Genomic DNA, 72,089 nt, shown 5'->3' with positions numbered 1-72,089 from the left:
AACACTCGTATTATTGATATATATAGTACCTATTAATTCATTTAAACTCTAATTCAATATAAAATATCATTAATCATTCATAACCTTATAATATGTCGAGATAATAACTAAGATTTGTGGTGTCGGCGAAACATTGACGATAAATATACGATCGAATTTAAAATAATAAAAAAATAATATTATCGTAATTAAAAAAAGAAAAGAAAATATGAGTATGAAAAATAACAATCAATATACAACAAAATCAATATTAAATCAAATAATCAATATTAATAAAATTAATATTTGAAAAATAATTTTATTATTTTAAAATAATAAAATTATTAATATTTTGAAAATAATGAATCTAATAATTTAGAAAATCTAATAAGTCTAATAATTTATTATTATTTGCAAATAATATCACATTTTTATTAATAATCAATATTATCTATTTTTATAGAATAATATTATGAAAATAACAATCATTTTCAAAATATTCTCTATAATTTGAAAAAAAATAATTAAATAGAAAATTAATAAAAAAATAATTAAATATTTATATATATATTTATATATAATCAAAAAATAAAAATAAAAACGAAATTTAAAATTTTTAAAATTGAAAAAATAAAATTAACGACCGATTATTCGATCGTTAATAAATAAAATAAATAAAAAAATATTAAAAAAAATTAAAAAATAATATTAACGACCGAATAATTCGGTCGTTAAAAAAAATTATTTTTTTTTAAAAAAAATAATTTTTTTTAAAAAAATAATTTTTTAATAAAAAAAATAAAAATATATATATTAACGACCGAATTTTCGGTCGTTAAAATTAAAAAAAATAATTAAAATATAAAAAAATAATTTTTACGACCGAAAATTCGGTCGTTAAAAAAAATTAAATATTAAAATATTAAAAAAATTATTAGCAACCGAATTTTCGATCGTTAAAAAATAAAAATAAATAAAAAATAAAATCGGTCGTTAAACGGTCGTAAATCGATCGTTAAGCCCGCAAAATTAACGACCGAAATTTTCGGTCGTTAATTTCGGTCGTTAAACGCGTGTTTTCTTGTAGTGAATAGGTAGACAATTTTTTTTGTAAATATTTTAGAAAAAAAGTAGGAAGTCCTCTTAAGAAAAGTATTAATCATTCAAAACATTGTACAAGTGGTGAATGGCTGGAGGTCGGCGTTATATGCATACACACAGTAGAACAAAACGTATACAATTAACTGCGAAACATAATGCAATTCTTGGAGGCACTATCCGTTACATCCTTATATGTCCATTCATATAGTTAAATTGCAATTATCATTAATAAATTTTAATTAAAAATTATATTCCATCTCATCCTATTTAGTTTAATCTATTTTCTTTTTGAACAATTATTTTGTTTATAGGAGTATTAAATATGATCTATACAGTATTACGTAATATTCATAATTTTGGAATCAATTGTCAAAAGATAATTAAAAAAAATACTGAAATTATTTGAAAATGCAGTTGTTTTCAAAGAGAAAATATAGCATTTATAGTGTTTTTTTTAATGAATGCGTCAAACGTAATGAGAAACATCATTGGAAAATACATTTCGATGGATCTATATGCATTTTGGTGGATTTTATTTGGCAAGCATACAAAAATCTACATTAATATACGTATGTAACTTACGTATCGATCCGATCTCTTATAGTCTTAATTAATTATATATCAAATATATAAGCAAACAAAGCCCAATACAAACTTCATAATATATGAATCATTTCCACTATTAGGATTTAGTTGTATTGAAGAAGTTTCCAGGAAGCAACGTAATATAACATTAATATATAGTGAATGTTTCGATGAATACAAAGTAGTCTGTTTTTATTTGATTTTTTTTTTATTCCAACGCAGTAGTGTTTATTTTATGTTAAAGCACATATCTGCATTATTAATACAAGATTAATACTAACATTTATTGTTCACATATGCTCGGCATCATTAAAAATACAAACCAAAATGGAGTACATTGAACCAACAACGTACCTATGAATTATCAAATCAACATTCTATGTACTTTTGCTTTAACCAACTGTTGACGTGTAGCGGAAGAAGCTATGCTCGCTTAAAAAAAGTATAGTATAATTAGTAATGTCAATATTAAATACATACCTCGTTATATTTTTTTAATCACAAATCATAATTACGTAATGCCAAATATTTAAATACATCTCTCCATCAAAAGTGGTTTGTTCTTTTCAAACGTGACAAATGCATGCAGAGTTGTTTACCCACCGATAAATTATATTTTCTGGTAAGATTATTCAGTTGTTTGCGCTTAATTATGCTAAGACATGTAGGAGCCAAATAAACGGCAAGCGTATTTTACTACATACGTTGCCGGCGGTCATGGTAATGGTGAAAAACATTTTTATACGTTGTGTTTCTTTTTCTTAAGAATAAAAATAAATAAATTCTAAACTATGGGTAAAAAAAATATTTTTAAGGAGCTTATAAGTTCTTCAAAAGTGTTTTTTTTTAAAAACTCTTAAAGCAACTTATAAGCTGTAAAAATAAACTTCAACAACTCCTAATTAAACTCCAAAAAAAGAAAAGCTTCTCAAACCAGCTTAATTTTTATAATCTTATTTTTACAAAAAGGAACGGTATTATGATTTGTTATATCCATCACATATCTTTCAAATTTCATATATCTTCAAACTTCTCCCTCTGACTCGACTTTTCTCTTTGTAACTCACAATTCTCTCTTTAATTTATAAGTTTTAATTATCCAAACACTTTGACAACTTATAAGTTTTTCAAATATTTTATAAGTTTTATAAAATAAGCTTAGTCAAAAAAAAAAACCGCATCCTAGTATACATACGCTTGTTCATATTATGCGTGTGATCATACAATTAAGTATGGTGAATATTTGACTTAAAAAGGCAAATTAATATGAAATAAATGGCTCAGCTCATGTTTATGAAATGGCTCATTGTATCGATCATCGCCAGATATGTCCGATTTTATGAAGTGGCTCATGTTTATTTTTGGTAACTATGATAAGGAATTTAGTGAGTTTGAAAATAACTAGTTATAGACTTTAGGATCTCTTAGTTAGGGTATCCAGTAAGAAATCAAATCACAATTAATCTTTCCGTACTTTAGCGTGTTATCATTTTTATCTACAAAAAAGTGTTATCTTTTCAAAATTAAAGTAGTTATCATGAAACTATATATAGTTATTTAAATCTGTAATTATAGTTCTTTGAATCTAGTAATAACTGCGCGATTAACCAATATGAAGTTTAATTACTACAATAAGATAGAGACTTTCTTTCAGAATCTTATGTTTTCTTTAAATTTTTGGATGGAGTAGCTAGGTAGATAAAATAGAAAGTCCATCTAAGCAGTAAATTTCCAAGTTACACGAGACTTTATATAAAAACTCAAAATAAGTAGATTTTCGTCGGGAATTCTCAAATGGACTGTGCTCGTGATGCCTGCACGTGCAACTCCCAGAGAAAGTTTGATGTAATCGTGTACAACTAATATATTCGATACTAAAATTGCTAAAACGTTAAGTTATTTGGTAAATGTTTTTTTTTTCTTTTTTTTTTTGAAACAGGTAAAAAAATTCAATAAAGAACATTTCAATTTCCCCAATACATATATGTTTCAACTTTCATGACAAGAGTTTTAGATCAATAACAAAATAATAATTTATTACGTCTTTCTGCACATACGTAAGCGTACTTTTGTATATTTAGACTTTCGATGTAATTATTTGGAGGTTAAATTTGTGATCGTGACTTTTAGATATTGTGAATTTGGATTTGAAATAATATATAAAGTATATCTCCAACAAAAATTCTCACCAAATTACTATGATTGATTGAGCTAATAAAAAGTACCATTAATAAATTACGATTGAATATATAAGAGGTGGTGTCACTATATATACAATTAACCTTTAATATTAATTAAACGTTAGGCCACTAAGCCTTGCTCAATGCTTCTTACTTTCACCTAATTTTTTGAACAAAACTTTCACCTAGTTAATCCGTGCTTATAATTAGATGTAACTGAACTACTGAAGTGTGGGAATACATTTTTAAAAAACGAAGTTAAATAATTAACTTATACTCCCTCCGTCGCTTTTTGTATCCACTTTTAGTTGTAACTAAAAGTGGATACAAAAAGCTAGGACGGAGGGAGTATAATTTCTTAACTTTTTTTCTTCTTCTTCTTTTATATATATATATATATATATATATATATATATATATATAAATAAATGTATGGATCTTAAACTTTTTGTTTCTTTTACTTGCTTTACTATTTTGCTTTGTTTTGACTATATAAATAATTTGTTTGATAAAGTTAATTAACTGCGCCGCCCAATGTAAAATCCATTCCTACAAATTTCTTCCATTGATAAAACTGCAATGATAAAATCATTATATTTTTGCCCAATAGCAATATATTGAGGTCTTCTTTATCAGTGATTCCCGCATAAAGAATTGCGATTATAAATTAGTTCCGTCCCTTTTTTAATTGTCATTGTACGTCATATGCGCTTGATACAATGTAGATTTGGTCATGTTAATTGGTAGTATAGAAAATATAAGGGTTAAGGTGCAGATAAGCCCCTCAAGTGGAGGCCCTTAGAGCGTTTCAGTCCCCTTACTAACTGTGTGTGCAAATTGGCCCCCGAACTCAAAAAAACGGTGCAGATCGGCCCCTCTAACTTAACACCGTTATGGGCCGTTAGTCAAGGGGGCGATCTGCACCGTTTTTTCGGAGTTCAGGGCTAATCTGCACATTTTAACTTTTTAATTAATTCATCTCTCTCGCTCAAAATTTGATCGTCGTTGTTGATGATTCAAGCTCCGGCGAGGCCGGCGGAGGGCGCCGCCCCTTTCTTTCTCTCTTGGGCCCTAAACCTCGGAGCTCGCTCGACTGCACACGCTTAGCGTCAAGGACGAGCCCTAATTCTCCCATTCCGTTGGAAATCGCCGCTGCAATATCCGGTGAACCCGCCGCCTGGCTTTTCTCGATGAGGAGTCACCTAGCTTTTCTCGATAAGGAGTCGCCTCTTTCTCTCAAATCCGGCGAAATTCGGTGATAAAGGCTGACGATGCCCGTCGCCATCTACACTATCGGCGTGCTGTTGAAGAAGGACGCCTTCAAATCAGAGACCATGGCCAACATGATCTGGATCTCGATTGGGGTCACAATCACCGCCTACGGCAAGGCGAAGTTCGATTCGTTGGGGGTGATTCTGCAATTGGGGGGCGGTGACTTTCGAGGGAGAATTCGAGTTTCCATTTCGATTATGTGATTTTCGGGAGCAATGACGCCGATTTGGAATTCCCGATTTGGGGCTTGGGAACTTGATTTCGTGATTTTCGTCATCTGACGGTGATTGACGCCGGAAAAGTTGGTCGAAGAAGATGAGATGTGATTTTTTTTAATGAACGGTGTGCAGATTAGCCCCCGAACTCCAAAAAGGGAAAAGGTGCAGATTAGCCCCTGAACTCCAAAAAAACGGTGCAGATCGCCCCCTCTGACTAACGGCCCATAACGGTGTTAAGTCAGAGGGGGCGATCTGCACCATTTTTTTGAGTTCGAGGGCCAATCTGCACACACAGTTAGTAAGAGGACTGAAATGCTCTAAGGGCCTTCACTTGAGGGGCCTATCTGCACCTTAACCCAAAATAGAATGACGATAAATAAAAAAGATGCAAAATCGAGGCGAGAATAAATTCTCTCTCCGTAAGGTAAAATTACTTCCGCTCTGTGCTTGCGGATCTACAATAATTGCTCTCAAGATACAACGGTTTAGGGATGATAGACGAGTCCTTAGCACTAGGAGTTCGCTATCCGGTCGAACGGCTGGATACTCGGGACTGAGTATGTACACTAAACTAATATGACAAATTGATTATCTAAATTTGTTGGTGTGTTTAATCTCATTCTGGAAGGCGTTATTTATAGTAGTCAAGAGGTTTCCTTGAACTGACGTGACTGTTTGGCCAAACAGGAGGTCCGAACTGGCGTGTCTCTTCGGTCTTTGAACCGTCGCCACGTGCCCTGTTTGGGCAAACAGATCCGAACCATCGTGTCTCTTCGGTCCTCAACCGCTGCCACGTATGTTTGGGCAAACAGGTGATTCGAACCGTCGTGTCTTTTCGGTCCTCAACCGTCGCCACGTGCACTGTTTGGGCAAACAGGTGGTCCGAACCATGGATATCTTTGGGCATTAATTACTCATTCAACTATTTACAGATTTGAACAAGTAAATATACCAAATTAATCTACTCAACATGTAGATTCCAAAAATATCATTTAATTCCATTAATTACCAAAGTAATTATGGTATTAAATAAACTATTTATTCCAACAATCCCCCACATGAATGATGATTAATGCAAATGCAAAAAACTAAGTCCCGACGACCCATTATTGCATCAGGATAGGTAGTTGTTAGCTTTGAACCTTCCTTAGTGTAATGCCATCGGATTTACTCGTTGCTCGGTGAATGCGATGTCTTGAACCGGTCAACTTTTATGTAAACCAAGTCAACAACATACACACAATAATAGATCTAATATCTTTCGTTCTTACGTTGTGTCCATTTCTGGCTTTGGACCATTTCTTGGATTCATAAGTGTGTTATCGATAATTGAAGCGGCCCCACTTCTTCACTTATATAGGTGATCTCCTAAAAAGAGTATCATGTCATACTCCACCTATTGAGGTTATAGGAACTATTAAAAGCTTTTAAAAGGCTTACCCTTTACCACAAGCTGCAGGTTTTGCACTTGAGCAGCTATGAGAATGGATTTTGAAAGTTTCAAGTGCTCAACTTGAACTTCCATAATTTAGTTGTCTCATTGAACCATGTTCTTGGGATCTCCAGTCATCATGGTTGAGTTACCACTATGAAAGTTCTTAACGTGTGGATTTTAATCACATTCCCCGTATTGCGTTATACAATTGATCACGATTAATACCTTTAGTAAACGGATCCGCAATATTGTCCTTTGACTTTACATAGTCAATGCACAATATTCTTGTAGTGATCAATTGTCTAACGGTATTATGTCTTCGACGAATATGTCGAGATTTACCGTTATACAAACTATTCTTTGCTCTCCATATGACAGCCATGCTATCGCAATGTATCATAACCGGAGGCAAAGGTTTTTCCCAAAAAGAAATATCTTCTAGGAAGTTTCTTAACCATTCGGGTTCTTCGCCGGCTTTGTCTAAAGCAATAAATTCTGATTCCATTGTAGATCGGGCTATACATGTTTGCTTAGAAGATTTCCATGATATTGCTCATCCACCAATGGTAAAGACAAACCCACTTGTGGATTTAGAGTCTTTAGTGTCGGATATCCAATTGGCATTACAATACCCTTCCAGAACTGCAGGATATCTCGAATAGTGTATACTATGAGATATTGTGTGTTTTAAGTATCTCAACACTCTTATCAATGCGGTCCAATGATCCTTTCCAGGATTACTTGCAAACCGACTCAATTTGCTAATAGAATATGCTATGTCTGGCCTTGTACAATTTGATAAGTACATTAGGCTTCCAATAATTCTAGCATAGTCCGATTGTGATATGGGTTCTCCTCAATTTTTGGCTAAGTGTATACTTAAGTCAACAGGTGTTTTAGCCGGAGGTAGATCGAAAGCTTTGAATTTCTTAAGCACATTCTCAACATAGTGAGATTGTGATAAGACTATTCCTTCGGGTGTTCTAAGGATCTTAATTCCTAGAATCACATCCGCTAATCTCATATCTTTCATGTCAAAGTTCTTCTTTAACATTTCCTTAGTTTCTACGATGATTTTATTATTGCCACCCATAATTAGCATATCATCAACGTAGAGACAAACAATGACAAATTTATCGGATGTTCCTTTGATGTACACACATTTATCACATTCGTTGATTTTGACATCATTGCTTGGTCAAATTTCTCGTGCCATTGTTTGGGAGCTTGTTTAAGTCCATACAAAGACTTGACAAGTTTACAAACTTTGTTTTCTTGGGCGGGAATCACAAACCCTTCGGGTTGTTCCATATATATCTCATCTTCTAAACCTCCATTTAGAAATGTCGTTTTTACATCCATTTAGTGTATCTCAAAATTATATAATGCGGCTATAGCAAGTAGCATTCTAATGGATGTAATTCTAGTGACTGGAGAGTATGTATCAAAGTAATCATACCCTTCCTTTTGTTTGTAGCCTTTAACTACCAAACGTGTTTTATACTTATCAATAGATCAATCGGCTTTATATTTCTTCTTAAGAATCCACTTGCAATCCAAAGGTTTATTTCCCGGAAGAAGATCAACAATATGCCAAGCGTGATTGGATAAGATTGACTCGATGTCACTATTGATAGCTTCACGCCATAGATCGGCATCAGGACCAGACAATGCTTCCTTGATTGTCTTTGGTTCGTCTTCTAAAGTATAAACTACGAAATCCGGATCAAAAGTTTTCGCAGTCTTTGTTCGCTTTCCGCATCTTGGTTGCGGTGTTGGTTCACATGTTGGTCCATTATCCTTAAGCGAAATTTCATCAAAAGTTCTCTTTTTCGAACTTGTATCATTCTTCTCTTTCTTAGGGAATATAGTTTCAAAAAATATGACGTTTCTTGATTCTATAATCATTCCCTCATTTATATCGGGTACTTCCGATTTGTGTACCAAGAATCGGTACACACTACTATTGTTTGCATATCCTATGAAGATGCAATCAACAGTTTTTGGTACTATTTTTACTTGTTTGGGTTTTGGTACTTCAACTTTTGCTAAGCACCCCCACACTTTTGTATATTTATAGGACGGCTTCCTTCCTTTCCATAATTCATATGGAGTTTTATCTTGTTTCTTTTGGGGTAATTTATTCAAAATTTTATTAGCCGAAAGAATAGCTCACCCCCACATGTTATGTGATAGGCCTGAGCTTATCAACATAGCATTCATCATTTATTTCAATATTCTATTCTTTCGTTCTGCAACACCATTTGATTGTGGAGAATATGGTGCAGTCGTTTGATGAATAATGCCATTTTCACGACTAAATTCTTCAAAAGGTGCAACATACTCGCCACCTCGATCAATTCGAATCATTTTGATTTTGGTGTTAAGTTGATTTTCAACTTCATTTTTGTATGTTTTGAAAGCTTCGAATGCTTCGTTTTTGCTTCTCAAAAGATACACATAGCAAAATCTTGTGCAATCGTCTATAAATATTATAAAATAATTCTTTCCACCTCTTATTTGTACAAGTTTTAAACCACATAGATAGGTGTGAATCAATTCAAGAGGTTTCGTTGATCGTTCCACTGAATGGAAATGAGATTTTGCCATTTTAACTTCAACACAAATTTCACATTTTTTGTGTTGGTCGAAAGTCAATTTTGGCAATAAATCTAAATTCACTAAACGATGTAGTGTGTTTAGATTAGCATGTCCTAATCTATCATGCCATGAATTAGGAGACTCAACCAAGTAGGTAACTTTGTCCTTTATTTCATTAATACAAAGTACATGGATAGCATTAAGCTTGAAAAGGTCATTATCTAAGTAGCCTTTTCCTATATAGCGACCATTATTGGTCATTACAACTTTGCCTGCTTCAAACACTAATCTAAATCCGGCGTTGCTCAAAGCAGATCCTGAGATCAGGTTTTTGCGAATGTCGGGAACATATGCAACACTTTTTGCAGGGTCATCTTGAGTCCTGACGTCATCTTGAGCATAATGGTTCCAGATCCAACGATCTTGGATGCAGCCGAATTGCCCATATACAATTTCCTATCTCCGGAAAGGACTTCACAGGAGGAGAACATTGCTTTGTCCGCGCAGATGTGCCTAGTAGCACCGGTGTCGATCCACCAACCTACTGGGTTGCCGACCATGTTGACCTCGTCTACGATGGCACATAAGTCGAGTTCGGCTAAGTCGAGGGGCACATGTTTCTCCTCCATCACGTTGGCTTGATGGTGACTATTTTTCTTGTCATTTTTTGGTTTTCGACAATCTTTCGCCATGTGTCTAGCTTTGCCGCAGTTGAAGCAATCGCCTTTGATCCTCTTTTGATTCTTCGAGTCTGGCTTTTTGCTTTTAAACTTACATTTCTTCTTGTTACTAGATCGGCCAGATTTGCTTTTGCCTCCATAGAGGTTTCGTTAATTTTGTTGTCGGAGAGTCTATTGTCCTCTTCGATTCGCAAACGAACAATCAAGTCCCTTCCAAAGTGGTGGTAATTTCTCTATCATTGCAGCCACCTGAAAGGATTCAGACAAAACCATACCTTCGGCAAGAATGTCGTGCATGATTAGTTGAATTTCTTGCAGTTGTTCGACAACAGTCTTGCTATCCACCATTTTATAGTCCAGAAAACGACCGACTATAAATTTCTTCAAGCCAGCATCTTCTACTTTGTACTTCGTCTCCAATGAGTCCCATAACTCCTTGGACGTCTTGGTGCTAGAATAAACACTATAGAGAGTGTTGTCTAGCTCATTCAGAATGTAATTGCGGCACAGAAAGTCGCTGTGATGCCATGCATCATATGCGATACGCACTTGCGGATCAGTTTCGTCTTCCCCCACAGTTGGAGGAGACTCATTCAGAAAACGAGTCATATTTAAAGTAGTAAGATAGAAAAACATCTTTGATTGCCAACGTTTAAATTCAGAACCTGAGAATTTTTCCGGCTTTTCGGCAAGTGCTGGAGCATTTGGAACGTTGACCGGAACAGTTGGGACGTTGTTGTTGTTGGTGTTTCTTCCTGTCGCCATTTTTCCACACTAATTTTGCCTTACGATTGTTAATTGGTAGTGTAGAAAATAAAATAACAATAAATGGAAAAGATGCAGAACCGAAGCGAGAATAAATTCTCTCTCCGTAAGACAAAATTACTTTCGCTCTATGCTTGCGGATCTACAGTAATTGCCCCCAAGATACAACGATTTAGGATGATAGACGAGTCCTTAGCACTAGGAGTTCGCTATCCGGTCGAACGGCTTGATACTCGGGACTGAGTATGTACACTAAACGAGTCCTTAGCACTAGCAGCTCCCTCCCCCTCATTGGCTAAAGGCCAATATCGATGGGTCTTTGAGAGGAGATCTAGCTTCGATGCATGCCGGAGGCGTGGTGAGAAATGCTTATAACTCAGTGGTTGCTTGCTTTCATTTTTCGGCGAGGGTGGGCTTCGCCTTCGAGGCAGAGCTCTTTGCTCTTATTATTCTTCTTGAGAGGGTGGCTGTAAACCATTGGTGTAATTTGTGGGTGGAGTCGGACTCCACATATGTTGCTAACATTCTCAACACCCGTGCAATCTCGGCGCCTCGGTGTTTCCAGAGTCGTTGGCTTGCTGCGCTTCAGAGCGTGGATCATTGCAATATCCGTTGCTCTCACATATACCACGAAGGTAATAGAGTGGCCGATTATCTTGCTTCTATTTTGTCTCGGGAGGGTTTCTAGCTGCATTCGATACCCGAGATTTCTCGATTAGTTTTTGAGGATGTTCACAGCCCATCTTTCGTGCGTATGGTTAATTAGTTTTGGCTTCGGTGCTTGCATCGTCTTTTTTGGTTTGAAGCTCTCTTGCTTCGTCTTGGTTGTTTTCGGTGGTTGGCGAGAGTTGGGAAGACTTAGGGGCAATGGTTCGGCTGGAGTTCCCGAAGTTTCCTCACTTCCGCTCGGACCGCTCTCCCTCCATTAAGTTTGTTTTTTGATTCTCCGTTTGTATTTAGATGGGTACTCTTTTTCCGCTGTAAGGTTTCCCGTTGGATTTTCCTTCCAGCGGTTTTAATGAGGCCCGACCCTGTTCTTCTTTTTGGGTTTTTTAAGTTTCTTCTTTCTTTGCAATAAAATTTCAATTCAGCAATAGGGTTCATGTGATACAGATTGGAATATAAGATGAATTGTATGGAACTCGAATCAATTGAATTAATTGTGGTTTACGATTGTGTGGTACATAAATAATAAAAATACCTCTTGTAATTGTAAAAAAAAAAAAAGAATATGAGATTGACGACGCCGCAGTATAATTCAAGAATATATAAGTATTAGTACTCCTGGTAAATAATTATACAATGAGACTATATATGAGAGCAGTCATATATATAAGAATAATTAGTATTGTTAAGCTGGTAGTCTTGAATGTGGATAAAAGATTAATGGGGTGGAATTAGTGGCGGTAATAATTGATTTTAGTCCTCTAGATGAGTTTGAAGTCTCACATTAAGCATGTGTGTGTCAATTCAAAATAATGGAACCGTGTTCACTCAACATGCAATAAATTTTGATAATGGCGATGCTAATTAATAATTACTATATGGAAGGAGTCATTATGGTGTTTAATTACTTTGCAGGAATTTCAGAAAACGTGCTAACCTGTTTGCAACACGTTTCTAAGTGAAAATTTACTGTAACTTGTTTGATGCTTAATGGAGCATTTATCAATTACTGCACTAACACAGTAATACTTACTAGAATCATATTTCCACACTCGAACCAAAAACGTTCAATTTTCATTAGGGTAATCATGATTTACACAACTTGGACAAGCTTAGTGAACTAAATACACATCACCTCCAATAGTGGTCGTGGGATGTGAGTGAGTGAGTCATACATTTTTGTCGGGGGCCAATTAATTATAAGTCTAATAATTCATACTCCCTCCGTCCCATATATATATGCCGATTGAGATTTTCACAAGGATTAAGAAAAATCATTGGAAATGAAAATATATAAGTAAACTTTCTAATATGCCCATATTTAGTATTTAATGATGTATTAAAGTTGGAGTAAATTAAAGAATTAAATAAGGATATAATAGTAAATGAGTAAAACAAATACTCCCTCCGTCCACCAATTCAAGGCCTACTTGCCTTTTTGGGACGTCCACAAAAACAAGGCCTACCTATTTTTGGTAAGTTTTTATTCATTATTTAATCAAAAAAGTCAAAGATTCTTTATAAAAAAGTGGGATCATTTCTCCACTCAACTAATAAAAATACATTTTTTCTTAAAAAGTGGGACCCTTTCTCCACTCAACTAATAAAAATACATTTTTTCTTAAAACCCGTGTTTTTTCCCCTAGGCCTTTAATTGGTGGACGGAGGGAGTATTACTTTTTTGGAAACAAGCTTATATAAATGGAACATCCGAAAAAGGAAAACAAGTCTATATATATATGGGACGGAGGGAGTAATAAAATATACGCATTAATTTAACTTAAGCTGACAAATATAAATAAAAAATAAATTCTAGCTTAAGCTAACAACATGATCTAATTTTCATACTTCAAAATTTAATAGTCATAGCTAGTGTTTTTGTAACAATAAAAGTTAGTATTATTACTACTATAGTAATTTCCATAATACGCATTAATGTTCGTATTCCCAATAATTATATGGTCTTTAATTAATAGTGTAATATAATTATCAAGTAATTAAAGCATATATATATTGCAAAAAAAATATAATTTAATTCACTATGGATTCAAAAATTAAAATAATTCAACATACAAAGTAAATTATAAATTTCAATGTAATGATTGTTGCTTTACAAAGCTCAGTTTTTTTTTTTCTCATACAAATCTATACCGAACGCTTAGGCCTTGTTTTGTAGATAGTTTAACGGGACATTGCTTATTAGTAATGTCTATTTTTTGTGTTTTGTAGCTACTTATTATTAAAGCGAGGCCCGCTGGAATATCTCGGCCCGTATTTAAATTCACTATTCATTTGGTGATGTGGGAATAGCTCTCACCCTCTGTTCTGTTTCCAGCATACTACAGTTGACTAGGTAAGTAGGTGAAATTCCGAATTTACCCCTCAAATCAAGGTCGAAAAATTCAAATTTGGGAGAAAAGGTTTGAGAACCTATTCACTCTCTTCTGTAATGTTTTCGTGGCCACTCTCTGAATCTCCATCGACAAAGAAGTCTCAATAATCTCCATCGACGAAGAAGTCTCAAATCAAGGTAATGTTTTGAATCTGTAGCTGGTTTCTAAAATCAATTTGGCTCAGGTTTTTGAAGTGGGTTTCGCATAAACAAGCGCAACCACCCAAAATGCCTTGATTTTTTTTTGAAGTGGGTTTCTAAAATCAATTTGGCTCAGGTTTTTGGTAGATATAGGAACTTGATTTTTTTGAACCCAAAATGCCTTCGACTTTTGTAAATGAATCCAGCAATGCCTTCGAATTTTGATGTTTGTGATTTTATGTTGAGAATGTCAGCTTAGAATGCGTCGCATATTGACTCTGTTCGATTGGATTGAGGTTTGGATTGTTGACCTTGGTGTTTGATTTAGGAGCTTTTCATTAACCTATAATTTTCATGCTTTAGGCGATTTAGATTTGAATTTTGACGGTTTTTCGATTGGGATCTCAAGGTTGTGGGTGTCAGATTGAGGATTGTGATTGGTTTGTTGATTTTTTCGGTTTCTAGATGGACTGATGAATTTTCTTATGAATTAGGATTAGGATTCGGATTTTTTGCTTTTAATCTCCATACCTTATTCTTAATTTTATTCTGGAAAAACTTTAAATTTGCTAGTTTGATGATTAGATTTCTGGTTAGTTTTATCTGCTGTACTGTTTTGTGTGCATGTTGGTAAGATTGTCAGCCTTCCAACCCTCGACAACGAGTTCCTTAAGCGACACTAGTAAAATATCCTCCTCCCTCGGAGTCCAGCTTCGCCGAGTCTTATCGGACTTCGAGGTCTTGCACCGACCACCCTCACTACTATCTGCGAGGCCTCATGTTGAAGGATAAAACAAATGAATCTAAAAATTAGATTAAGCTTCCACTAATTAACGCATCAAATACTTATGATTGTGGGGAAAAAAAAAACCCTAGTGTTCATCACAAAATAGCGAGGTTACTATAATCAGCCAACACAAGTGTTCCTCACAAAAACCAAATACTGTATCAAAAAATCACAATATCAAAAGACGCATGAGTGGTCATTATCATTTTCGGCACCCAATCCCAATTAATTCATCAAAGTACTGTATCACAACGCAAAAATTTCTTGGAGGTGCGAAGCACATTACCTTGTTGTTTAGACTCACTCATGATCGCGTGTTGTCCGAAATGACGGTACTCACTTCCGGATTGTGAAGCACGTCCCGATGAATCGCCCAGCCTCTGCCGTTAAATCAGTACCAGGAAAATCTGAATCGCCCCTCCTGCACTCTTTGTAGCAAACCCCGCCAAAATGCATCTGAGATTCCCCGCCACTATTTGGTAAAAAATCGAAGGGTACGCTTGTAATCCGCCGGAGAGATGCAGGGATAATATGGTAAATTGAGTTGGCTCTAAAGTGACATGGGTAGGTCAACCAAACACAAATTATTTTCGTGCTAAACGGAGTCGGGGTCTACCAAATGGGTTTCTCTTATTATTGTCATGTTAATTATGACCCACTTTTTTAATATGCATTAATTGGGTAAGGCTACAAAACAAGGCCTTAGTATAAACTCAGTTACAGAAAGAAAAAAGTTTATCAATTCAATTAAAGGTAGCAACAAGAACTAAATTTTCTATATAAAAAAAAAGCAACCAGGGCTAAGTTTAGACTTAAAAAAGAAAAAAAAAAGAGAGAGAAAGGATCATGAATGAGGTGGTCTTGGGTATACCCGGGTGTACCGTACAACTATATTACATATTCACTTAGAGTTTGACCCGTATTCTTATTTGAATCCATATCCTGACTCAAATTATATAAATAACACTATTTTGAATACAAGTTAATCCGATTGTACGGTACACCTGGGTGTACCCAAGATTTTGTGATCATGAATTAGTTGAGAATTGATTAGGCATACCGCACAACTAAATGATGATATTATAATCAACTTGCAAGTAGAGCTAGTATCAATATAGATAATGAAACAATCGAAAACACAATATACACTACAAGAATTTGGCCGATTACCGACGGAATTTTCCGTCGGTAAAGCCATATACCGACGGTCATCGCATGTCATCGTGAAAATTGTCGGTAAAAAAATTACCGATGAAATTTCGCTTCCATCGCTAAATACCGACGAAAAGGACGACGAACCGTCCGTAGGCGAGCACGGGACGATGCCGACGTCGTCTGAAATCAACAACGGAAATGATCGTCGGTATTAGCGACAAGAATAAATTCCGTCGCTAACTTCTTTTCTTTTCTTTTTTACGAAAAAATAATATATATATATATATATATATATATATTTTAATCTAGCTTTATACCCCACAAGTATTTTGGTATTTATAATGTATTTTGAACTTAATTGCATACGTTAAGACGAACTTCCCAGTGGGTCACCCCATCTTTGTTGTGCTCTAAGTCAAGCACGCTTAACCTTGAAGTTCATTTCGAGATCACCAGTACAGAACACGCATAGTATTGAACTATTGATATAACTAGCACCTATTAATTCATTTAAACTCTATTTCAATATATTATACTCCCTTCGTCCCATCTTTTAGTATCCAACTTTCATTTTTTGGCCGTCCCACATTTTGGTATCCATTTCTATTTTTAGTAAAAATAGGTGGAGTCCTTACTCCACTTTAATTATTTTAACTCTCACATAAAATGTGGGACCCTTATTCCACTCACAACACATCAATCACTTTATTAAAATTTGTGCCGTTCTCAACTGGATACCAAAAGCCGGAACGGAGGGAGTATCATTTATTAATAACCTTAGAATATGTCGAGATGATATCTAAGACTTGTGGTGTTGACGAGAGAATGACGGTAAGTTGGTAAATATACGATCGAATTTAAAATAATAAAAAAATTATATTATCGTTAATTAAAAAAGAAAATATTATTGTTGAAAATAACAATAAATTTTAAAATATTCTCAATAATTTGAAAATAAGAATAAAATAAAATATTAATTAAAAAATAAAATAAAAAATAACAAAAAAAATTAATACTCCCTCCGTCCCAATAATGTTGTCCCATTTCTTTTGGGCACGGAGATTAAGGAGTGTAAAATTAGTGTTGTAAAATAGAAGGTCCCACATGTTTAGAAAAAGTAAGTATAGATTAATTATCATTTTCTCCCAAAACATGTCTCTCTCTCTCTCTATCGTCACTCTCTCCATCAACGTACAACGCCGCGTCGCCGGCGACACCTTATCTCCGGCAACGGAAATTAATGAGCCCTTAAAATTTACCTAAAAAGGAAATGAGACAAGATTATTGGGACAAACCAAAAAGAAAAGTGAGACAAGATTATTGGGACGGAGGGAGTAATATTTACCGATGGATTAATTAAAAAATAAAAAAATAATTTTAAAAAAATAAAAATATATTTAACGACCGTCGGTAAAATTTAAAAATAATTATTAAATTTTAATAAGCGCAAAATCACCGAATTTACCGGCGGATTACCGACGAAATTATTAGCTACGGAAATAATCTGTCGGTATTTCGTCGATAACTTTTTAAAAACATCTTTGTCGGAATTTCGCCGTTGTTCCGTCGATAATCACCAATGGATTATTTTTTGTCAGTGTCTGATAAGTTTTTTTGTAACTAGGCAATCAATTATAAAAATGTAAATAAATAAATAAAATATCAACAAAAACGATCGATAGTAAGGAATATATTGATTGGCCCAAACTCAACGACTAATCTATTGATCAAAGTATTAATTTTGATCCGGTCCCAATGAAAGATCATAAATATAATTGCACACTCTCTCTCTAGCAATTTATGACAGTAGATTGATATATGCATTTCTGAATAGATTAAACAATTATCATCGCTAGGTCTCGAACTAAATAACTAAATATGAAAAAATAGTTATTTATTTAACATGAAATCAAGCACCACAATCAGTCAATCACAAATCATGAATTACAAGGCAAATTGAAATGAATAAATAAAACACATAAATTGATTACATGGTTTACTCACTATTGTATACTAACCGGATAAATAAATGATAAAGTGTAGTTTGTCCCTAAGGGGACACCAAGCGGTGCGACTTTTTGTAGTGAATAGTGAGGTCCCAGGTTCAAACCTCACTGTTCCTCCTCCCCAATTTCCGCAAGTAAAAAAAAATGATAAAGTGCAGTTTGTTAGTAAGACACTTCTCCTTTAAGTAATACGGAGTAATATATTGGAAGGTTCGTGTCATTTAGAGAATTAATACGTTAGTTAATTTTTCTTTGTATAATAATAGTAATTTTTTTTATAGTAATAACAATTTTCTTTAATTTAAAATACTCGGTGTACAAATACTATGCACATGATTGTTTGAATTGGGTAAAGTAACCAAGGATTGATCATTGTGATTTGTGACTCATAAAATTAATTAGAAGTGGTTGCAACAGAAGCCGTAACACTCTGATTAGGATGTAGGGTGGCGGTGGTCATATCAAAATCTTTATTAGTGGTTGACCTAATGAGATTTGCGTCAATCCTCAACACCTGATTATTAAAATGAAAAAGTTAGTAACAGTTCACTAGTAATTCACAGTTGATAGCTAATACTGAAATTCTTAAATTTAATTATATGATTTAATTAAGGCCATTAATCACGTAACTAAAATTATCCACAATAACCAAAGTTGTAATCGTGAGAGTCAAAAGTTGAAAGAGGTCCCCTAAAAAGTTTCAATTTTATTATACTGAAAAAATAAAAAATAAATTAGACAGCCTATTTAATGTATTGCTACTTTTCTTTTGAGTTCAATTTGAAGGGATCCATATATACAAACCTAATATAATTAAGAAATTTTTATTTTTTATTTTGCCAAAAACCCTTTAAATATGAGTGCGAATGTATACAATGGACACCACAAATTCTCACAGAGTAATTGTTAATTGTTAAATGATACAATCTTGCAATTAATTAGGCGCCCTTCGTTTCAAAACTACTGTTTCTATAACTGGGTTAGAATAAGCACAGATGAAAAACGGCAGCTGTCAATTGCGATTTATGAAGTAGCTTTTGATTTGCCTGATTTGCTTCCCCCCTTTTTTTTTTCTTTTGAGGTTATTTATTCCTTTTCTTTTACACATGGTGAATCAGATACACGTTGATTTATTTATTTTTTATAAAGAGGCTAATATGCGATTTATCATGTAACGAAAAATAAATTGTGTAGATTAGGATTTCTCGTGATTTATAATTTTGCTGTCCCATTCGAAAAACTTTGATGGGTCCAAACTATTTGGTTGCATCAGCTTTTCTCTGTGCTACATTTTCCAATTGACTTTTGTTTCTCAGAAAACTAATTAACTTGTTTATTTTATGGTGAAATTGTTAGTCGAAGTTCTTTTCATGTGCTATAATGACCATGTACTATCTGATATGTATTTTATTTTGGTATATAATATTAATATGCCTCAGCACCATTCAACGGTTAAAAAAATATCACCGTGTGCACGCAGGTGAGGGGCATGTAGGCGAGAACACCTTGTGTGTGGGACCACAACATCAAACAATATAATACAATAATAATACATCACCACAGTAAAAAAAATATGAGATTGAACCTAAGACTTCTCATAAATGATAATTTTTGGGTGTCTCAACTTTGCCACTAGAGTAAGGCCTCATCGACAATATGCCTCTAATTAGGTGGCACATTATAAAATTAGTTGATTTGATATAACAAAAACTCTCCAACAACGGAAACTTAAAAACATAGATTTAGTAGTCAAAACATATTTTTTAAGTTTGTATACATATTTTATCTCTATAAGAGCATCTCCAATGGGAGGTGCTTAAGTTGGTGCTATAATGGTGGTCCACATCTTAAGCACCTCTCCCTCCAATGCATAGTTCTTACCCTGGTGTTAAAATCCTCATTTCCACCAAAATTCCAATTTCTACACTTTTATGTTAAAAATATTTAATTTTCATTGAAATTAAAATTAAACATTACATTAAAAATAAAAATTACACAATTTGAATAATTAAAAAAAATACATAATTTAAATATTACAAAAAATTAAAAATCCTAATATCACAAAATTAAAAATAAGGTGAAAACTTAAAAAAAAATTACTAAGATTTTTTAAAGAAAAAAGAAACAAAAACTAAAAAAAAATTTAACACCCCTACTGCCCTAGAGAAAGTAATAAAAGTGATAAAGTAGGAGAGAGAAAATAATAAAAGTGATAAAGTAGAATAGAGAATGTAATAATTATTACCTTATTTAGAAATGTGTCAAGATTCGTGGAACGGCCCAAAAAGAAATACGTGTTAAAATTCGTGGGACGAAGGGAGTACAAATGACAATGCATATAAATGATACTATAACATTGTAAATGACACTGAGTATAATTGACACTATTCAGAAATATAAATGACACTTTTTGTAATTGACTCTTTAAAATTGTAAATGACACTATAATATTTTAAATGACATTATAAAATATTATATCATTTTAAAATGTTATAATGTCATTTATATAATCGAATAGTGTCAATTATAGACAGTATCATTTGCATAATTAAATAGTGTCATTTATATAATTCGAGTCAAAATGCGAATGAAAATTTGAGTGCGGATCAATTTAATTGTACGATTGTACCCTAAGCTTTTGTGTACTTCAAAACCATTGTTAAAATTCTTGCATGTATGTTTCATGAGACAGACATGATTAATGCTTCTAGTTGATAATATATAATACTCCAGAAAAAAAAAAGTCTTGGTGCATTTATTTATGGATATTATTATTTCCATGCATCATTATCGTCCATCCGTCCAAAAAAAAAAGAGAGAAAAAAATTGTTGACTTAACAATTGGAAGTAGGGATGGCAACGGGCCGGATCTGGACCGGGTCTGGCCAATACCAGATCCAGATCCGTTTGCATATACCAGATCCAGATCCGGATCCAGATCCGCGGATCTGAAAATTTTGGATCCAGATCCAGATCCGCCAGATCCGCGGATCCGCGGGTCCAGATCCATGGATCCTAGAAATTAAAATGCAGAGAAACCCAGATCTAAAAATTACCAAGGCGAGACTTCACATGTAAAATTAAACTTGATGGAGTTAGCTTTTAATTACCCATTAAACCCTTCTTTAGCGTAAACTTTAGGAAATCCATCAGCCAAGCCATTGGCAAAACTCGGCTGCGACTGAACTCGAACTTTGACGGCTTCAAATGGGCAGAGAGCAACATCAGCAAATACTTGAGCAGATGCAGCGCTTAGGAAGTATATCACACCCTTGTTCTGATTCACAAGTACATCACCATAAAGCTTCTTGAAATATTCATATAGCCCAAACAGAGAAAAATGTAAATAAATTAAAATGCAGAGAATTCTGGATCCAAATCTCGCCATTTGTGTTGTTACAGAAACCCAGAGGGAGACCGGAGTGAGGCGGCGGGCGGCGGGCTGGAGAGGCCGAGAGGGAGATGGGAGTGGCTGAGGAGTGAGGCGGCGGGCTGGAGAGGGAGACTGGAGAGTCGCACGAACTGGAGAGGGAGACCGCGTGCTGCAGCTGCTGCTGTCCCCGCCTTCGCCGGCGGCGGGCGGGCGACTGGAGGGGGAGACCGGAGTGAGGCGGCGGGCTGGAGAGGCCGAGATGGAGATGGGAGTGGCTGAGGAGAGAGGAGGCGGCGGGAGAGGAAGTAGGAATCGAGAGATGTTTGAGGGGAAAATTAGAATTGGAAACTAGGGTTTTCAAAGTTAATCTAATTTTTCTATTATTTTTAATTTTTAATATATCTAATATTAATAATAAAATAAATATAAAAAATAAATAATATATTTTAAATAAAATCGGGTCCACGGGTCGGATCTGGGTCGGATCCGGATCTCAAATTTTCAGATCCAGATTCAGATCCGTTTTAGAAAATGAGATCCAGATCCGGATCCAGATCCGTGGATCCAAAAAATTGAGATCCAGATCCGTAAAATCGGATCTGGATCCACGGATCTGGACCGGGTCTAGGATCCATTGCCATCCCTAATTGGAAGATGATGTCTGGTGCGAATGTACATATTCATCTTTATCTAACGATACTCTTACTTTATAACAAGATATGTACAATACAACCACATCTATATGATGTACAAATTATACTAATATATAAATAATAAAATAACGTTTGAAACAAATACAAAACCTCCATTTTGTATGGTTCAATACGGCAAAGGCATACGAAATCGGTTGTACACGACTGCCTTTTAGTAGGAACATAAGTTAAACTAAGAATCTTCTTTTCTAAAAAATTATTAATCAGTCTCAACTTCTCAACTTTATTGCAAATTAAACTCAAATTTCAAAATGTTTTAGTAGCCACTGTCCCAATCTTTCTATATGTAATAGATTTATCTTCATTAGTTTTATATGCAAGTTTGAAGTTGAAATTTAAACATTTGTCAGGTGCTTTTCTTTCAATCTAGGTCGGAGGGTTCGAGTAACCTGGAGGGGTTAGAGAGTGTTTGTTAGAGTTTATAAACTATTTAGAAGCTTATTTTGTCAAAATAAAAATAAAAATTATAAGCTCCTAAATAACTTATATGCTTCCCAAAAAATAAGTTCTTCTACTCTAATTTAATTTTTCATAATCTTATATGCAATAGTTATCTATAAATATTAGTAAAAAATTATAATTTATTATTTTCATCATATAGTATTTTAAGTTCATTTTCGCTTCGATTTTTTCTCTCTAACAAATATTTTCTCTCTTTAGCAAAATAAAATCTCTCTCTAGCTTACAAGTATTCAAATACTTTGATAATTTATAAATTCTTGAAAAATTCTATCTTATAAATCGTTAGAGCTTATAAGATTTTTGAAATAAGCTTAATCAAATACCCTCTTAGTGTGTGTGATGGGGAGAAGAAGAAGAAGAAGAAGAAGAAGAAGAAGAAGAGCTATACTAAATTGATTCATGTGGCCTAACTTTTGTATTTCTGATACTAGCCCGTCTAAAATTTTTATTTGGGCCAGAAGAAAGAAGTAAGGCCTAGGCCATTATAGCGATGCAATCTTTACTCAAATTTTAATATTCTATGAATCTTAGCTCGTGTATTCTATGAATCTTTGTTTTTTAGTTGATGTATTCTATATTTCTATGAATAGTAAGAAAGAGCAGTTCCAAAATTACACATTTGGGCCAAATTGAGGGTGTGTTACATAGAAAGCCCAAAGGAACTATTTCATAGATTGAAGCCGGCCCAATTATTGTTAGTACCTACCTGCCAATGCCATAGTAAGATTATTTCATGAATGGTGAATGTTCTCACTGCAAATCCGTAATTATGTTGCCAAATTCTTTCTGTGTTACTATAATATATGGTGATCACACACACAAAAGTATATGCTCCATCTGGTTCACAAAAACTTTGTTAAATGTGAATGGAACAGTAGTCCACTTTAAATATGAATGGAATTGTGTGAACTCTACTATTATAAATAAAAATAATAGATTTTTTGTAGATGGATCGAAATGGAAAGAAATTATGACAATTTTTTTGCCGACGGAGTATAAAACTACACAAAATCTTGTGTACACTCGGGTTACCGTACACCCGGGTCATACCCTGCCCAAAAAATATGATAGTGTTAGTGTCATTTTCATATAGTGTTAGTGTCATTTGTAAGAGCATCCACATTGGGGTTACATGATAGCCTACATGATAGCTTACTTTATGAGGTGGGACCACATTGAGTAAGGAGGCCGCATTGGGGTTACATGATAACCTTCCTGATTTTTTTAATTTTGATTATGCTTTTCATTTAAATTTACATGCTTTAGTTGATTTTATTACACGCGTGAAAACACACGCCGAATTCACACTCATTATCGGGCTACACGATCTACCATGTAACCCTTGTGTAAGGGGAGCCTACAACGCATTACACGATCTCCCATCTACTCGAGTAGAAGGGGATCGTGTAGAGCGTTATTGATGCTCTAAAACATAAAAGTGTTCTTTATAATAGTGTTAGTGTCATTTCCATATAATGTCTTTTGTATAACAAAAAAGAGTTATTTATAATAGTGTTAATGTCATTTCTATATAGTGTTATTTGTAAAACACGATAGTATTATTTATAAAAAAAATAATAGTGTTAGTGCCATTTTCATATAGTGTTAGTGTCATTTGTAGAACATAAAAGTGTTCTTTATAATAGTGTTAGTGTCATTTTCATGTAGTGTCATTTGTAGAACATAATAGTGTTATTTATATAATACTTAGTATCATTTTCATATAGTGTCATTTGTAGAACAAAATAGTGTCATTTATATAACATGATAGTGTCATTTCCATATAGTGTCATTCGTAGAACAAAATAATGTCATTTGTAGAACTATATAGTGTTATTTATATAATATGATAGTGTCATTTAAATATAAATGTAATACTCCATCATTTATTAATGGATAGTGTTATTTACTAAGAAAAATATCATTTTAGATATATTAAAAATGTCATTTACTAAGAAAAATAGTGTTATTTAATAAAAAAATATCGTTTTTAGATATATTAAAAATGTCATTTATAATATAAATATAATATCATTTATTAATGTAAATAATATTTTTATTAAAAAAAATTGTGTCAAGGAAAGAAAAAGAAATAAACTAAAAAAGAATGAGAAGAAGAAAAAAAAAACAATTTAAAACTAAAAAAAGAGTCCAAAAAGAAAAGGTTAAAATTGAAAACATAATTTAATAAAAAGAAAAAAAGAAGAAGAAAAAAGTGAAAAGACAAAAAAGAAAGAAGAAAAAAAATGATTTAAAACAGTTAAAAAAAATAACAATTGGAGGAAAAAAAAACGAAAAAGAAAGAAGAAATAAAAATATTGAAAACAGCAAAAAAAAAAAAAAAAGGGAAGCAAAACACGCGGGTGATGCTACAAAGGAGGTTTGAACCCGCGCCCTTGAAGATAAGAGCATCCACAATGGCCACAACGGGGTGACCTGATAGCCAGTGACGTAGCCAGGATTTCACCTCAGTGGGGGCCAATTTATAATAATTTTACTATATTTCCTCTATTTTTAAATAAGTGTCATTTATGGAATTTTTCTTGTTCATTTTTAAATGTCATATTGTGAATTTTAAGAGTAAAAGTAAGTTAAAGTTCCAATTTTACTCATGTCATTTTTTCTATACTTCATCTTAAAGCATGTAATTAAATTATATTTTTTCTTGGTGAGTATAATTTTATGTCATATGACACTTATATATATATATATGAATTAAAATTTATAATAATTTTTTTGAAATATTTATATATGACTATCGCACATCCTAATGACTTACATGTTTAAAGTTATAAATATCTAGTATCAACTTTATTCATTTTCCCAACACGTATTAATATTCACAAAAAATATTCAATAATTAAGTTATTACAAATAAAATTATCTAACAAAAATAAATGAAATATAATTCACTTGCATGTACAAGGTCTGAGCTAACAATTAACATGAGTTAGAAATATCTAGTTAAATTCTATTAATAACTAATATTTTAATAATTTACATAATAATAAAAATTGAATGTGTGAAAAACCTAAAGAAATAAGCTATTACATAAAAATATCATAGAGAATCCAACATAAAAAGTAAATTACAAGTATGTTTGTAAAGAATTCTACATTTAAACTCAAATTTTAATTTTTTTAGTCCAATACAAAAAATTGCCCTATAAATTTTTTAAAATGAAACTCACCTATTAGATAAAAAAAATGAAAATATAAAATAACAACAAAGATACATCATATAATCCTATGAGAATTTTGTTGTAAAAATAAAATGAATTTTCATTTAAATACTAAATAAAGAAATACATTATATATATATATATATACATATATATACTATTTTTTTGAAAATTTCCAGTGGGGCCCAGTGCCCCCACTGGACCCCCCCTAGCTACGTCACTGCTCCCGGGCCCGTCCCATTACCGATCATAGGTAACATTTTGCACCTCGGCCAGAACCCCCACCGCAGCCTCGCAAAGCTCTCCCGAACGTACGGGCCCCTGATGCATCTAAAGCTCGGGAGCATCCACACAACCGTGGCATCCTCACCGGAGATGGCTCGGGAGATCCTACAGAAGCACGATCAAACATGCTCGAGTAGGACAGTGCCTCACGTGGCCCATGCACTGGGCCACCACGAGGCCTCCGTGGGCTGGCTCCCCGTGGGGAGCAAATGGCGCAAGCTGCGCAAAATCAGCCGAGAGCACATGTTCACAATGCACAAGCTCCAAGCGAGCGCAGCCCTCCGCCAAGATAAGCTGCGGCAACTGCAGGATTTCTTGGCGGAGAGCTGCTCGGAAGGCAGGGTGGTGAATTTCGAGGAGGTTGCGTTTGTGACGGCTCTCAATCTGATCTCAACAACAATGTTTTCTGTTGACTTTGCTCGGCTCGACTCGGATTCGTCTCATCAGGAGATGAAGGAGATCATCCAGGGGCTTATGAACAGTGACGTAGTCAGGATTTCACCTCAGTGGGGGCCAATTTATAATAATTTTACTATATTTCCTCTATTTTTAAATAAGTGTCATTTATGGAATTTTTCTTGTTCATTTTTAAATGTCATATTGTGAATTTTAAGAGTAAAAGTAAGTTAAAGTTCCAATTTTACTCATGTCATTTTTTCTATACTTCATCTTAAAGCATGTAATTAAATTATATTTTTTCTTGGTGAGTATAATTTTATGTCATATGACACTTATATATATATATATGAATTAAAATTTATAATAATTTTTTTGAAATATTTATATATGACTATCGCACATCCTAATGACTTACATGTTTAAAGTTATAAATATCTAGTATCAACTTTATTCATTTTCCCAACACGTATTAATATTCACAAAAAATATTCAATAATTAAGTTATTACAAATAAAATTATCTAACAAAAATAAATGAAATATAATTCACTTGCATGTACAAGGTCTGAGCTAACAATTAACATGAGTTAGAAATATCTAGTTAAATTCTATTAATAACTAATATTTTAATAATTTACATAATAATAAAAATTGAATGTGTGAAAAACCTAAAGAAATAAGCTATTACATAAAAATATCATAGAGAATCCAACATAAAAAGTAAATTACAAGTATGTTTGTAAAGAATTCTACATTTAAACTCAAATTTTAATTTTTTTAGTCCAATACAAAAAATTGCCCTATAAATTTTTTAAAATGAAACTCACCTATTAGATAAAAAAAATGAAAATATAAAATAACAACAAAGATACATCATATAATCCTATGAGAATTTTGTTGTAAAAATAAAATGAATTTTCATTTAAATACTAAATAAAGAAATACATTATATATATATATATATATACATATATATACTATTTTTTTGAAAATTTCCAGTGGGGCCCAGTGCCCCCACTGGACCCCCCCTAGCTACGTCACTGCTGATAGCTGACCTGATAGAAGTGGGATCACATTGGATTAAGGAGGCCGCAGTGGGATGACATGATGGCTGACCTAATTTTTTTAGTTTTGATTTTTGTATTTTTCATTTAAATTTAATTGCACAAATTTAAATAACACAATTTATTAATGAATTTTTTAGTAAATATATGATAAAGAAAAAAAAATATAATATTTAATCATTTTTTATCCATCATTTTCAAATATTTTTTTTAATCAAAGTAAACTAATCTTTAGAAAACAAAACAATAAATTGTTTCAATAAAAAAACAACCTAGGAACTTCCACCAATTTAGATTAAGAGCAGTTTAATCATGACTATAATATTACAATTGAGGAATCGAAAGGAACTGAACTGATCTGTTTCAAATTTAATTAAGGGCATTATATAAGCTTCAAAATTTAAAATTAAGGAACATGAACTGATTTTGGCCGAAATTTCAAAAAAAAATTCTATTTTTATTTTTTACTAGGGGTGTGTAAAACACGCGTCTGATTTAAAAGATATCAGATCAGGTCACACTCGAGTGGGAGGAGGCTGCAGTGGCGGATAGGATGGGTGACTCACTGACTCGAGACCCCCTATCAGGACACCGACTGCGGGTGCTCTAATAGGCGTGGGTTCCAACCAACTGAGCTAACCGATTGCCAACAGCTTTTCTGGAGAATTTTTAAGCGTGAAAATGATTTATCTTTCATTGGGGATTCACTTTTGGATATTTTTGGTCGACTGAATCGTTTTTCGCTTTCGGAGATTAGTTGGGTTCCTCGAAATGAAAACTCTATTGCCGATAGTCTTGCTAAGCATGCTCTTTTGCTTCGTTTATCTGGTTCTTCCTGTGAAACTTTTCCTGTTGGTTTCAACGTTTTGTTTTAATGAAAATTTCTCCTGTTCACCCTAAAAAAAAAAAAACTGAACTATCTATTTCATTTGAAATTATTCTAGAAAATTAATATATACCTTATTTACTCGGATAAACGGGTCAAATTCGAATTTTGAGTAACCCGAATGTACGGTACACCTGAGTGTACCCAAGATCGGCCCATAAAACTATTGTGTGCTTGACCAAATATAATATACGATGCATCAAGTTATATTTAGTATTTTCAGCAATTGCTTTCTACTTTTACTTTTTATATTTCAATTTAACCGATAGAAAATTTTCTTCATTTATTAAAGAAGAATATGCCAAATGCAATTCTCTTTGAGGTCATATTTGATTGCACGACATACCCGCTTGAGATTCTCTATTCCTCAAAAGCTTATCTATTTTGCGATTTTGATTAGTACTAAAAAATTTACCCATTTCTAACCCCTTAACTTTAACCCTTAATAATAGCCCTTATTTATAAAGTTTGTCATAACTAGACAGTCTAGACCCATCATAAAATTAGTTAGATACTAATATTTTAAATTTAATAATATTAATTATTATTAAAATAATGAAATTGATTGTGAAACACGTACAATATGATAGATAGAGTTTGGGAGAGAGATCATATCCGAACCTTTTGCCTCGTACATAATTATAGTAAAAAAGCTCGAGTTGGTGTGCGTATGTTTGTCTAGCGATAGATGGTTAATGTCTTAAGCCTGAGGTCCTGAATTTGAATTTATCGCCATGTGATCTTTAAATTTCTTTGTTTACTTGTGTAATTTATTTAAAAAAAGAAGAAGAAGAAGCTCGAGTTGGTGCAATTAATCTGGAGATCGAGTAGTTAATTAATAACAAAATCACTTGAGAAATTGGATAATTATGGCGAGTATTATTGTATAGGAACATTTTGGCTTGAACTCCAATCCACTGATCGATGGATAATTAGGCCTTGTCCTTGAAGCAGTAGTTTACTAGTTTATGCTTAGTCTCGATATGTTTAGTATGTACTTATAATAAATTAGGTTCTTCATAATTGTTTTAACTCATGTCTAATTAATTTGAGTATTTTTTTTAAGTATTCCTTTTTTCTTTTATAAGATCCTCCCATCCTCCAAGTAAATAAAAAATAAGAAAAGAAAAGGAAGTGATGCCCCATCAATTATCAATATCAATAAATTGTTGATGAATTAATAATAGTGTTCGATGTAAATCACATGCACCCGGCAAGATTTTCTAATCAAATCCAGTAAATAAGTCTATTGAAATAACCGAGGCGTTTACCATAAAATATCCAACATGATTTAGCAACATAAGATAGCTAAATCAAAAAATTAGCGGTTAGATTAGGGGTAAAGGAAGGATTAATGGGAGTAGTTGGGATGTCGAGTCAAATTTAGAGATTAGTAGAGAGAAATATGCAAGTCTTTCACGAAACCTCACTTTGAAATGTTGATTTCATGATACCGATCTATAAATTCCGCCCAATCACTAACTAAAAAATTGTTGCTCAGAATCTCCAATTACGCTATTGTTTTCTAATCAAAGCGGGATGTCTCCTGCTCTTTTTTTTTTCTTTTTTTTTTCTTCTAATTATTACGTTAGCTTAATTATCTGAAAAGATAGTGCTAAACTGCTAATGCAATCCATGAACCATGATATGTGATAAGGAACACAAAATTGAGACAAAAGTTATCAAGTACTCATGAGTTGAGATGTAAAATCATAAGATAAATAAAGTAAGGGTGATGCTATTTCGATTAATTTGATTCGGATTAAATGCAATAAATATTTAATTTTCATAATAAAAAAATTATTTTTACTCTTTATACATTTTTCATTTCCATAACTTTAATATATATGTATATATTGAATAATAATTTATTATTAAATTTTCTTTAAAATCATCATTAAGTGGATATTTTTATTTTTTTAATGGTAATTTAATTTAATTAAAATATATATTTTTTCATTCCATTTTTAGAAATATGTTAAAATATTTAAATAAAATTATAATATATATAATTTATATTTTGAACTTAATTTAATATATATAAAAAAAGTTGATAAAGTTTTACTATGAATATTTAAGATAAATTATATTTTTATTTTTAATATTGTGACTGTTTTATCTTGGTTGATCCCAATCAATTTGATCCAAAGATATTTATTTACTGTTTATTATACAATTTTCCAACAATGCTACGTGCCTCTTGTTTTCACTGCCAACAAAAAGTCATAATCTTACCAACTTCTCGATCGATCGATGTATAAATAAATAGATAAAATAATACATACGTCGCCTCGGACCAAGATTTTTTCTCTCATAACATTTCAGAATTAGTTCTCAGTTTCTCATGTAATTATAATTATTTTGGTGATTGTGACCCGTTCTTCGATTTATTCATTTTATAGTATTACATGTTCAAATTCAATGGGTTAACCTATCTAAGTTCATAATAGGAAAGAAAAATAAGAAAAAAGAAAACAAAAAGGAAAAGAGAATGGTATAATGATGTCATGCTTTGTCATGCTCACTGTCTACAGCTACCACATTTTCCTCTATAACTATATACTCCTTCCGTCCCACTGTAAGCGAGACCTTTTTTTTTGGCACGAGAATTAAGAAATGTGTATTTTGTGTATAGGTGAAAAAGTGAAAAAGAGTTTAAAGGAAAAAAAATTTATCCAAAAAGAAAAGAGTCTTACTTACAGTGGGACGCTCAAAATAAAAAGAGTCTCAATTACGGTGAGTGGGACGGAGGGAGTATTTTATATAGGTGTCCATCAAATTCAACTATTAAAACTATCCTTTTTTAGGAAGCATATTCTTATCTTGAGACTAGGTTCCTTTTAAGAATTTTTACCCTCTATCATAGTGGTATTTCGATCCCATTAAAAGCTTGTTTTTTTTGGGTTAATCGCACCAAAATCACGTTCTTCTCACGTAATTGTAAATTCAACGTCTTATTTTGATTGATGCAAATTAAACATGTCCAATTTTTTTTTTCTTTTTCTAACGACCAAATTCTGATGTGTCTAAGTATTTATTTTTGTTTGTACACATGTTCACCATGTCGAATATGTGTCTGCATAGGAAAGATAATATACCACACATCAGGACATGTGTCCGCATGTTTAATTGCAACAAATCAGAAGGCGGCGTTGCAATGAGCTCTTATTTTTAGAAAAGGTTCTTTTAATTCGGTGTCAAACATGCTAGCTACTAATATTTGAATCATATAAACTTATCAATTAGAAGATTACATACTCCACTTACTAGATTAGTGTAGGGAGTAAAATATGTAGTATCCATTTGCAGTGAAATAGGAGGTGGCAAAGTTGGTTTGTTTGTTTATTTATTTTTAAATAAATTATATAAGTAAATAAAGAAATTTTAAAGACCGTCAGACGAAAGACTCAAATTCAGAATCTCAAATTTTGAACATTAATCATTTATCACTAGGTCAACATACACACAAATTAGGAGGTGGCAAAGTTAAAAGGGAAAGAATCTAATTAAAAGTTATAGTGTATGTATGACAATAATGACAGACACAAAAAAAGCTTAGCTCAAATAAATCCTCGCAAAAGAATGAAACTAATTCAGATAGATCCCTATTAAGGTCTGACCCGAATCAAAGAATTGATAGAACATAATAGATTTATACATAATAGAATAGATTCATACAGAACAGACCCGAATAGAATCGAATAGACCCATAAGCATCAATTACACTACTGATAAACATTTAATTAATCTAACTCAACTTTCTTAATCTCATTCAAGGATTTAAACATAATTAAAACTGGAGATCAAAGACACATGGCACTCTTAAGAATATTCTAGCTACTTATAAAGAAAAAGACAAAGGGAGACTGAGAATTTGTATACCATGAAAACATATATGCACAATGGCCACAAAACAGGCACTATATGGCTGCAAAAACATATCATCTTCTTCATTGTTTCGACAATTATATGTCGATAATATTTTTTTTCTCTATATTCACTGTAGGGTTTTAACCCATCCACTATAATTACATACGACCAACCGTCTGTTAGATCTTTAACCGTGCTCTCGTAATTAGATTTAAGTTAATTAGTTGAATCAATGTCGATGAGGAATGCAATTCAACTTCTTTTTATTATGTCTTTCAAAACAATATTTAATGTGAATTTTTATTTATGAATAATTAGGTTTAATTATGATTCAAACTCCATCTCATCCTTCACCAAATCAAAAATCACCACAAAATCGCATGCGGCTACTGTATAAATACATAAACGTATGCGTGTGCGCGTGAACAAAAAAGTTACTCGAAAAGTGTAGGCGAAAAGGAATATGGATAAAAATTGTATATGAATCTTCTTCAACTTTGCAGTTACGGCAGCGTTTTTTAATGTGAGCTACGCGGTTTCGAATAATTGAGTAATTTCACTTGATTAATACTATAAATTTAAATATAAATATAAATAAAGATGCGTAGCAGATAAACAAGCAGACAAAAACAAAATCAAGGGACAAAGGGGTCCATCTGTAGTAAATCAAGGCTGTAAACTTCAACCTAATTATCACAATCTTTCCATTTGTTTTGTATCATATATATTATTGAATTATGATACATATATATGATTAATTGAAAAGTCGAGAACAAGTGAGAGACATCATGAGATACTCGAGGTGGTACAGTGAGAAGTTGGATTTGGTTTGACCAGTTAATAATGTTGGGTTCATAATTATATTATAAATCATGCACCTAATCCAACATAGAATACACAGTTTTAAACATGCCACTTTGATTTCAATCTAAAAACTGATTCCTTCCTTTTAATTGTTCACGCAGATGAAGTAGTTGTGCATACAGATATAAAGCGATGTGTGTAAGAGGCCTTTTACTGTGTGAGATGTAATTGGTTAAAATGGTGAAGTTGTTAGCCATCAATAACTTGCAGGACTTGGTAAACAAAAGCTTTTCCTCATTAATATTTCATGTATACTTATATATTTATGCGTCTCTACCTATTTTAATTCGTAGATAGTAAAATTAAATATCTTTAATCACGTGCCTCTCGTGTCGTACAATAGCACGGTTAAAGATGATCAATAATGATTTTCTATTTTCGCCTTCTGATGACTCGAAAAATATTAGATTGTCACAATCAACAGGATATTACATGTATATCAAAATTTGTTCGATGATGATAATAATAATAATAATAATAATAATAATAATAATAATAATAATAATAATAATAATAATAATAATAATAATAATGATGTAGATTGTATATAGTTGTGTTGTTGATTGGAATGGAAGTGATGAAAGGTTGTGATAAGTGTCATGCATATATGATGAGAAATCTCGGACGGCTGCAATGATAATATTAATTTATGAGAAAGGTGAAGTGGTGATGAATCAAGAGACTTTAGTCTGCATGCTCATCTCCAATCAAACTATCACAAACTAGTACTCGATGAAATGTCAAATATCAATATTACTTTTAAGTCTTCTATACATATGTCGACTCACTTAAACAAAAACATCTTATTTGTTCCTAAGATAAGATTTGGTAGTCTACAAATCTCCTTTTTAGAAGGTAAACGAACCAAGTTATTCTTAATACTATCTTAGTCACTAGCTATATATATATACACATATCTTTGTCATTACATGTTATCCAACAAGTAATAGTTATTTAAATACTCCAATGTACGTAACATCTTATAAAACCCTAGCTCCTTGCTTGTCGTTGATCTTCCAAATCAATTAACAATCACATTTTTTCTTAGGGTATGGTTGGACGACACATCACTTTATTCTAGTACAATTGTGGTTGGAGTTAGACCTAAAACAAGGGTAGTTGTAACCTAAAACAAATTAGGAATCCAAATATTGGCAGGTGCAATAATCTCGAAAATATTTACCAAATTGTAACTACTCATGTCCCCACTATTTCTCTTTTCTTTTATAAAAGCCAAAGCCCCCGTCTCCAAACCATCCCATTCTTGATCAATTAATCTTCACCAAATAAAAATTGAAAAATGTCGAGGCCCGCCTTGATCGCGTGTCTCCTCTTGTGTGTCTACACATGCTCGTCCCACGCCCAATCATGCGCCTCCTACAACTTCGCCGCGAAGCAGACATTCAGCCACTGCGCCGATCTCCCTTATCTCAACTCCTTCCTCCACTGGAACTACGACCAATCTACCAAAACAGTCCAAATCGGGTACCGCCACGCCGGGGTGGCGGCATCCAGATGGGTGGCCTGGGCGATCAATCCCACCGCCGGAGGGATGATCGGAGCGCAGGCGCTCGTCGCCTTCCAGAAATCGGACGGTACCATCAGGGCCTACACGTCGCCGGTGAGTGGCTACCAGACTCGGTTGCAGGAGGGGAATTTGAGTTTTCCGGTTTCCGACCTCTCCGCCACTTATGCCGGGAATGAGTACACCATCTTTGCCACGCTCAAGCTTGATAATGTGAGCTCCGCGGTCAATCAGGTGTGGCAGGAAGGCCCCCTCTCCGGCGATTCTCCGGCCACGCATCCGATTTCCGGCGCCAATGTTCAGTCCGCCGGGAACTTGAATCTTCTCTCCGGACAGACGGGGACAACGTCGGGAGCACTCGACTCCAGGACCAAGAAAAAGAATGTGAGTGTTTCCTTTTTATAGAATTTGATTGAGGGTTCATCAATCTCTTATAAGTGCCATTAAAATCCTTCAATCTCCAATTAGGAGTTATCAGTTATTAATCATAATTAGGAGTTAATTGAATTTGGAATTGATGCAGATTCACGGAGTGCTGAATGCAGTGAGTTGGGGAATACTACTGCCAATCGGTGCTATCACAGCGAGGTACCTGAAAGTGTTCCCGGCGGCGGACCCAACGTGGTTTTACCTTCACGCCCTTTGCCAAAGCTCGGCCTACATCATCGGAGTGGCCGGGTGGGCCACGGGGCTCCAGCTGGGGAGCAAGTCTGCCGGAATCCAATACACGGCGCACAGGATCATCGGCATAGTCATCTTCTGCCTTGCAACACTTCAGGTGTCTGCCCTGCTGCTGAGGCCCAAGAAGGAGCACAAATTGAGATTCTATTGGAACATCTACCACCACTTCATTGGATACTCTGTAATAGTCCTCAGCATCATCAATATTTTCAAGGGCTTCAGCATCTTAGATCCTGATCAGAAATGGAGGAGAGCCTACATCGGGGTCTTGATCGCTCTCGCTGCTCTCGCTGCCACTCTCGAGATCTACACATGGTACGTCGTTTTGAAGAGGAAGAAGTCCAGCAGCCCCAACAAGATGTCCAATGGGAACCATGCTTATAGTGGATATGGTGCACATGAACAAGATAGGGTATGAAGGAAGGACAGATACTTGCTTTGTAAAGTTTATTCTATTTGCCTCTTGTTGGTTTTTGGTACTCAGCTTTTCATGTTTTTCTGCTCCTTGTCCTTAGTTTTCTATTTAGGCTTCGTGTTGGATAGTTATATATGTTTATTATTTATTTGGTCATTTGGTGCATAATACATTAGTCTCTTCCCCCTCTTTTTTTTTTTTTTTTTTTCAATTTTCAAGAATTAGAAAAACAGAGACCATATGAGTGTTTCATGCACCACTCGCGCATGGCATAATAATAGAAGCAAGTAAAGCTTAGTTGAGGCATTCTTCCATAACAGATAAGTTTTTGTTTTGTATAAATGTAAAATAAATATGGCTCTAGGCCTCATCCAATAAGCAAGCAAGTAGATGATCTTTAGTGTTTGGGAGTAATGGTGTGACAAGAAACTCAACTGGCCATCTCTATTCTGATTGTTTCAGAGCATCAACAAATGCATCCTTTAGAAAACCATTTGAAGCTGCTACACGTTGAGCGGTGATATCAAATTCCTTCCCCGAGCTGTTACACGAAAACATATCATGATCTGCTGATGAATTGCAGCTAAGAAATTTCATTTTTCACAACCTACGAAACAAATTTTCCATTTTGTTTTTGGGCATCCAAACTATGCTAATTTTTTGTGTTATCATAAGAATGTTTCAATTTTTGGTGGCTCTAGCCTCTAACTAGATGAAAACTCGTATAGTTCTGATGGCTAGCAAAGTAACATTCTGGTATATAGTTTGAAGGCTTGCTACTTACGGATCATATACAAGCCCTCCAGCTTCAGTTAGAATTACAACTCCAGCTGCTACATCCCTGAAAATATATGACTAACTTTTGGTAAGGTGTCAATTTCTTGAAAATTTTCTAGTAACATGAGATCAAATCTTTATCAAAGTAACGTAAAATCTTACCAGGGGCCTCCGAAACCTACTTCATAGAACAGATCAAGCCTTCCACAAGCAATTCCACAGAGATTTAATGCACAAGACCCACTCATCCGAAGGGACCTAACCTAATAAAGAGACAACACAACCCAGAATTTTGAGCCATCTACCAGAATTATCGAAAAAGTTACTAAAATATCATCATGAGAAGAGCGGCAATAGTTTACCTTGAAGAGTAAGCTATTGATCCTATTTGTGGATGCATCCAAGGTGGCCTTATCACGCTTGGTACCCGCCTGCCATTAAAGTATACACAAAGTTGACGAGGTTCTTACATGCAGACTTAATTCAACAAAGACTGAATGAAGTGAATTAGTGATATAATCCAGCATGTAAAGATGAATGAAGATGACCAGCAACCATGTGCTTCATAGTTCATTCACCAAATAAATGAATAAGCACAACATCTCAGTCTGTCAAACAAGTACTGTTCTGGAAGATGTATAGCTGAGTACCTCTGTTGCAAGTAGAGACTTTACGAGCTCAGTTTGTGAAGACGCTGCGTGTTTAAAAATATGGTCAGCAGTGATCACGTAGACCATAAGTTCACGTGATTATAAATTATCTACAAGGAGAACTTACCTTTAATAGATTTTCCATTGAGAAAAGCACCTTTTCCATGAATTGCAGTAAAAAGCTGCATTCAGAAGGTAACACTTAGTACAATGAATAAAAACTCAGCTGAAACAGCAATCTATGTCACATATGTTCTTATACCAACAGGCAGTAAGGGCTAGCATGACTTGAATGGGTAATGACACTTCCAAGACTTGCAAAATTCAATTTATCAAGATAACATGAACACTACAAAGGGAATATAATATGTTGAGCATGACGAGAATATCTATGATTGAGTAGAATTTCCCAGATTATCAATACGCAAGATAGACAATATGACCAGTAACAAAAGTAGACCTCTATTATATATTGGTTAGCAGCTGTGAAATTTTACCTCATCCATTATCGGGTTGTAGACGACACCCACTGTAGGAATTCGTCCAATAGTGAGTCCAATAGATACGCATACAAATGGGAACCTGCAATCAGCCTCATCTAATTACCATAAGAACATTTTGGAATATGAAGAACTTTTCCCGAAACAGACAAGATAGATATGACACTTGCCCATGGACAAAGTTAGTTGTTCCATCCAGAGGATCAACAATCCAAGTTGGTTCATCCGTCAATTCAGTCACACCACAAGCAGCGGTTGTTTCTTCCCCAATGAACTAAAGATTAATAGCTATAATGTCAGAGTTGCAAACCATGTAGTGAAAAGGATTCAACTTGAAAATGTCAAGGAAGTGCCCTTGGCATTAATCCAACACAAGAAGCACAACCAAAATACAGCTAACCTTATGGTCGGGATATTGCTGTTTTAGAGAACTGAATATGAGTTCTTCACATGCCTTGTCAGTCTCCGTAACCAAATCCACCTAGATCCATAGAAAGAAATGGATGAACGATACAATCCTAAATACAGGAATACTTAGAAGCTGATATTAGAACCCAAGATCATTGCCTAGTTGTATTCCTATCAACATTTTTAGCATTCAAACAATACTGTTAAACATCTTCTCCTAAGTGAGGGCTCATTTACTGTTTCTCAATAGTAGGCTATTCTCATCATAGAAGGAGGCACTAAATGGTTAGGACTGAACTCTCAAAGTTGCCAGTCAAAACATCGGCATCACGTGACAACTTCTAAAATTCCCTCATTCAGTACAAAAATTGGCTTAATTTACAACTTCAAGATTCTTTCATGAATAATGCTGGTGTTCCAGTAATGATAGTGCTTGCTCAAGTTGTCCCCATTCTAAGATTAGAGCTTTTCATGAAGCAAATATCCCAATAAAAAACACTCTTTCTCAAAAATTAATCTCAATAAACTATTATCAACGGCTAATAAAAGAAGTGATTGTTTATCCCGATTAGCAATTTTCTCACGCCTGATTTTAGAAACAAGTTCACAAAATGAATGAAATCACTAAACAAGCGAAAATTTTACCAGGCCTTTGTGCTCGACATGCTTGGTCTCATAGAAGCCACGACGAATAATCTGCAATTCAGTTGAATTCTTAAGTAATTAGATAACTGGATATCAAATGGATCAAATTCACGTGAGAGGAATAATTTGGGTCTTAAAGAGAAACGCACCTCTCCAGCTTTCTTGGCAGCTTCCACTGCCTGGGCCAGGAAATCCTCTGCCGAACCTGAAATCCGATAAAACCATCAACAAAGGTATGGAAATTCGCACACACATACAATGTGCACATAATTCAGAGTGCGCGAGTGAATTCGTGGAGAGAAAACGTTAGGATACGCGCCTTTTTGTGCCATGTTTGTTTTTCTTTCGAGGATTGGGGGATGTGAATTTGATGGTTGGAGCTTCTTCTATTTCACGTAGGTTGCACATCGACTGATAATACAGATGCCAATTTTTCATTTTTTATTGAAAGAAAAAAAAAAGAAAAAAGATACACACACTCGCACAAAAATATACTGACTCAAAATGTGATTCGTAAACGCAGTGAAAGTGACGCTTTGGCAACTTATTCCCTTAACCGTTCTGCTCACGGCGTTATTATGGGGTTAAGATATATTTGCTTCATTTTGCTGTAAATAGTTGGGATTACGGATTTGGATTTCTTTTTCCTTCAGAAATTGTTCACCTCACACACCAATTATTAATAGGAACGTGTCATGATTTATATTGATTCCACTAATAAAATAATAATTTTGTTGGCACATGATCACCCTTTTTGTTTAGTTTCGGAGTCCAACTTTTCCAAACAAGAAAAAGGTGACGTCCAAAATCCTCTGTACACGGAATATGCCAATATCCTAGTATGTTATTCGAATCAATTTATTTATTTATTAATTTATGGTTCGAATCAATTTCTAAAATTCTCGTGAACAATTATAAACGATGACAGAAAAAGGCAACTATTATCGAAAAAGAGACCCTCACGAGAAACGCCACATGATGTCTGAAAATGGAAGACAACTTTACAGATTTTATTGGCTACGAAAGCCATGAAGAACATATTGCATTCTCTTTTCTTCGGCAGAACAGAAAAGTTCTTACAACTGTAAAAATTTGCCGTTTGGTCATGGGCGTCCGCAAATATAAGGATAATTCCAAAAGATTCATATTTTTCGTGTTTAAAATTATACAAGATGAAATTACAACATCAAAAAATATTGATTAATCCAAAGATGCAACACAGGTAGCCCTCTCTAGATCGATTTCTCAGTACTTCACATTGAGATCTGATGCATATTAATTAACAATTCTATATGGAAAAGAAAAAATGAAAGAAAGATGACAACTAGATTTACTGGTACAAGACAGCCAACGCAGCTGATACACTTAACAAGAGCTGAATTCATGGCCGCTCTTTAGGCTCAAGTGCAGCAATTTCTTTGACAACTTGCGCCTTATCAGCCTCGAACTGCTCATCCTCTGTAACCAAAAAAAAATTCAGAAATATAGACAATAATGCAAATAAAAATATTCAAAGATTATCTGTGTGCGTGCACATATCATTCCTCATTTTCACCTTTTTCTGTCTTGAAATCAGCAAAAAGGCGGAGGAGTTTGCTTCTGTTGGTGACGAGAATACTAACAATATCTGGAGGTTTGTTCTGATTAGCTGCAAATAACTGCACATATTTTTGTTGCACAACACACTATGAGTTATCCAAGTCTTCCACTATATGTCATGAGCTTGGGCAGCAATATAAAACTGTACCTTGAAAACATGGAATGCTTCGATCTGTATGCTCTTGCTCGACTCCTGGGATAAGACAACAGTCCAACACCAATATAAGATGCAGGACATACATAATAAAAAATCTTCTTTTCTTTTGAATAGGACATCACCGAAATGGTAGGGTTCGAAATGAATTCCATTAGAAATTCATTTAACTTGTTTCAGCAAACATCCACAATAAGAAAAATCATCAACTAGCATTCTTTGAAGCTCTTATGACATCGTTTACCAAGTCCACGATAATTATATTGAGAATGAGTAACGTCTGATCACATTGGATCATATAGTTTCTTGACATTACGTATAACCCACCTATATTTTCATCCCTCTCTCTCTCTCTCTCTCTCACACACACACACACACATTTTCAACACTTTCTCCAGTCATTTAAATGGCAAGGGAAATAAGGACTGCATTTGAAAGCCAAGAAAATAGCATACCCTGAGAAGATTCATGAGGATCCTCAAGTTGTCCCTTGAGCTAACATATCGTGTCATTACAGCTGAATTTGAGCGATCCAGTAAGATATCACCCAAAAGCTGAAAGGAATGCATTAAGAATCAGAATCATAGTCAACCATACATACAGAACTGTGCATGCGGGCCTATCACAGGATAAGAATTGTGCAACTCTTTAGTTGCACCCCCAAGCATCTTCGTTGTTTTACATACTTTTATCAGTAGGAAATGGTGGGTCAGCATGTGAATGATGCCCAGCATTGCTGAAAAGGAGATACTGGAGAAACATTACCTTGACAGCCTGCCTCCTAGTGATGTAGTTAGTAGACTCTAGCAACTTCGAGTTGTACTCCGCAAAGAACTATCAACAAAAGGTGTCGAGCAAATCAGAATCAGAAGTGAAGCTTATCAAGGACTCCAAGAAACACCATCTTTTAAATTCCAGGGTGGGACACAAGAACATATTATGAGGCATGGGAACTTCTCAAAGTAGTAATGACTAATGAGCATAATGTACAAAAGCCTGCATAAACAATTTTCGAAGCTCCACAGTGCATGAAATAAGCAGCACATTAGCTTAGCGAGCTACTAAAGTAGCAAACACATACCCAGTCATAATTTTTAGAAAGAAACTCGGCAACTGTTGACTTGTGCCTAGTCAATAATTCCTGCAATAAGATGTCAATCCTGTTAGGTAGACTTTAGTGTCAGTACACATACCAAAAATGCCAAAAAAAATATAGAAAAAGAACATCGTTAAGGTGCACGGTATAGAACTCGCATGTCCCAGGCTTTAGCAGCTTATATCAAAAGTGCCCAGAAGAAAAATTGCACACAGTGCTTTTCATACATCATCTAGGTGTGTCGGGCATTTAGTAACCCATTCATGTAAGGGCACATGAAGAAAGATATAGGGTCATAAAAGACAAAGTTACCCAGCTTAACCACCAAATCCAACATCTCCTTAAAAATCATAAGTGCACTTTCCCCATTACCACCCATAGCACATCCTGAAATCATAGTAATCCAGAAACTATCACCCTAAGGTATTCTGTCAAAGATATTTTCAGCCAGATCCACGCACTCACATTTTAGTACAACGCCAAATGAGGGAACTGCTTTATTTAACACTAGCTGCATATTAACCTTATCGTGATAAATTAAAATGGAACAGTCAGCAGACCAACCAATGACTAATCAACTACAGAGCTATATAATGCAGCAAAGAGAAGGATTAACCAAATTATTGAAATAGAAAAAAGGAGGAATGGATAAAGTAATTCGCCACTTCAGAAAGAATACCAAACCTTGAAAGTAGCAGCAGCATCAGAGGCAATGTCAAAATTTGGAAGTTGAATAAAGTCAAAAAATTTCTTCATATGCTCTGATTCCAAAACATACCTGTAGGACAAAGCAGATCCTAAAATTAACAAAATGTTGATCGTCTGTAGCTCTTCAGCGTTGGAGTATGCAATTAGGAAACAAAAAGCAGGAAATGTAGTCGGTGACTGCATACATGATAGAATGACCCATGGTGGAGTAGCCACTATAGTTTAAGATATATTAAGAACTACTATAGTACAGTAAAATAACACATAGGGCGTCTATTCATGTAAAATTTAACATCATGGTGAAATTTAACTATCTACGACAATAAGAAACAACTGATTGGAGTTTACATATTCCTTCTCCACACAAAATTAATATACAAGGATTACTTGCACAGAGTTTCTTTTTTGAAACTATGACACATACAGAAAGCATGTAAATTGAGTGATCCACTCACTTTGCAACAATTTGATGGCGTATGCATTCCCTCAACATTGCACCATAGTGTAAAGCCAGCTCAGTGTTCTCATAACTAGAGATAAACAGCAAACCAAATTGAAGTCAATAAATTGAAAACGAGGACATCTTAGAGACCTCTTATATTTTCATATTAGAAATTTCGCAATAATCAGATTAAATCCAATTCAAATAGAAGCCTGGAAATATAAATTATTTCATTGAACAAACCAGAATTTAATGCAAATTCTTTATCCTAACATACCCTGCTATCAAGATATCCATGAGATCTATGTTCTTTTCCAAGTAATCACACGCAATCAACTTTGACTGAACCTGTTGCCTCTGCAGATTTGCAACAACCTGAGTAGCATCTTTGCGGGTCTGCAAAAATATCTTATCAGCCTACAGAACTATCCGTTCACTTCTCATGGTAAAGAATTAGATTTAACAACTATAGATTTAGAACATTGTACACCAAGAACTAGAGCACTCTTCTTACATTGTGCTCCTAACTCGATCCATTCAATTCAACCATAAAGCCAAATGCACAAGGCAGAACTCTGATAATTTGTAGCAACCAAATCACGAATTAACCCTTAAAGTACCTCTAAATTCAACTTCGGCAAACATGTAATTAGGAGGCGAAGTGTGTTTTCTCTGAAAAACTCCTGAGTCAACTGGGCACAGGCTTCTGCTACTGGCTCAGATTCACTGTCCCCATAAAGAACTTGTTTCAGGTCTCTCATTAGTTTGCTCAATTCCATCATCTACACAACAGTACAATCAGCAAAAGTCAACATTAGAATCAATAAAGGATAGCACTATGGTCTATTCTACTGCATTCGAGTTGCTTTACTACAACAAGATAAAGCAGACATTCCAAACAAAAGAAATCATCAACTATCCTATCAATACAAAGCTTTCCATAAATTCATTTAGATCCCCACTTACAAAAATATAGGCATCCCAACCATGAAGTAAAGTGAACACAAGATAAACAGGTGAAACAGTAGTTCGACGAGCCGATTAATATCGAAGTAAAGTAAGTATCCGCAATTCACTCACTAACAACAGAAACAATCTGCCTTCTATCCACATTCGACGACAGTGTCAAACTACAAGCACACCAGATCAACAAAAACTAAACGCAAAATAATGCATAAGGAAATTAAACAGGAAAACCTTCTCGTCTCGCTTGCTTTCCTTAGTATCAGGAGCCCCGAGATCGGTGAAGATGAGTAGATCGCGCGTCTGCCGCACCAAATCGGCCGGAGTCCTCGGCTTGGACTTGAACAGACTCTTCATCTTCGCGTTATCCGCACCGGCGTCGGTGGTATCAGGCTGCGGAAGCCTCCGGACAGACGCCTGCAACGCCGGCGGCCGCTGCGCCGGCGGTTTCCCGCCGGATGACAGACACCCTCCTATTTTGGAAAAATTTTAAACCCCCCCCCCCAAAAAAAAATGTTACCCTTGAATTTAGTACGACTTTTTTCTATTCTTAGCGATTGGTTTAGGGATGCGGATTCAACAAAGCTGATTTTTCGGCTGTATCTTAACAGAAAATTTTCGAGCTTTTGGGATCGGAAGGAATTTGTGGAGGTTTTGAAATTTTATTTATATATGTCGAGTGTGAAGACAGATCGTGTCGATTGGATGAATCACCAGTTTACTTTACTCCATTATTCTGTGTGGCTGTGAGTGTGACTTCATTTTACAAAATCCTTTACATTTCATTTTCTTTTTGAGAAGAAACTCCATTTACTATTCATAACTTGGTATAAAAATAAATTTGTCGATGCAAAAACTATTCTTTTAAGAAAATAGCAATTTAGTCCCCTATCATATACACTCTCATCGCTTCTCATATTATATTTAACATTTGATCAATCAAATTCCTTGTATTTTAATTCAGTGCCTTTATCTGACGGCGACTCGACGTCATTTGTAATTTATTATTATTATTATTATTGGACTGCACCTACTCTCTCTCGATTTTCGGCGTCGTAGGCGAAGTCACTTGGCTTTGCCCGAACCTGTTCGAAGAGCTTCCACGTCACCCACAAGGTCCCAGTCGGGGTCGCGCAGCTGCTTCTGACCGTCCATGGTCTGGCGATGTCACTCAGTCATTCCCTCTAGTTTCTTCCCATCTTTTCTCTCTTTTGCTAACAGCACACATACATATATACACAATTTAACTTTCTCCTCCCTGAAATAACAATTGTCGTCGTCGTCGCCTAAATCCGGCGAGTAGGAAGCTCCGTCAGATGACAGAGGGACGTCGTCGTTGTTGGTGACCGCTGTTGACAGCAGCAACTTCGTCAGTCGCTTGGAGCCACTGTCGCCGCTTCAAGTGGTCCTCATTGAAGGACGTCATTGTCGTTGATGACCGTTGCCCGACCCCGTTGCTACCTGAAGTCATTGCTGCCTAAAGTCGTGCGCGAATCAGCCTCTGTTGATCTTTTCCATCTCCTCTTAAAATCCAACGATGCAGAGAGAAATGAGGTGCAGTGCAATAATTAAAAAAAAGTTACAAATAGCCTTGGATCGCCGTCAGACGAAGGAGCTTAATTACATTCAAATTGGAGCATAAGAAATTTAATTGATTGACTCTTGAGTATAGAATGCCAAATATCATAAAGATATCTACGATAGAAATAAATTATTGATTTTCCCTACTATAAATCAAAATGTCACTTTAAATTGACTGATATTTGATTATAATAATTACTCTCTCCGTCCGCCAAGATTATGTCACAATTACTATATCGGGCGTCGGCCAAGATTATGTCACTTTCTTTTTATGGCAATGGGCCCACCATCCTCTTTAATATTTTATCCTTACTAACACTCTTTATTTACAAAAAACTCACTCAAACTTCAATCTCAACCACTCATTTCATAAAGTGGTGGGACCTTTTCTCCACTACATCAAAATCATCACCAATTTTATTAAATCTCGTGCCCAAGTAATTTGCCATAATCTTGGCGGATGGAGGGAGTACTTAATATTTGATCCACCAATCCCAAAAGTTCTAGTATCAAAATTAGAAGCTATAGTATTTAATTTCAATTCAGTGTTGACCTTTCCAACTGTAAATGTAAATTCGTGTAATACACGAAAAATATTTTTATATTTAATAAAATTAATTCTAATTTAATTATTATATTTATAAATATAGTAAAAAATAATTTTAATTGAATATATTTGAATTGAATATTGAAAAGATAAAAGATAAAAAAGAGTTCACAATAAAAAAAATTGATACTATGAAAAGGCATAAGAAAGTTAAAAAAAATAAAATAAAAATAAAAAATAGATTTATTATAAATGATAAGAAATGACAGAGAATTTTTAAAATTTTAATATTTAAATAAATATAATTTATGTATTTTAAATCAAATATTTATATAAAAATATATAAATATTAAAGCTCTTTTCTTGATCTATAATTTGGTATGCATATTACAGTATTTTATACTTAGTGGAATTTCACAATTTTAGTGAAAATAAAACAAAAAAAAAGATAAAGAAAAAGAAAATAAAAAGAAAAAGAAAAAATATAGTTTATAAATAAATCTTCAATTTTATTATAATAATTAAATTGTTAATCAATTTTAAAATTAATTTCAAATTTAAATTTTTAATTTTTTAATATAGTAAAATAAGTATTTGCTGACTTGCCTATCATTTTTTAGCTTCATATTAAATACTTATGTAGTTTTGATAAAATTATCGAATATATTTTTTTTTATCAGGAAAAATAAGATTAAGATAAAAGAGTATTAGGAGTATCAAAACCAAGTTCAGGAAACAAGGAAGAAGAACAAAAGAAAAAAAGAAAAAAAGAAAGAAAGAAGAAGCAGTCTCCGGGAAAGAACCAAAACAAATCAGGAACACACAATCAAGGAACTAACGTAAGGAGAGCATCCAAGCTTTAAAGTCTCTCGCTGCAGGTTCCGATCCAAAAACCGAGCTCCATGTCCATGTTCTTGTTTTGATTTCTCTAACCAAATTGTCTTTGCTCCAAGAGGAGTTGCTGAATTTGCACTCATTTCTCAAATTCCAGATGCACCAGACCGAGCATATCCACAAGCTCCTAAGGCTGCTAGCATCTTTCTTGTTGCTAAGATTAGAGAAAGTGGTGAAGTGTTCTTTTGCATGTGGTTGTAAAGCCGTCTGAACTCCAAGCCAAGATAGTAAATCATACCAGATTTCGGAGGTTCGTTGGCAGCCGAAAAAAAGATGGTTTGAATCTTCCTGTTGTGATCGGCAAAAAACACAATCTGCTTCGACTTTCGGAATATGGATCTGTCTTCTAATCTGTCTTCTAAACTATCGAATATTTTACTAACGACCATTTGTCTTGTCAGTTTGTAGAAATTGTACTCTCCTCATCTCTCAAATAAATTCAAAATTTTCTTTTTTTGGTTCGTCTCTCAAAAATCTTCTATCTCTATTTTTTGTCTATACTTCATCATTAGTAATACTTCATTTAAAAAAAAAAAAAAAAAAAAAAACTCATTTGATCCTTATTTTTTATATTTTTATGGGAAAAGGTGCAGATTGGCCCCCGAAGTAGTAGTCCCTATAGCGTATAACCCCTCTTACTCACTGTGTGTGCAACTAAACCCCTGAACTCCGAGAAAAGGGTGCAAATTCCCCCCTCTGACCTAACGCCGTTAAGTGTCCGTTAACGTTTGGGTTTAATTGCACCCTCTACTTCAGGGGTGGATCTGCACCTTAATTTTTTTTATTTTTTTTTATAATTTCAGCAACCCACCTCCGGCATCAACTTAACCGCCCCCGTACTCATCGATTCTGACTTGCACCTTGTCAGCTCACACGCGCCCAATCTCTTGGTTGTCGACTGCCCACCGCTTACATGCAGCAACGCCACCAGCTTTTTCACCGCCCCGCACAACAGCATCTCCTTCAACACCTTAACCTTTTAGGCTTATCTTATGATATTAATTGTGTATATATTTATCTATATAATATATATTTAAATTTTATTTATTTATTTTTAAATAATTATTAAAACTCTAGATAATAATTATGATTTTATTTTTGGTTAATTTAATATTTGTAAATTTATTTTAAAAGAGAAAAAAGAATGGATCCGGGTCAGGACTCGAGACCCTGTGAATCTAATGGATCTGGACATGAATCTCATTTTTTTGGACCTAATGGATTTAGACCGGATCCTGACCTAAGTAAAAAAAAATACGGATATTGATTTGGACCAAGCAGGATTCGATCCAGGTCCACATCTGGAGTTGGTGATGCTGCTGCATGTCGGTGGTAAGCAGTCGACGATCAAGAGATTGAGCGCGTGCGAGCTGACAAAGTGTAAGTTGGAGCCGATGAGTACGGGGGGCGGTTAAGTTGATGTCGGAGGTGGGTTGCTGAAATTATTAAAAAAAAAAAATTAAGGTGCAGTTCCACCCTGAAGTAGAGGGTGCAATTAAACCCAAACGTTAACGGACACTTAACGGCGTTAGGTCAGAGGGGGGAATTTGCACACTTTTCTCGGAGTTCAGGGGTTTAGTTGCACACACAGTGAGTAAGAGGGGTTATACGCTATAGGGGCTACTACTTCGGGGGCCAATCTGCACCTTTTCCCTATTTTTATTATTTTTAATACCTTATATATCTTTATTTTTTATCTTTTTATTTTCTCGTCTTAAAACCCGTGTTCTTCCACTTAATAGGTTATTTGGGGAATGGAGAGCATATTATATTAAAAAAAAGGGTTAAGGTGCAGATAGGCCCTTCAAGTGGAGGCCCTTAGAGCGTTTCAGTCCCCTTACTAACTGTGTGTGCAAATTGGCCCCCGAACTCAAAAAAACGGTGCAGATCGGCCTCTCTGACTTAACAACGTTATGGGCCGTTAGTCAAGGGGGCGATCTGCACCGTTTTTTCGGAGTTCAGGGGCTAATCTGCACCTTTTAACTTTTTAATTAATTCAACTCTCTCGCTCAAAATTTGATCGTTGTTGTCACTGATTCAAGCTCCGGCGAGGCCGGCGGAGGGCGCCGCCCCATTCTTTCTCTCTTGGGCCCTAAACCTCGGAGGGCGCCGCCCCTTTCTTTTTCTCTTGGGCGCCGCCGCCTGGCTTTTCTTGATGAGGAGTCGCCTAGCTTTTCTTGATAAGGAGTCGCCTCTTTCTCTCAAATCCGGCGAAATTCGGTGATAAAGGCCGACGATGCCCGTCGCCATCTACACTATTGGCGTGCTGTTGAAGAAGGACGCCTTCAAATCAGAGACCATGGCCAACATGATCTCGATCTTGATTGGGGTCACGATCACCGCCTACGGGTGATTCTGTAATTGGGGGCGGTGACGTTCGAGGGAGAATTCGAGTTTCCATTTCGATTATGTGATTTTAGAGAGCAATGACACCGATTTGGAATTCCCGATTTGGGGCTTGGGAACTTGATTTCGTGATTTTCCTCATCTGCCGGCGATTGACGCCGGAAAAGTTGGTCGGAGAAGATGAGATGTGATTTTTTTTAATGAACGGTGTGCAGATTAGCCCCCGAACTCCAAAAAGGGAAAAAGTGCAGATTAGCCCCTGAACTCCAAAAAAACGGTGCAGATCGCCCCCTCTGACTAACGGCCCATAACGGTGTTAAGTCAGAGGGGGCGATCTGCACCATTTTTTAGAGTTCGGGGGCCAATTTGCACACACAGTTAGTAAGGGGACTGAAACGCTCTAAGGGCCTCCACTTGAGGAGCCTATCTGCACCTTAACAAAAAAAAAAAAAATCAAAAAATTACGGCAAATAAAATGGAACCGAAGCATATTCCTTACATATCATGACAACCAGAAAAGTCAACTGAAAGGGCACATCAAAGATTATGACATACCCAATTGATCGATTAAATCAATCTATTATACTTTGGCAATGGTCGTTTATTTTTATTTTTATTTTCTCAGAAAATGGCATAGGGTCATTCTAGTTTAGTAAACTAAATTTGGCAATTAAAAAAATGTAGAATAAAATAAACTTAATAAAGCTCATCCTAATTTTCGACAAAATTATTCAAAATATGTGTCTAAGATCATCTTCAACAAACAGTTCATTCGAACATCCACAGTGGAGCTCAATCGAGGGGTTCGAGCCTCACCTTGGCAAGCTTCGCCTTGCTGCCGAGTCCACAGGCTCGATAGGTGGCTCTATAGAATGAGCCCGACTCGTTAGCATTTATAAAAGGTGCGTGCTTGTATAATGCACGCATTATATTTAAAAAGTAAAAAATCGAAATCGCAGCACCTTTACGCGTCGCCGCTGGTGGATGAGGAGGCAATCGAAAGAGTAGGAGATGCAATTGAAAATGGGGAAGAAGGGAGATTCACAAGCTTGAATTTATGAATTTTATGTAAATTAGGGACATATTAGTAGAGGTTTTTGTTGGAATGTGAAGAGGAAGAAGGAAATTTAGGGAAACAGATTAGCAGAGGCTTTTGCAAGATTCAATCCGGTAATTTATGCTTAATCTCCATTTTTTTTTCTAGTTCACACACCCCATTTATGTTTTCTGTTTAAAATTTTATTTAATGTATGCTCAAAATAAACAACACTAAAAAAGTGAAAAAGACGTAAATATAGCTTTTAAATTTTGAGACTTTGTATGTTGCTTAGTGAATTGTGGATAACTTGTAGTTTGGATCTTTACTATGGAAATATATGCGTATTTATATGCTAAAAACATTAAGAATCCCAATAAGAATAAAACTTTGCATGTATTTTAACAGGACTAAAACTCTTCAAACATATCCGCATATTTGAACCGAATCTCTCTTTTATTATATGTGTGCTTTCTTTAAGATAACGCCAAATCCCGCGTGATCAGGCATCCGCCCTTCTTCTCATTGCTCCAGCCTCCAGACTCAGAGCCGTAGACAACATAAATTTGTCCTCATCATTGTAATTTTAAAATTTAAATTTAATGAAATTTTAAATTTGATTGATAATTCAATTTTTAAAAAATAGGATGAAAAATCTATTTAAAGCCCCTGCTTCGAGAGGGATGGCTCTAAGAATATCTCCAACCGTGAACCCTAGGCAACTTAAATTTGTCCTCATCATTGTAATTTTTAAATTTAAATTTTGTTAGTTATTTTTAAACCTAATAATTATTTATACATTTTCAAATAAATTCTCGATTTTTATCTTCTTCATTAAATATTGTTAAGAGAATTAATATCTATATTTATATATTTTCGATTATCTAAAAAGAAAGGAGGGGGAGATTTAATTTAGACTTTGTCATGATACATGTGGATACTACGAAAAAGGAATGAGAAGATTTAAAGCTTGCAAGACTTGGTCTTCCATAAAAGTAGGGATGTTGGTTAATTTACTTAACCATCAAGATTATTTTGGCTCCAAGTTAAACCTAGAAGTCACGTCTACTACCCATATTCTCAGCCACTTTTTTCTTGCCCATCAAGCATATATTGGATTTATAAATAGATACAAAGCTCAATGCATTTGATACCAGTTCATTCAAGCAAAACACAAGTGCAAGAGCTCGAAACTATTATTCAAACATCTTACCGGACATCTAATGGAAAACACATCTTGAATGGGAGACTCGTGTGCCTAACATTCTGTGAGCGGGAGACTCATTTGCTAGGGCTGATTGGTAAGTTTGACTGTTTGATATTCATATAATAGCTTCATTAAATTGATATGATCAGAAGTGATTTCTTTTCTTATCAATTACACTCAATAAGAGGGATTCTATTGAGTGATTTCACGTATCTTCATTGTAAAATGAATTTTTATAGTGAACATACACTGCAATTGATAAATATTGCAGCATAAAATCATTCATTGTGCGTACTTTTATTGTATGTTGCTTTTCTATTTTTCATAGGATAATGTTGGGTTGATTGTTTCATCATTCTATTCAATATTTCTGTGTTTGCGAAAGCAACAGAACTTTCAAATTTAGTGAAATTTTTTTATTTCAAATTTTATTCATAATTAAATTTAAAAAATAAAATAGAAAATCTATTTGAAGCCCTGCTCCGGGAGGAGTGGCTCTAAGTGCATCTCCAACCGTGAGCCCTTCCCCATAATGGGGTTGGACTCTCTACCTCTAGCTCTCTAATTTTATCATTTATTATTTTTTTTAAATATATTTTTAAATTAAATTAAACTCGAGTATGAATGCTTTTAAATCTAAAAACATATTGAGTTTCGTTGCATTTCATTTCAATTTGCATCCCTTTTTTTATTGGAGATACAGACTCACACACATAATATAATTCTTCTAAATGATTTAAATTTCTAACATATTAATTAAAAGAAAAATAATTTATTAATTGCGTCGCGCTTGATTTTCTTTTTCCTTTTATTTTTGAGGGAGAATTTATTTGCAATAAATTTTAGATTTGGGTGGTAACCGCCAAACGTAGGACCTTTACACATACATTCACATGTAGTCCCCACCCCCACCTAATACAGCTTCATGTATCTTCATTTCCCGTAAAAGCAGAAAATTGAAAATATCCAATTATCTTCAAGTTGATCTCATGTGCATTCAAATGTATAGAAAAAACGAGTCAGGTTAAGGTTGGAGTCAGGGACGGAGCCAGGAATTTAGTTCGGGGGGGCTGAACCTGTACGGTGGTTCGGGGGCGGTAGCCCCCGAGATTTTTTTTTTGGGCATTCAGTATATTTAAGGTATTTTTTTTATTAAAATATGAGCATAATACTAATAATAACGAACAATATTTTCATAGATTATATAGTTTCAATATATCACAAAACTTTTTTTGGAAATTCCGTATATTTAAGACATTTTTTATTAAAAGGCAAGCATAAAAATAATAATAACAAACATGTCCATAGATTATATATTTTCTATATATTACAAATTAGTTTCAATACATTATAATTTTTTTTAGCATTTCATACATATTAGGCATTTTTTATTAAAAGACAAGTATAATAGTAATAATAACAAACAATATTTCATAGATCATATAGTTTTAAAAAACAAAATTATCCTTAAATTAAGTATATATGAGATAATATAATAACCAAATACTCTTTTATAAAAAAAATTATTTTATAATAGGTATAAACATATATCTATATATATTTTAAAATTTAAAAAAAAAAAAAAAAAACTCAAAATTTGGGAGGGGGCTCTAGCCCCCCCTAGCCCCCCTGGCTCCGTCCCTGGTTGGAGTGCGGGTCGGGCTAAGCGGACTAGGCGCAGGCTAGCGGAATCCAACTTAATATTTCTTTATTTTCCGTAGAAGCAGAAAATTGAGAATATCCAATTATCTTCGAGTTGATCTCTTGTACATTCAAATATATAGAAAAAACGAATCGGGATAAGGTTGGAGTGCGGGTCGGGCTAGGCGGACTGAGCGCAGGCTGGCGGGCTGAGCGCGGTCTTAAAAAGTAATTATTGTTATGATGAAAAGTAATAATTAACCTGAAAAAATATAATGTTTCGAAACATTACCTTTCTCAATATCAATGATTTTTTTTACGATAATGACTCTTTTTCTTACAATAACGATTATTTGACCAAATAATTAAAAATACAAATTCTCACGAGTCATGAGTAAAATAAACATTACTTTTCTTCTTATCAATAATTACTTTAAAAAAACAATCTGCGTTATTTCAAAGTAATTATTATTATGAAAAAATAATTATCGACATGAAACATTACCTTTCATTATATTAATAATTATTTTTTCTTACAACAATAATTACTTGAATAATTATTTGATTTTTTCTGTATTTTATTTATTTCTACGTTATTTTAAAATATTATTATTCTGATGAAAAATATTTTTCAACATGAAAAAATGTACTACTCCCTCCGTCCCGCGAATCTTAAGTAAATTCTTTTCAGCACGAAAATTACGAAAATAATATTTAAGTATGGTAGATGAAAAAGTGAAAATGTGAATAAAGGAGATTTTTTTTTGCCATATAAGAAAATTACTCAAGATTCGTGGGGCGATCGGAAAAAGAAAGTGATTCAAGATTCGGGGGACGGAGGGAGTAATATTTTTGAAACATCACTTTCATGATATCAATAGTTATTTTTGCTTACCACAATGCTTATTTGACCAAATAGCTAAAAATACAAATGTGATAATTAATGTAAAAATAACTTGATCAAATAACTAAAAGTGAAAGTTCTTAAAAATAATAATAATTATTATTATCGTGAACAAATGTGATAATTTTGAAACATTATATTTCTTCTTCAATTTTACCAACTCCAACCCCGACTCCATTTCTTGTGACTTCATCTGAATCCCATCTGATCATTAAATACAAAAATGAGATTTCAGTTTTAGAAATCCAACCTACTAAAATTAACAAAAATCTCAAGACATTTATAAGAAATACTCCTTCCGTCCCGTCGAGTTTGAGGCGTTTCTTTTGGACACGAGAATTAAGAAATTGTTTATTAGTGGTTTAAGTGTGTGGTATAAAGGTAATAAGATGTGCAATTAGTTTTATAAATTAGTGCTTTAAATTGCCTATTTTTTGTCAGAAAAAGAAATGACTCAAACTCAATGGGACAGCTCGAAAAAGAATACGATTCAAGCTCGATGGGATGGAGGGAGTACCAGTTTAATTTCAAGCAGTAAAACGTACCTGAAAGATAGCGACTGCAAAATTAATCACCTTCTCTCTCCCCATCGCTCCCTTTCCTCCCTCTCTCTCCAAAATTAATCACCTTCTTCGTCGGCCGAAGAAGGGAGGGCGGCATCGATTCTGGCTGCGAGGAGAAGAGAGGCCGAGAGGTGAGGGAGTGACACTGTGAAGATTAGAGAGTGAGAGAAGGAGAGTGATGGAGAGAAAAGAGAAGGGGAGAAATTGGTTGGAGATGGGCGTGGGTCGGCGGGTCGGGGCGCGGGTCAATGGGCGGATCGATCCGTCTAAATATATGCATTTGGTCTGATACACGAATTTGTAATTATCTCCACTTTTCTCTAATCAGATTTCGACTGAATATTCACGTGAGAAGTACCTATCGTCAACACCAACCACTACAAAAAGAAAGACTTCCATAGATTTGATTGAGACATAATTTAAAGATATACTCACGTATCTCCAATCTAAGCTAATTTTCCATTTTCTTATAGTACTCCCTCCGTCCCATAAATAATGGCCTGTTTTCCTTTTTAGGCTGTCTCATATATAATGGTTTGTTTCCTTTTTTAGCTATAATTAACATTTAATCAAAAATTATTAATTAACCTATCAAAAACCCTAATCTTTTATCTCCTCTTAATTTTTCACTTCCCTCTCTACTACTACTCGTCCGCCTCCCAACCTTCCACCTTCCACCATCCTCAACCTTGTCCCTCCACCACCAACCTCTGCTCTACCACCATCGCGCATCCACCGCCGCCGCCATCCTCAACCCTCGCTCGCCTTCGGATCTGCGGCATCTCCTCCACTTCCGTCGGATCTTCGCCGCCTCTTCCACCTCCTCTGGCTCTGTGAAAAATCGAAGAACAGAGGCTCTACCGCCTTCACCCTCTTTTGTTGATTTTTTGATTTTTTATTGCGTGAAAGATGGATATGTGAATCGATTTTTTATCGCCGCCTCTTCCACCTCCTCCGGCTCTGTTGATTTTTTTTATTTTTTGATTTATCTTCTGTGAATCGATTCATTTTTGTTCGGATATGTGGATGGATCCATTGTTATTTGAAATATTTGTAGATGGATTTGGGGGGTGGAGAGAGACGACGAGGTGAAAGAAAGGCGGCGGCGGCGCCGGCCTCGCCGGTGATGAAAGCGCCGGCGGCAGCTGCATAATTTTGGATAAAAAGATTTTCTTTTATTAACAATATTTAAAATTAATTAACCATAGCATTAAAGATATGAGCCATACAACTTATCTCTTAATACAAGTCTCCTTAATTCCCGTGTCGAAAAGAAACGGGCCATTAATTGTGGGACGGAGGGAGTACTAGTTATATCCCTCCAAATGGTGTGCTTATATACAAATTCGGAAGGTCTAAATTTTGTGCAGCTAGTGATTATAATTTTGGGGTGCCATGTCATTTTTTTCAACTAAACGATACGTTGAAATATTTTTTTTATTATTATTATTATAGGGCATCTTTTTTTTTTTTAATTATAAAAGATATTTATTATAGATTCAAATAAGTCACCTGGATGCAAGCGGAACCTCTACACCACATAAAGATGGAAAAATAACCGCACGCGTGCGAGCTGCAAACGAAACCACTATCCCCACAAAAGTGAAAAAATTAACCGAAACATCTGCACTACACAAAGATGAAAAAATAATTGCACTACACAAAGATGGAAAAATAAATGCACGCAAACGAGACCACTACTACACAAAGGTGGGAAAATAACTGCACGTAGACGGGACCCCTAGTCACACAAAAGTGGAAAAATTAATCGAAACTAACCACACGCATGCGAGATTGAACCCAACACATATCATAAATAAGAGTCTTTGAATGTCTCAACTTTATCACTTGAGTTAGGTCTTATTGACAGACATTTTTTCCTTAAGTATACTGTACACATATTTCTCAAAAATGAATAAACAAAGAAGGAAAATAAACATATTATAAGGGAAATATCTTGTTACCCTTTTGGTTGTCTGTAAGGAAGGTTTAAAACTATGATATGGCAGTAGTTACAAAATCTCAAAGGATGGAATTGTCAATAAAATTGTGTTATCGACGTAGAACTCAAAATGAAGATGTAAATAATAAAAATAGCGAGTATTTTTATGACCAAATATGTCAAGCTCGAATTTCATCAATATATTATACTATTTTTTATTCAGTTTTACGACATGATGAAGCTTATCATGCACCATATTTTACGTAAGTGTTAATAGGGAAAAATGCCCCCTTCTTATAAAAACTTGTAAAATTGCCCACTTTTATTTATGAAAGTGGGCAATTTTACAAGTTTTTATAAGGATGTGGGCATTTTTGCAAATGTTCCTTTTACTAATATATACTATGAGATGATTTATATTTCCTATGTAGTTATTATTAAATGGTAGATTGATCATGTACCCCACAATTGGGAAACATAATTGACGATCACTATATAATTATATCCGCAACTCAGTGATTCAATAACATGTGCTCCTAATTATATACTCCCTCCGTCTCACAAAAACATGAACGTTTTTCTATTTTGGGGTGTCTCACAAAAACATGAACCTTTCCATTTTAGTACATCATGGTCCACCACTACTTTTCCTTAATTAATTCATTACTCTCACAACAACTTTTAAAGTGGGACCCATTTTCCACTTACTTTAACTCTCAACTAACATTTCTTAAAATCCGTGCATTTCTCTTTGTTCATGTTTTTGTGAGACGGAGGGAGTATTATCTTTATACTCCCTCCGTCCATGAAAGAACTTCCTAGGAGGGAGTGGCACGGGTTTTAAGAAAAAATATTGTTGAGTGTATTGAGAGTGGTGAAAAAATGTTATAATTAATATTGGGAGTTGTGAAAAGTGAAAAGTAAGAGGATTATAAGTGGTGAGGTATAGTCCAAAAATAGGTAGGAAGTTCTTTTGTGGACATCCCAAAAAAGAAAGATATGAAGTTCTTTCGTGGACGAATGGAGTATATAATTAGGCAGTAGTATCACTAATAGCTCCACATTAAATTAGGAGCACCAAAACTATTTCAGTCTGTCTATACCTCCCAGCTATCACAACCTCTTTCTTTTGTACTCCCTCCGTCCACTAATTGTTGGCCTAGGAGGCAAAATACGGATTTTAAGAAAAAGTATAGTGAGTGGAGAAAGGGACCCACAAAATATATTGTTTATTAATTGAGTGGAGAAAGAGATCCACAAAGTATATTGTTTATTAGTTGAGTGGAGAAAGGGACCCACCAATTAAAAAATTATAAAGACTTACTATAAATGGGTAGGACATAAATTGGTGGACGGACCAAAAAGGAAAATAGGCCAACAAGGGAGTAACTGTTATTGAATCACTGAGTTGTGCTTGGTAACTCAGTGATGGGTGCAAACACTGTATATATTAAGAACATCCCCGGACAATCTAGAATAAACTCAATGACATTTTCCTTTTCAAGGAAGCCTAATGTTTAGCTGCGGATAGACTGCGCGGGCCCAACTATAAGAAATTTTAGATAAAGGTCATCAAACTTTTTGTTGGATTTCATAATAATAAAATTAAAAGGCCAAAAAACACATGTGACACTGACAAAGGGGTGGGTATTCTTTCAATTATTTTAGTGAGCCAAAGTCTCGTGCCTTCAAACTCAACCACTAAATTTCTAGTTCATGAACGCATTTAAACCCATAAATTTTCATTTCTCTTATCCTTCTAAAAGATCACACAACAAAAATCTGAAGGCGTTTGCAAATCTGCAAGCCTATACAAAAATCTGGATATTTTATTTCACTTTAATAACTGATACACAATCTGGCCACTCAGCCAGTTAGGGCGTAAAACCCACTAGAAAATACAATATTCTTCATAACCGGCGATCCGCATTTCCCCTATGTATATAAAATCGGCGATTAACCTTTAATTTGCTCGAAGGAAGTGAGCTCTAGGGATTTCGGCGCAACCTTGGACCAAACAACGGCGGTATAGGTTTTGGGGGCGGCTGAGGCGCCATCCTTGGCGGAGATCACGAGCCTGTAATTGGTACCAGCCACCACCTGCGATTCTCCCTTGACCACAGACACGAAAATCAAGGACGCTTTCTTCTCTTTGTTGTGTTCGGCCACCGCGAATTTCGCGATTTCAACAATCTCCGGTGCATTGGGATTGGAGATCGGGTGCCAGCCGCCGACTATGGGGCCGCGGGAAGCGGCTGAAACCGCCAGAAGTGAGAGGAAGGCGAGGAGAATGTGAATAGATTTGAGTGCCATGATTTTCTCGACTCTGAATATTGGGTGGGTGAAACCGTGTGTGGGACAGTTGTATTTATAGCCATTCCCGAGTAATTAACACGCTTTTCCTTTCACAAATTACAGATGTAGATGAAAGATACTTTACACATAAAAGGAACCTTAGTCATGAAGTTGTAATTAAATACACCTATAAATCAAAGCATTTTCTTTTAGGACAAGTAAATAAACCAAAGATTAAATAAATAAATACGGCGGGATTCAACTCTTTAGTTATTTGATTTACCATTCTTGTCAAACAAAAATAAACGTTCAATTCCTATCTCCATGCGAATAGTTTTCGCAGATAGTTTTTCATTTTTTATATGGATAGTGGTTCCTTCTACATGCGATTGTTTTCTCACATTTGTGTGATATAGAGATTCTGTCTGCGTGCGAATTGCTTATTAAATTATTTATTAGATACCCTCTTGTAATTCTAAAATAATAAATAAATACTCACTCTTCTGTTGTGAAGGATCATAATATATTTTCTTCATTTGCACTTTAATTGTGAATAATATATTATCATAAAGATTGGTGTGAACAGTATTTTCATGAGATGAAGGATCAACGTGAAAAACTTTTTTATTCTCATCCTACAAAACATAAGATAAAAAAAGGTTAGGTTGCGTTATCTTTGATGGATAAATTTATTATGGAAAAATGGGATAACACAAATTTTTATCTTTAAATACCTTCTTTATTTCCCCTCATTTTCTACTAAAGAGAAATTCATCATTTCTTATTCCTTCTTTTCACTTTAATGAGTGATAATATTATCACTTCATTTTTAGTGTGATAATATTATTATTACTTCGTGAAGTGAAGAGAATGAATGAAAAATAGTGAACTTCTCTCTTGTAAGAAATGAGAAAAAAGAAAAAAGACATTTAAATGAATAAATTATTATTATTCCTTATTTTTGTCATAAATTTATCTATAAAAAAATAAAAAACAAAAAAACACAACCAGAGATCACTAACTTAAATATGATAAAACTTTACCAATATTTTCTTTTTTTATAATAAATCTACAACAACAAAGATTGCACACTCATCTCATGAAAAGATAAGAGCAACTAATATAGTCACTCTTTTTGGGAAAATAGAAACTCTCATTAGTCATTAACCATTCAAATAAGTTGAAATCATATCACATAGCTATTGTGAAAAATTAGACTTCCACCATACTCCTTTATCTTATATACTCCCTCCGTCCCATGAAGCGTGACCCATTTCTTTTCGGCACGAGAATTAAGAAATTGGTATTTTGTGTGTTAAGTGTGATAGTTGAAAAAGTGAAAAGGTGAATAAAAGGTAATTTTTTGCTATTTTTAGAAACAGGTCAAGCTTCGTGGGACAACCCAAAAAGAAAAGTGGGTCACGCTTCGCGGGACGGAGGGAGTATTAATTTCCCCCGTCTATGAAAATTTAATTTGTCGCGATTTTTTTGGTTCATCTACAAAAAAATTCTCATATTTTATTTATAATTAATACGATCATCCGTGCGATGCACGACGAACATTGAACTTAACGACATATTTAAATAAATAAATATAAATATTAAATAGAATTAAAATATAAATAAATACAAAATATATTTTAAAATAATCCACATCAATTACTTAATAAAAATGTAGATGTTCAACTTTATACAAAGTGTAATGATAATTATAGTTATTATATAATTTTAAATTATTTGATAATGAAAATTAACATTACACATTATTTTATAGAGTAATACATGTCATAGTAAATAAATAAATATTTTCATACACAAATATAAATAAAGAATTACAGTATAAAAATTTAACGAAGAGATAGAGAGAGAAAATAAAATATTTTAATTTTTCATAATTTTTTCGTTTTAAATTCATTTTTGATGGTTTTTTTTATCATATTAAAGATATTGTCACAAATTTAAATTTAAGATACTGGTGAAAGTGGTTCTTACCAACACTTATTTTAAAACCTTAAGTCATGCAGTCTGACCTAGTTCAGAAACGTATATAGTACTTATAATCTCTGCGTTGCCTTTCCTTGACGTTCTTCTCGCTCTTCCTCATTTTATTTCTCTCCTCAACGGTAGTATTTTTGAATAAGAAAGCCCTTTGAAAAGCAATTGAAAGATTAAACACTGAATCGGATATCCATTTCAAAACCAAGTGTTTTACAATGCCAATGCTTAGGCTATTTATAGGTTACGTACACAATACAATGGGCATTTTAGTAATTTCTATTCTATGTACGGGGAGGGTATTTCCTTCATTCCTAGCTCTTTTCTCCTTTATGCCTATGGGCAAAGTCGTTTTATCTACTTTAAGGCATCTTCCACGTCAGCCAACAAGCTATTAGTTAGGGGTAGCGGCTCTTGCCCCCTCCCGCCCTCCACCCGTTTTCTTATTGGTTTGTTTTCGTTATCTATAGACGAGCACTCTTTTTCCTCTTTTTGATTTTTCCCTACGGGATTTTCCTTAAAGAGGTTTTAACGAAGCTCGGCCATTATTCTGCGTTTCAATGGTTTTAGGTTTATTTTTCTCTTTCTCTTTTTAATAAAATTTCTATTTCAACATACCGCCTGCCATTCAGTTAAAACAATCTTCTTTTAGGTGTTCCCCTTTTTTACAGACGCAAAAGTACCTTTCATCTGTATTCATCCGCTTTATTAGATCTGTCGTTATTCGTAGGTTTCTAGAGGCAATCTCTTCTCCTCTACGATTTACAAACTCATATCGGCTGAAATCATGTTGTCTTCTTGGTCGCGAGGAGTTCCCCTCTGCTCTGATATAAAGAGATTATGCTTGGCTATGACCATGAGAAATTCTACTATGCTTTTAGGAGATTTTACTCTGATCTGGGGCGGGCCAGATCTGTAGATTTCTCAAGAGGCTTGTTTTATAATTCTCCTCTTTCTCAGTTTGCTTTCCTCTTCAGCAACTCGGGTATTTGGGACACCTTTATTTTTGAAATCGAGGTTCCGAATATCATTCTCATCACATACTAAATATTTTTTCATAAATAAAATTTGATGATGTTTAGAAAATAATTAATATTATAAAAAAGAAAAAAAAATAGTTAAAATTTGATGGAAGAAGAGAGAAAAAAAGAGAGGGAAAAAATAGAGGAAAAAAACTCATCTTTTATATGTTACTAGAACGATCTCCCGTGCGATGCACGTCGAGTATCGAAATTAGACGACATCAATTACTCAATAAAATTATGGATTTGAAAACGTAAATTTTCAACGTATAAAGTGTAATGACAATTATAGTTATTAAATAATTAATAATTATTTGATAATGAAAATTAGCATTATACTTTATTATAATTATAAAGTATGATGCATTATAATAAATAAATAATTCACAAATATAAAAAAAATATTTGAAATTATATTTTTTTTAATATATATACTAATTTCATCTACAAAGTTATATTAACATTAATACAAAAAAAATATTTTTAAAAAAGAGTTATAAAATGAACCAAAATATATTCCTTCACCTCTATTACATTTAAAATATTATAATTTTAAAAATATATGTAAACACAAACACATGATATTTACTTATTTTTATCTAAAAATACAAAAAAGAAAAAAAGAAAAATAATTAAATTAATATAATAGAAAAAAGTAAGCATGTCATTAAAGAGAAAATTAACACTCATTAGAGAGGAAAGAACAAAATACTATATTTTAAAACTTTAAATAATCATAACTTATTCATTCTAAATTAATTTTTTATCAAAAGAGGAATTAGATAAAAGTTTTTTTGTAGTAAAGAGGGCGAGAGAAAAAAATATATATAATAACAACAATTATTAAATTACAATAAAACAATTACGATATAATAACAACAATAATAATAGTGCAAAAAAGGAAGAGAAAAAAATATAAAAGAATAGAGAAAAAGAAAGAAGAGAGAGAAAAATAATTATCATAAATTTTTTAATTATAATAACTTATTTGTTTCAAATTCATATTTTATGATTTTTATACCAAATTAAAATTTTTGTCATTATCTTTAATTTAAGATACATATAGAATATCTTTTCATATATCATTTTTTTTTTTAAGAAAATCACTCAAGTATGAAATAGAGAGAAATTGTATGAAAAAAAATAGTGAAAAAAACACAACGTGTGATAGAGAGAGGAGAGAGAAAATGTGGAAAAAAATGCATAGTGAAAGGAAAGAGAAAAATTGGCAGGAACAAAAACTGGTGTTTCATATATATATAGATATAGATATAAGGTTCATATAACTTTTTCATTGACGTGACTTTTACATCACTTTATAACAACTTAATTTATGATCATTTTTAAAAATATATATATTTATAGTGGGATCCTTAATTTATTATCAACCATTTTATTAAAAATTGGCCTTAAATCTGCCCCCATAGATGTAAGCGGCTTCGCTATCGCCCAAAGATTTTACCATTGCCATCACGAATAATAACACTACCACAGCGGCATCTAATGTAACTATCAACTCATTTCTTTTAACTCTCTTCAATCTACTATGACTTAACTAGATTTTTTAATCCATATAACAAAGGATTAACAAGAATTTATTGTTTGCTCATGAAAGGAATGTTTTCAGCCTTTTGTGACGAAAATGTCGTCGCAAATAGTATCTTTCCGTGATAGCATAGCTGCACTAAAAACTACTCATTTTAATATTATTTGTTATGCTAAAAAAAACCAAAAAAGTAATGTATATTTGTGGCGAAATTATCGTCAATTTAAATTTTATTTTAAAAAGAGAGTTTTTTTTTTTTCAGTTGGTCGTATATATCTCGTCACTAATTAAACTACAATGCTCGCGTCAAGTCGTTAAGTCGTTACGTATTGATGTTGTCACATTTATTACTACTATTTAGAATGAAATAATTAGGCGACGTGGTATTTGGGACAACATTCATCATTAAAATAGTTTTGTGATTTGAAATTTTATTTTTAGCTACCGACAGTATATCACCCACTTAAAAAACCTTTTAATGTGTGTGACATAGGGAAGTCCAGAGTCATGCATGGAAAGAAGTGTGCTATGATTTTTTAATAGAGTGTAATCTATCTGTGCATGGTGAGAACGATTCTTGTATTTGTTGGTATTTTGTGCATTTTATTTAATTTGAGTAAGTGATATACTCAGTTAGGCACAAATTTGTTAGAATACGAATCTAGTGTACAATTCCATGGAAGGAAACGAGCGACAGAGATCGCGAGGGGCTGGAATTAACGACGGCGACATAGGTTTCGGGAGTGACGGCGGTGCCGTGCTTGGCGGAGATGAGGAGCCTATAATTGACACCGGCAACCACCTGGAACTCTGCCTTCACCACAGACACGAAAACCAACGGTGTCTTCTTCTCTTTGTTGTGTTCCGCCACCGCGAATTTCGCCACCGCAACCACCTCCGGAGTGTTCGGATTCGAGATTGCCTTCCAACCGCCCGCTTTGGTGCCTTCGGAAGCGGCGGCCACCGCCACAACTGAGAGAATTGCGAACAAAATGTGAGCAGATTTGGGTGCCATATCTTTCTTCACTCTAAGGTGATTACGATTTCGTGTATTTATGGTCGAAAATTATACATTTTTTCTGGCAATTACGGTTTAAGATGTTCTTTTTTATCCCTTCATAAATTAGAGATATGCACCAAACATATCTACATTGTTGAGATTACAATTGCTTTTGGAAAAAAGGTGAAAAATTGTATGCATTAGGATGTATGGTGTGATCACTCCAATTCATGAAGGATAATCACTTTTTCATGTGATTTTTGTTTTGTTTTTTTTTTGCCATAATCAGTTTTCATACATACATCAATTGCATGTTGTTATATCTAGAGTATGATATCACAACTTAAATTTTAATTTTTGTGGATGATAAAAAATTAAAAATGATGGTAGTATTACCATAAATGTAGTATTTTTTTTAGGTAAAAAATATTTTAATATATATATACAATATTATATATTTATTTTTCTTTTTATTGAATCATTGGCAATTTAACTTTTTACGTATAAATTATATTTAATATATATTTATATTTTTTAAAAATATAGTATCAATTAATTTGATAATTTTCATGATCGCACGAAAGAGTGGACTAGTGAAATATTTATAAATGCACTGGAGGTAGGCTATTCGAAAAAATTGATGAGAGTGTGTGTGTTGGCCAAGCGGGTAATGGATTAATACCTAAGATTAGAGCTGTCTAATTAGTTATCAGGTTTTGGATAATCCGTTAACCGAACCGAAATTTTCGGGTTTGGGTATCCAATAATCGATTTTTTTTTTGTTATCGGTTCGGTTTCGGGTGTCATTTTTAGAAAAATTTCGGGTATCGGTTAATCCAATAACCGAAACGGGTTAACCGAAATAACCGAAAATTATTTAATAAATTATTTAATATATATATTATATATATTTTAATTATTAATTCATTAATTAATTAATTTTAAAAAAAAAATCGAGTCTGAGCTAAAATTAAATTATGATATATTTAAAGTATAAGAATAAGTTTTAGTCTAGTGGATAAGTTGCTTTGTGTATTTTCTAGATACTAAGGTTCAAATCTTCTATCTAGCAAATTATTTGAATTTTAATTTTTTAAATGGGTATTTCGGATACCCAAATAACCGAATCGGGTAACCGAAGCGGTTATTGGTAACCGAAGACCTAAAACGGTTCGGGAACGGTTAGTGAAATATGACAATTTCGGGTTCGGGTAACCGAAAATTCGGGTATGGGTAACAGAACCCGAACCGATCGACAGCCCTACCTAAGATCAAAGGCCTTGGGTTCGAGGCCCCTGTGGCGCGACCTTTAAATTTCTTATTTAATACTGTTAATTTATCCAAAAAATATTAAAAATTGATGAGAGTGTAATTAGGAAAATCTAATATGTAATACTCCATTTGTCTCATCAAATTAGTTCCTTACTTATTTTTGGAATGTCGCAAAATTACTCCATTTGATTTATTTTGTAAATTATGCAAAAGTATATTTTTTACTTACATATAAAAACAGCACCACTTTGTTAGTTTTTGGATATCAAGATGACGCCATTTTAATGATTATGGAGTGTATTTTTCAGCATCAAAACAATGTCAGTTTGAAGCTGATCAAGTGCAAAATATATTTCCACATAATTCACAAAATAATTCAGAATACGAAGGCTGCATTCGAACTTTCCATGTCAAAATTTATATAATATAGGCATGAGCGATATTTACAACTTGCATCCAATGGTTAGACTATTTTTGAAATATTTCAAAAGTCAACTAGTTATAAAAATAAAGGTCATACCACAAACTGCAATTAACCTTATTAAAGTGCGTTTTCTTTGATTGTAAATTTATTATAGAAAAATAAAGAATAAACAAAATTTCACCCTTTAAATCTTTCCTTTCTTTTTCCTCATTTCCTACAAAATAAAATTTAACCCTTACTCATTCATCATTTTCACTACAAAGGAGAGATAATATTATCCCTCTATTTCTGGTGTGATAATATTATCGTTCTTTTGTAGTGAAAATTAGTAATGAGTAAGGGTTTAAATTCTATTTTGTAGGAAATGAGGGAAAAGAAAGGAATGATTTAAAGGGTGAAATTTTGTTTATCTCTCATTTTCTCATGATAAATTTACAATCAAAGAGAACGCATCATAAACTTTATCTCAATCTCTTAAACGTGTATCAATTCTATCGTTGTAATAATGAAAAGATTTTTAAAATTGAAAAATTATTAAACAAAATTGAAGCTCATGATTTAGACTATGCATTCATGTTTTTAATTTTGTTGTCGGGCGTTTGGTGGCGATGTATTTGAGACTAGAATTGATGCAATTGAGAAACGAACGTATGATAACAAAAATCGAAAGTATGGTGGAACAACACAGACCACGCGCGGCGCCGACAATGAAACACAACTCAATTGGTAAAACGCTTTTCATGTAATCAATAGGTTATAAATTCGAGTCATCAAGAAGAAAATGATAAATTATTATTGATCATTAAAAAAAATCCACATGCTTGAAAAAGCCTGAACACTTAATTATGAGTTTAAGCATCATTCAATTATTTTGAGGATAGAATTAATATACACTTAAAAAGATTGGGATAAAATTAATAGATTGTAAAGGTTGAAATAAAATCTTAAAAAGCTTCAAAAGGTGGGATGTAAAGTGATAAAAAAAAACTCTAAAATTGGAATAAAAAGTGGTATTAATTCTAAGAGATTGAGATAAAATTGATAAACTTTAAAAGTTGAAATAAAATTTTAAAAGGAGTTTCGACAAATAAAATCACGAATTATTTCGAAATTATAATTTTAACGTGACTTTTGAAATATAGCGAATTAAATCACTATCATTTCAATTTTTGTAATTCCGTCCTCCCAAATTTTTTCTAGTCATGAGGGCCGAACTAAGTTACCCTAAGAATAACATGTCAAAACTGTTAAGCAGAAGGCTACAATAAAAAAAAATATATAAAATTACATGTCATTAACAGCACTCTGACGATCGGAAAGAAGTTAGTGAGACGAAATTGTAAAAATTAAAATGGTGATAATTTAAGTTGTCACGCTTCAAAAATTATTAACAATTTCAAGATAATTTAAAATTTTATTTGCCAAAAATAACAAAACTCTAAAAATTGGGATACAAAGCGATATTAACCTCAAAAGCAATGACAAGGTTGCAATAAATGAAATCTTTTCTGCCTTTTAAGGGCATTAATAATTAATTTCAAGATAATTTAAAATTTTATTTGCCAAAAATAACAAAAACTCTAAAAATTGGGATAAAAAGCGATATTAACCTCAAAAGCAATGACAAGGTTGCAATAAATGAAATATTTTCTGCTTTTTAAGGGCATTAATAATGATTGTTCATTTAATCTTCGTAGTAACTCAAATCCTTCGATCTACTTGTTGGATGTGAAATATCTTACAAACTAAATTGAACTTTGTTGTCAAATTTTATTAATGTGATTATTAAGAAAATCTACTTCACATAGGTGGGAATGTAACCACAAATTATTTTTTAAATTTTGTACCATTTAAGTCAAATAAAAGAAAATAGAAAATTGAAAGCTTCTTTGGGGAAAAAAGGCTATAGGTACTATAGTCACTTTAGCTATTTAGAATTCTGAAACACATGCAGTGTTGATTGGGGATGCAATTATTTTATGTATGCTGCTGGATATTATTCCTTTTTCTATCTTGAAAATCTTTTTTTTTCCTCTCTCTCGTTTATAAGATGGCCAAAAATGGATCGAAGGTCGTAAATCATCCTCATGACAGGGATACGTCTCCATAGTTAAGTTTTGCCGTATTGTTCAAAACAAGAAGTGATATTGTTGGTTAGGCTCCCCAATTTTATCAATTCGTGGTATTAATTTAGTTTCAATTATATTTTCTCAAAAATAACAAGTGATGTTGCTGGTTAGGCTCACCAATTTTATCAATGTGTGGTATTCGATTGTCAAATATATTAATTTTCGATTTATTTTAGAGTCAATACATGAAATTGGCCATTTTGTGATAGTAAAATTAAATTTATTCATCTATATAAAAAACTTAAAATTTGGCGATTTTTTGTTTCAAAAATACAAATATACCCTTAACATAAAAAAAATTAAAAAATGGCACCTCTCCAAACTATCTCTCTCTTTCTCATGCAAGATCGACCTCTAGTTAAGATCTACGCAGCTCCGCCCGCCCCTCCACGCAACGACAGAGCTGGTCCAGTTTAGCCGTTGCGCTGCCCTCCACTGCCTTTGCCCGGTTCCGCCCCCACGGGCAGAGCTCCGCCAGAAGCTTCAGCAATGACTTCTTCGCTTGCGGCGATCTCGTCGGCAATGATCCGAGAAATGCTCCGGAATAGTTGAAGCGAAAATTGTGCAGATTAAATACTTGAAGCGAAAATTGTGCAAAATCATATTATTGATTGTGAATTGTAGTTCACACCAAAAAAATCAATGAATAATTTTTAAGTTTTTTATGTGAAGGGTAAGATGGTAAATGTGACTATATTTTTTTTTTTTCATCTTAATGAATAATAATTTTTATTTTTACTATTTCAAAATGACCATTTTCAAGGTCCACTCTTTCTTTTATCATTAATCTTATTATCTTTCATCCACACTCCATTCGTGTTTCCACAAGAGTTCTCCCTTAATTAGTTTAGAAACTATCATCTACTTGATAAAAATAATTTTAATTGACAATTTAATGATAGCCAAATTTAATTTCATATCATTAGATAAAAATACATAAGTAGAGATAATTAAACAATTCTATAGAATAATTATTTTAGATAATAAAATAATATGTGAGGAGCACCACGATCGCACTAGCTAGGGTTTGATTGTAAAGATAGAACAATCTGCTGAACTATAATAATCTCTTTTCGTCGCAAAAACCATGTGTACGGTGATCGCATTGTTGCCAATTAAAATTTCTTTTTTATTTAGTATGGATAACAAAAGTAATACGACTATTGTCATGGCATGGTAAAACAGAGTGAATTCTATTTAATTTTATAATTAATTAATCATACGAAAACACAGTTTTAATTTGTTGTAATCGGGGTATCAGAAATTAGTCTTCATTTGGTTGGAAGGAAATGAGCGATAGGGATCGCAAGAGGCTGGAATGAACAACGGTGGTATAGCTTTTGTAAGGGGTGGCGGCGTGGTTATCCATGGCGGAGATGACCAGCCTGTAATTGGTACCAGAAACCACCTGCGACGATGCCGACAACACAGACACCAACTCCAACGATGCCTTCTTCTCCTTGTTGTGTTCCGCCACCGCGAATTTCGCGATTGTAACCACCTCCGGAGCGTTCGGATTCGAGATCGGCTGCCAACCGCCCACTTTCGAGCCTCGAGAAGTAGCGGCGACAATGGGAACCGTCACCGCCACAACTGAGAGAATTGCGAAGAAAATATGAGCAGATTTGGATGCCATGTTTTTCTTCACAGTAAGAGTAAGGAGATTGTGATTTGGTATATGGCTGAATATTGTATTTATAGTTGCGGGTGGCCAACCCTCACACGCCTATATTACAAATTTATTACTCGTAATTGTGGTGAGGAAATGAAATATAATTGCGAGGATGAGATTGCAATCAAAGAAATCTAATCATTATTAATTACTCCATTCAGCAAATCAAATCCACATAAGGCGGGTAAGTATAAATGTATGATGCACATCAAATGATGAGCTTGAATTGCAATTAAGAAAATCATATATGTATTATTTCATCCGCCCCATCTAATTATAGCCAATTAATTATTTATTTTGGTATGTCCCAAAATTACTCCATTTGATTTATTTTGTAAATTATGTGAAAAATATCTTTCACATGAACATAAAACAATGTCGCTTTATTATTTTTTGGGTACCAGAATGATGTCTTTTTTATGCTCGAGGAGAAAATATATTTTCGGTCATAAAAGGAACGCCATTTTGAAGGATGAGATCCAGTGTCCTATAATTTTATGAGTGTCACTGTGTCTCATGTTTATATCTATTATTTTAAAAATATTTTTATAAAAATAAAATTTATTATAATACTATGAATTATATTTAATTTTTATTTCAAAAAATTAATTTTTTTAAAAAGTATATACCATCACTTTGAATTTATCAATCTATTATTAGCTAATAAAAGTGAAATTAAATGACAAAAGATAATTATATACCCAAAATTGATGGAATAAACCCTGGTTAATAATCACAAAATTAAACTAAAGCATACAAAGCTAAAATTGAAGAAAAAATAAATAAGAAAATAAACAAAATTAAAAGTGAGACATAAAGTATGGTACACTGAATCTCATTCCTCATTTTGATGCTTAAGTGGAAAAAAAAATATTTTCACGTAATTTACAAAATAAATTAGAATATTTATCAAATTTATCCTAATCTTTTTAATGTTTATCAATTCTACCATTATAATACTTTTGAAATTCAAAATTAATCAAGAGCTTATGAAGTTCATGATCTAGGTTATTCGTCCATGTTTTTAATTTTGTTCGGAGGCAAGAGTACTCCAGTCGAGAAGTTGACACAATCAAGAAGCGAGCGTATGACGACAAAAATTGAAAATGTAAAAAATCCAAATTACAAGCTTTTCAAAAGGAGCTAATATATCAAAGTAGTCACTTTCTTATAACAAAAACTTAACATATGTGAGAATAAAAGAGACCACATGCACATTAGCCCTAAAAAAATCGGTAATACTCTCCAGTCTCCCCGTCCTGCTTCAAATGACCCAAAAAAATTGAACACGAAGATTAAGAAATGTGTTATAAAGGTGTAAAGTGGTGGTGTGATAACCAAAAAAAAAATTAAGTCATTTGAAATAGAACGGAGGGAGTAATAATTTTCATGTATTTTTTATTTTTATTGTCGAAAGCTACTTAAAAATCTATTTTTTCTCTATTCTAATTTCTGAGATTACTCATGAATCGGGAATTAGGTCTCCGACTCTCCGTAGTTAAGTTGCCATATTGTTCAAAACAACAAGTGATATTGTTGTTTAGGCTCCCCAATTTTATGAATGTGTGGTATTCAATATACTGTATATTGAATACTACACATTCATAAAATTGGGTATTTATAATTAGATATTTTAATTATCCTAATTTATTTGAAATTTAATTAAAAATCACTTTACGTTATTATTTATAATTAGATATTTTAAAAATAATTTTAGGTAAAGTTTGGTATTGTCTCAAATTCACATATTAATACCCACTAATTATCCTAATTTATTTAAATATATAAAAAAATCTAGTTAATTAAGGATAAATACCACTTTAGACTCCAAATTATTTTAATTTCTCACTATCAATTATATCTTGAACTATCAAAATATTTTTTCAAAACTTAAACGATCGATTTTGTATCAATTGTACCCTTAGTCCATTTTTCACGCTTTAAATTTTCAAATAGTAAGGCATAAAACGATGTCTTTTTGTACAATGTAAATTTAAAGAAAAATAATTTCGTCCAACGAGCGGCCATGTCAATTTTCTGGAGCAAAAAAATGATTGAATGATACAATTGATACAAAATCAATAGTTTAAGATTTAAAAAAAAAAAATTCGATAGTTCAGAATATAGTAATAATTAGTTCAAGATTTAAATATAAATTATTACAATAATTAATTATAAATCTCAATAAGATTCGAGCATATATTATAAAGTAAGCATTAATAACACATAATATAAATACTCGTTGAGAGCATCCCTGCGGCTCTTTACTATTGCGTTTTGGGTGCTACCTTTTCAACAACATTGTAATCTTCACCACATTTTACAGTAAATGAACAATCCCAATAGTTGGACCGGCGTATTGTTTCATCTCGTAGCTGGTCTTTTTCACATTTGTTTTCTTGTTTTCTCTTTCACATGTTATTATTAATTTATCTTGTTTTAATTGTAAAA

General features: G+C 33.7%; 7 protein-coding genes and 2 long non-coding RNA genes across 9 annotated transcripts; 3 read left to right on the top strand and 6 right to left on the bottom strand.

The window, feature by feature from the left end:
* Positions 1 to 26,067: 26,067 nt before the first annotated feature.
* Positions 26,068 to 28,314, top strand: LOC131025503 (cytochrome P450 76T24-like). The gene is made up of 2 exons (XM_057955297.1): positions 26,068 to 26,463; positions 28,027 to 28,314. Exons 1-2 carry the CDS (start codon positions 26,068 to 26,070, stop codon positions 28,312 to 28,314), a joined length of 684 nt encoding a protein of 227 aa, XP_057811280.1.
* A 5,760-nt stretch (positions 28,315 to 34,074) lies between these two features.
* LOC130985889 (cytochrome b561 and DOMON domain-containing protein At5g47530) lies at positions 34,075 to 35,836 on the top strand. The gene is made up of 2 exons (XM_057909053.1): positions 34,075 to 34,968; positions 35,108 to 35,836. Exons 1-2 carry the CDS (start codon positions 34,360 to 34,362, stop codon positions 35,681 to 35,683), a joined length of 1,185 nt encoding a protein of 394 aa, XP_057765036.1. The 5' UTR covers positions 34,075 to 34,359; the 3' UTR covers positions 35,684 to 35,836.
* Positions 35,837 to 35,994: 158 nt separating this feature from the next.
* LOC130985890 (inositol monophosphatase 3-like) lies at positions 35,995 to 39,306 on the bottom strand. The gene is made up of 13 exons (XM_057909054.1): positions 39,160 to 39,306; positions 38,980 to 39,071; positions 38,810 to 38,865; positions 38,661 to 38,711; positions 38,008 to 38,088; positions 37,778 to 37,881; positions 37,605 to 37,689; positions 37,235 to 37,289; positions 37,108 to 37,151; positions 36,820 to 36,888; positions 36,620 to 36,720; positions 36,465 to 36,521; positions 35,995 to 36,221 (listed from the first exon to the last, which is right to left on the bottom strand). Exons 2-13 carry the CDS (start codon positions 38,990 to 38,992, stop codon positions 36,125 to 36,127), a joined length of 813 nt encoding a protein of 270 aa, XP_057765037.1. The 5' UTR covers positions 38,993 to 39,071; positions 39,160 to 39,306; the 3' UTR covers positions 35,995 to 36,124.
* A 476-nt stretch (positions 39,307 to 39,782) lies between these two features.
* Positions 39,783 to 44,425, bottom strand: LOC130985888 (putative MO25-like protein At5g47540). The gene is made up of 11 exons (XM_057909052.1): positions 43,857 to 44,425; positions 43,280 to 43,441; positions 42,937 to 43,055; positions 42,673 to 42,747; positions 42,194 to 42,287; positions 41,495 to 41,554; positions 41,179 to 41,247; positions 40,869 to 40,967; positions 40,408 to 40,452; positions 40,216 to 40,318; positions 39,783 to 40,118 (listed from the first exon to the last, which is right to left on the bottom strand). The coding sequence occupies exons 1-11, from the start codon at positions 43,977 to 43,979 to the stop codon at positions 40,042 to 40,044; spliced, it is 1,026 nt and encodes a 341-aa protein (XP_057765035.1). The 5' UTR covers positions 43,980 to 44,425; the 3' UTR covers positions 39,783 to 40,041.
* Positions 44,426 to 51,178: 6,753 nt separating this feature from the next.
* Positions 51,179 to 54,692, top strand: LOC130985887 (uncharacterized). The gene is made up of 2 exons (XR_009089111.1): positions 51,179 to 51,327; positions 54,220 to 54,692. It is a non-coding gene; the product is annotated as an uncharacterized LOC130985887 (long non-coding RNA).
* On the bottom strand, positions 53,841 to 54,607 carry LOC130985886 (uncharacterized). The gene is made up of 2 exons (XR_009089110.1): positions 54,324 to 54,607; positions 53,841 to 53,982 (listed from the first exon to the last, which is right to left on the bottom strand). It is a non-coding gene; the product is annotated as an uncharacterized LOC130985886 (long non-coding RNA).
* Positions 54,693 to 58,094: 3,402 nt separating the features above from the next.
* On the bottom strand, positions 58,095 to 58,764 carry LOC130985885 (cysteine proteinase inhibitor 5-like). The gene has a single exon (XM_057909051.1). It carries the CDS (start codon positions 58,594 to 58,596, stop codon positions 58,240 to 58,242), a length of 357 nt encoding a protein of 118 aa, XP_057765034.1. The 5' UTR covers positions 58,597 to 58,764; the 3' UTR covers positions 58,095 to 58,239.
* A 5,038-nt stretch (positions 58,765 to 63,802) lies between these two features.
* Positions 63,803 to 64,156, bottom strand: LOC131025501 (cysteine proteinase inhibitor 1-like). Its single transcript, XM_057955296.1, has one exon. The coding sequence runs from the start codon at positions 64,154 to 64,156 to the stop codon at positions 63,803 to 63,805; it is 354 nt and encodes a 117-aa protein (XP_057811279.1).
* A 4,768-nt stretch (positions 64,157 to 68,924) lies between these two features.
* On the bottom strand, positions 68,925 to 69,648 carry LOC130985884 (cysteine proteinase inhibitor 5-like). Its single transcript, XM_057909050.1, has one exon. It carries the CDS (start codon positions 69,600 to 69,602, stop codon positions 69,231 to 69,233), a length of 372 nt encoding a protein of 123 aa, XP_057765033.1. The 5' UTR covers positions 69,603 to 69,648; the 3' UTR covers positions 68,925 to 69,230.
* Between the last annotated feature and the right edge of the window lie 2,441 nt (positions 69,649 to 72,089).

This window comes from Salvia miltiorrhiza, chromosome 5, assembly GCF_028751815.1.
Source record: "Salvia miltiorrhiza cultivar Shanhuang (shh) chromosome 5, IMPLAD_Smil_shh, whole genome shotgun sequence".
NCBI classification, from domain to species: Eukaryota; Viridiplantae; Streptophyta; class Magnoliopsida; order Lamiales; family Lamiaceae; genus Salvia; species Salvia miltiorrhiza.
Note: the sequence above shows the minus strand (reverse complement) of the source record. Positions and strands in the feature narration are given on the sequence as shown.

Bases quoted from the DNA above. Each gene is read 5' to 3' on its own strand.
- LOC131025501 (XM_057955296.1), bottom strand. From the start codon at position 64,156: ATGGCACCCAAATCTGCTCACATTTTGTTCGCAATTCTCTCAGTTGTG.
- LOC130985890 (XM_057909054.1), bottom strand. The intron at 38,712-38,809 runs GTGCGTTTCTCT...ACTGAATTGCAG, and splicing joins CTGCCAAGAAAGCTGGAGAG to ATTATTCGTCGTGGCTTCTA. The intron at 36,889-37,107 runs GTACTCAGCTAT...CTTTAATGGCAG, and splicing joins AGTCTCTACTTGCAACAGAG to GCGGGTACCAAGCGTGATAA.
- LOC130985884 (XM_057909050.1), bottom strand. From the start codon at position 69,602: ATGGCATCCAAATCTGCTCATATTTTCTTCGCAATTCTCTCAGTTGTG.
- LOC130985885 (XM_057909051.1), bottom strand. From the start codon at position 58,596: ATGGCACTCAAATCTATTCACATTCTCCTCGCCTTCCTCTCACTTCTG.
- LOC131025503 (XM_057955297.1), top strand. From the start codon at position 26,068: ATGGCTCGGGAGATCCTACAGAAGCACGATCAAACATGCTCGAGTAGG. The intron at 26,464-28,026 runs GTAGTCAGGATT...ACCCCCTATCAG, and splicing joins AGGGGCTTATGAACAGTGAC to GACACCGACTGCGGGTGCTC.
- LOC130985888 (XM_057909052.1), bottom strand. From the start codon at position 43,979: ATGAAGAGTCTGTTCAAGTCCAAGCCGAGGACTCCGGCCGATTTGGTG. The intron at 40,968-41,178 runs GTAATGTTTCTC...CATTCCTTTCAG, and splicing joins CTAGGAGGCAGGCTGTCAAG to CTTTTGGGTGATATCTTACT. The intron at 40,119-40,215 runs GTGAAAATGAGG...TTTTGGTTACAG, and splicing joins TGATTTCAAGACAGAAAAAG to AGGATGAGCAGTTCGAGGCT.
- LOC130985889 (XM_057909053.1), top strand. From the start codon at position 34,360: ATGTCGAGGCCCGCCTTGATCGCGTGTCTCCTCTTGTGTGTCTACACA. The intron at 34,969-35,107 runs GTGAGTGTTTCC...GAATTGATGCAG, and splicing joins CCAGGACCAAGAAAAAGAAT to ATTCACGGAGTGCTGAATGC.